The 58,962-nt window shown below is 40.3% G+C and overlaps 2 long non-coding RNA genes across 6 annotated transcripts; one reads left to right on the top strand and one right to left on the bottom strand.

The window, feature by feature from the left end:
* Positions 1 to 14,521: 14,521 nt before the first annotated feature.
* On the bottom strand, positions 14,522 to 44,671 carry LOC139361384 (uncharacterized). Of its 3 annotated transcripts, XR_011618952.1 has the most exons (4): positions 44,468 to 44,671; positions 28,011 to 28,102; positions 15,707 to 15,770; positions 14,522 to 15,075 (listed from the first exon to the last, which is right to left on the bottom strand). It is a non-coding gene; the product is annotated as an uncharacterized lncRNA (long non-coding RNA). The 3 variants fall into 3 exon arrangements; XR_011618951.1 differs by lacking the exon at positions 28,011 to 28,102; XR_011618950.1 differs by lacking the exon at positions 14,522 to 15,075 and having other exon boundaries at positions 15,637 to 15,770.
* Positions 44,672 to 50,178: 5,507 nt separating this feature from the next.
* On the top strand, positions 50,179 to 53,521 carry LOC139361381 (uncharacterized). 3 transcript variants are annotated; one of them, XR_011618946.1, is made up of 3 exons: positions 50,260 to 52,618; positions 53,037 to 53,154; positions 53,379 to 53,521. It is a non-coding gene; the product is annotated as an uncharacterized lncRNA (long non-coding RNA). The 3 variants fall into 3 exon arrangements; XR_011618947.1 differs by lacking the exon at positions 53,037 to 53,154 and having other exon boundaries at positions 50,291 to 52,237; positions 52,454 to 52,618; XR_011618945.1 differs by lacking the exon at positions 53,037 to 53,154 and having other exon boundaries at positions 50,179 to 52,618.
* Positions 53,522 to 58,962: the final 5,441 nt, after the last annotated feature.

Below are 58,962 nucleotides of genomic sequence, written 5' to 3' on the forward strand. Positions count from 1 at the left end.
GGAGACAAATTGAGGGTTCAGGAATTTTTATTTTTATTTATTTTTGAGATGGAGTGTAGTTCTGTCGCCAGGCTGGAGTTCAGCGGCCTGATCTCGGCTCACTGCAACCTTTATCTTCCAGATACAAGCAATTCTCCTGCCTCAGCCTCCCGAGTAGCTGGGATTACAGGCATGCACCCCACGCCTGGCTAATTTTTGTAGTTTTAGTAGAGATAGGATTTCACCTTGTTGGCCAGGATGGTCTCAATCTCCTGAACATCATGATCCACCTACCTTGGCCTCCCAAAGTGCTGGGATTACAGGCGTGAGCCACTGCACTTGGCTGGAACTCACGAATTTTTAAAGACATGGCAACATTCTTGTTGTATGGGTTTACTTATGACAGATGGGTACATAGGTCTGTCCAAAAGGGCTGGGACACTTTGTTATGTTTTAGGAATTTTTTTTCTGCTAAATTCTCTTTTTCCTTTCTTCCAAGGAGGCAGGATAAGGAGAGGTACCAGGTGCTGGTGGATTGTTTACCTTGGAGATTACCACCTTACAGAGGAAATAGCTGGTACCTCAACAGAGACCTCTTTTGGTGGGCCTCAGAGTTGTGAGTTGAGCACTTGGAGCAGGGAAACATTGGTTGTTTTCATGACATCGGTAGGATTTAATTCAATCAACGAATAGGACCCAGAATTAAATTAGCTGAGACAGTGGGGGAAGAGGAGCAGAATCCCAACTCTGCTTAGTTATAATTTCAGATGTAGAATAAAGAGTGCTCCAGGAAGCACGGCTCCAGGCCAATGATGAGATTTTGAATCCCTTCATGTTTATGATTTCATTTTTTCCCCTTCATGCTTATGATTTTAATTATCTCTGTTTCCCAAAGTGATTAGAAGAAACAGTTTAAGAGGAAATGAATATATGTGCTGGAAGGGGAGGCAAAAGTAGGGTGACATCCCATTTCATAGTTGGGCTTGTGGGTGGGGAGAGGGGATGGTACAAGTGAAGAGAGAGAGGGCTCAGTAGTTTCTGAAAGGAGGAAGGAGAAGAGGAACACAAGCTTAGTTTCTGAAGAAAGAAATCGATGGGAACCCAGGCTGATTCCACTCAGGTCGGCAACACTCCAGACAAATCCAGAAGCTGGCAGCTAGAATGAATGTTTATTTCTCAATAGAATGAAGAAAGAACAGAGATGGAGTTGAAGATATTGCACTGTCTGAAATGATTTACCTTATGGGCATTCAGGCTAATGCATGAGTTCATTTCCACATCCATATGTGATCTATGTGAAGTTCATTTCATATCTGCAATGCTCTCTGTAAGAAAGGTAGTCTAATGCCTGGCACTGTTAAGGGCTCAGAAAATGTTGGTTGCTTACTTCTGATTCTACCCACAATGGCACCTGATTCTCTATTATTCTGGTATGTGAGCAATCTCAGTCAAGCTGTCTACAGTGTATATCTGTGCTTTCTAAAGTCAACATACAAAGTAAGAGTTAAGGCCGGGTGCGGTGGCTCACGCCTGTAATCTCAGCATTTTGGGAGGCCAAGGCGGGTAGATCACCTGAGGTTAGGAGTTCGAGACCAGCCTGACCAACATGGTGAAACCCCATCTCTACTGAAAATACAAAAATTAGCTGGGCATGGTGGCACATGCCTGTAATCCCAGCTATTCAGGAGACTGAAGCATGAGAATTGCTTGAACCCAGGAGGCAGAAGTTGCCATGAGCCGAGATGGCACCATTGTACTCTAGCCTGGACAATAAGAGCGAAGCTTCGTCTCAAAAACAGAAAACAAAAGACAAAAAACAAAGCACAAAACAAAACAAAACAAAGTAAGAGTTAAGATGTAAAGCTCTAAACTCGACTTCTTTTGAATTGTTTTCTCAATGTTCCAATTGACTCATACTTGTCAGGCATAAAGTTTCTCCTTAAAATTGGTTTTATTTATCTCAGTTATGAGACAATTGGAAACAAATGGTTTCTATCTGGTTTAAAAAGCAGCTACAACCTTCAAATGATAAACACAATTTATCCATCTTTCATTTGTCCCTCGTTTTGACTTTGTTGAAATGAATTTCCTTTTTAAACTAGCGATATTCAGATAATTTGTGAAATATTTTATATGGGTTTAAAATAAGGACTGTGGCACATTGATCATCTAGCCCATTAGAATCAGCAAGTCTTTCATCTTCAGCAGTTTAGTTGTGAAATGCCTAGTTGTGGTTTTCTTTCTTTTTTTTTTTTTATTATACTTTATGTTCTAGGGTACATGTGCACAACGTGCAGGTTTGTTACATATGTATACATGTGCCATGTTGGTGTGCTGCACCCATTAACTCATCATTTACATTAGGTATATCTCCTAATGCTATCCCTCCCCCTTCCCCCAACTCCACAATAGGCCCCTGGTGTGTGATGTTCCCCTTCCTGTGTCCAAGTGATCTCATTGTTCAATTCCCACCTATGAGTGAGAACATGCGGTGTTTGGTTTTCTGTTCTTATGGCAGTTTGCTGAGAATGATGGTTTCCAGCTGCATCCATGTCCCTACAAAGGACACGAACTCATCCTTTTTTATGGCTGCATAGTATTCCATGGTGTATATGTGCCACATTTTCTTAATGCAGTCTGTAACTGATGGACATTTGGGTTGATTCCAAGTCTTTGCTATTGTGAATAGTGCTGCAATAAACATACGTGTGCATGTGTCTTTATAGCAGCATGATTTATAATCCTTTGGATATATACCCAGTATGGGATGGCTGGGTCAAATGGTATTTCTAGTTCTAGATCCTTGAGGAGTCTTTATAGCTATTCTGAGTTGGCTGAGATTCTTGAATGTGAAGATTGCTAGCTTTAAGAGTTTTGGGAAATTCTTGACTATGTTTTCTTTACATATTTGTCCCACCCTATTCTTTCTTTTTTCTTTAGTAACTCCAATAATAGGAATAAAGGGGTGTGCACTATGACTTGCATGTGACTGATATGTGTATTCTTTTGCATTCTCTGTGCTCTAGTCAAATATTTCATGTTGATCTGTCTTTGGGATCATTGAGCCAATCTTCAGCTATACTGTTCAACTCATCCAATGAGGTCTTCATTTCAAGTATTGTATTTTTAGTCTTAGAATGATTACTTTTTACAGATTTTGATTCAATGATTAAATCCCACATCTTTTCATAACTTTCATTCATATTGTCTTTCAATCTCTTTGAAATATTGATCATTGTATCAAAATGTAATCTTAAGATATTAAATAAAATATCATTTTCTTTCTTTGCATCTACTTATATTGTTTGTTTGTTTCACCTGGTAATTGATCACAACCTCCTGCCTCTTTTTATGTTAGTAATTTGTGACTGTATGCCAGACATTGTGGACAAAGCACATGTCAAAACTCTGTATGATGCTACTTTGACCAGATAGGAATCTGTGTTTTCTCTGTGGAGCAGATAAGGTGAGGAGGTCATCACCCCAATCCAAGAGGCTGAGTTAGATCAAAACTGGGTTGACATTTTAGTAAGATCCCCTCCACCTCTAGTTCTGTTTTTGTTTCTCAGGCCTGTCTCTTCTACACTGTTGATTGAGAGCTCTGAAAGACAGTAGAAGATTCAGGCTGTTTAGCATCCTGCCATATGCTCCATCCAAATTTGATGGATGCATCTTGGGGAGACCAGCCATGTTCTGAGCAGACTCCTTTCCTCAAGTGGAACTTTTTCTCCCAATTATTATGGGACTTCTGAAGATTTTAACTTACTTTGCAGAAACTCCTAACCTTTTACTCAGTCTCAATTTAGCAAGGGTGCTATAGGAAAATTGGCAAGGCATTTGGGGATGCTTTTGTTTCCAAATTGTTATGGTTGCTTCTATGAACACCACAAGCTTTGCTTGCTCCTCTTTCCTTCCTACAGTGCTTCTGCATGAACCAGATCTGATCTGTGTTTCAAATCAGCAAATATCCCAAGAAAGATAATAGCCTGTGCAAGGTAGCTAACCTTGCCAAAACACTCTGCTCTCTGGAATTTTTGTTCTTTTAATTCTTTTTGTTTCCCTAATTCACTCATCTCTTTAAATGGATTTTTTGCAATTAATTTGTTTTATTTAGTTAGTCTAACAGGATTGTGTTCTCCTGCAACCAACGGCATTCTATTCATAACCACAAGTCCCCTTAGGGTCAACTTTTAAGAAGTCTTGGGCATTTATGTCTTTCCAACCTAACAGTCCATAAGATCTTCCCCTATTTTTCCAGAAGCTTCAGATGAGACTATCACAAAGAAAATTATGGATATATGTGACAAATAGAGATTACAAATTAAATTCATACTGTCCAGCATGAAAAACTTGACTGTCCTTTTTTCTGCGTGTCCAGAGATACAGGGAGTCCACAGAGCCTCCCCTGCAAGCATCAGTACAGAAGTCGATGATAATCTGGATGCAAGTCCAGGAGTGTGGAGTCCACTGACTCAGAAGACCTGCATCTAAGAAATTGGCTGTCCTTATCCTTAAGTATGATGACTATGTTTCCAATTCCAGTAGACCCTTTGATGTATTCTGAATAAATATTCCTTTTGTAATTGAACTTCTAGAGCTCTTAACTTTGGCCCACTCTAGTTTTCTCTCTCTCTCTCTTTTTTTTTTTTAACAATTTTTTTTTGTAAAGATAAGGTCTTGCTTTGTTGCCCAGGCTGGTCTCGAATTCCTGGACTCAAGCAATCCATCTGCCTTGGGCTCCCAAAGTGCTGGGATTATAGGTGTGAACCATTGTGTCTGACCGCTTTCTGGTTTTTCTAGCATATGTTATCCCAACTCTGTTCTCTGTGTAAATTTCCCTGATCACATGGTTGTATCTTGGCATTTCAAAATACTTAACAGACTTTGTTTTGTTTGAATTTTACAATGAACTTACATGACTAGGCATGGTCCCCAGTTCAGTTTTATAGACAAGGATTCTGCAGGTCAAGAAGTGAAACACAACCAATAACAGCAGGTGACAGGATTTAAACCTGGGTCACTGTACTTATTTTTTTCTACTCTGTCATTATGTGCATCTATCCTACCTCTGCAATGACAGGTGGCCCTTGAGCAAGAACACTTCCTTACATCTGGTATACAGTTGAAAAGTAAAAATTCCACACAAATAAATATGGAAAGAAGTTTTACCTGCTCCTATAGCTTCCTTTCAGGGACCTAGCACCCACAAAGGTTGAGTAACAGAAAGGGGACTTATATAACTTAAAGTAGAGAAAGTTATAGAGACTGTCTTAGCATAATATAGCATGGAGTGGTCATGCTTGGAGGTGTAAAACATCTGATGGTCTCGGACATGGCTTAACCCTGAATTACACTAGTGAGGCAAGTTGCCTTGGGCAAAGCAAACTTATTGGACCCAAAGCTCTCATTTGAGAATTTTGTTGCCTAAATACTATAAAATATCAGCAGTTTCATATGGTTCAGCCTAATATTTTATCACTCTTCCTTTTTCTATTCTAAAGCAATAATTTTTAATAATGTAAGCTATACACATAAATGCTTTCAACATACAATGCCCTGACTATCATGTAATGGATATTTCAAGAAGTAAATGTTCAGCATGTCTTCACCCCCACTTGAAGACATAATGTATCAATTAGGGTGTTCTTGCACTGCTATAAAGAAATACCTGAGACTGTGGAATTTATAAGAAAAGCGGTTTGATTGGCTCACGGTTCTGTAGGCTGTACAGGAAGCATATTGGGTCCACTTCGTCTACTTCTGTGGAGACCTCAGGGAACTTTGACTTATGGTGGAAGGTGAAATGGGAGCAGGCACCTCGTGTGACTGAAGCAGGAGCAAGAAAGAGAGAGCGACCGAGGTGCCACACACTTTTAAACAACCGGAACTCTCTCTTGAGAATTCACTTAATGTCTTGCCAACAGCACCAAAGGAATGGTCCGAAACCATTCATGAGAAATCCTCCCCCATGATCCGATCACCTCTCACCAGACCCTATCCCCAACACTGGGATTACAGTTCAACGTGAGATTCGGGCCTGGACACAGATCCAAACCCTATCAATATATTGGCCAGACGTTTGCAGCTATATGAAGAATACCCTGGTTACCCAGCCACAAATGCAGATATTATTGATAAGGGAGGGGGGCAGGGAAGTGCTGGGAGGAGAAAGGCAGGTCTCTGGCCAGGGCTCCACCCTGGGGCCTGTGCCCACAGACCTGGGTGAGGGCAGGCACTCCTGCCTTTGCATCCAAATGTTGCTTTTCCCAAGACCACCCTGGCCCGCCACGCCCCCCTCCCGTGCCTATGAAAACCCCCAAAACCCTAGTGGGCAGTCACACAAGGGGCTGGACATCCAGAGGACATCAAGAAGAGCACGTCGACAGGCACTAGCAGACCCTGGCAGGCCACCGACCGGCGGAAGGACGTGGAGTTCGGCTGGGCGGTTGGAGGAGATCCAGGCCGCTAAGTGGCCTGACTCCAGGAAACACACCTTCCCACTCCATCTCCCTTCTGCCTCCCCTGTCTGCTGAGAGCTACTTCCACTCAATAAAACCTTGCTCTCATTCTCCAAGCTCACGTGTGATCTGATTCTTCCGGTACAACAAGGCAAAGACCTTAGGATACAGAAAGTCCTCTGTCCTTGAGATAAGCCAGGGGTCTAATTGAGCTGACTCACACAAGTCTCCTACAGATGGCAAAACTAAAAGAGCACCCTGTAACACGTGCCCACTGGGGCTTCCGCTGCAATCGTTCACCCCTAGACACTGGGTTAGAGCCCCACAACCCAGCCGTCTGCCTGCTCCTCTAGAGGTTTGAGCAGTGGGGCACGGAAGAAACGAGCCCCTCCTGCTGTTGCACACCCTGCGAGGGGGCAAGGGAACTTCTCCTGCTTCATCATCAGAGATGTTGTATTGGTGTCTTAAATAACACTAGCATTTTGCCATATTTGGAGCTGCTACTGGGCCAGCTCTGTTTCCAGGCCTGCCTTTCAATCTTTTCCTTGCTTCTGGCATGAGTTCCCTTCTCTCTTGAGAAATCAGTTATGCATTTGAAAATATGTGTAGCTATACATACTTTAAACATACCATTTAGCAAGCATGCTCCTTGTTGGACGGTCTTTCACATTGCTGGGAACGGAGAACACCACAGTTCCAGGTGAGCGAAGTAGTGCGATCTCATACATGATGAAAGCTAGGCAGGCAACAGCTTTCCCGTAAGTAAGCATTTCAAAATGTATTTGTAGAAAGGCAGTAAAAGAATAAGACGCAAATCAAGCTATTTTTAAACTATCGTTTTCAGGGCCAAGGAAGAAAAATTAATTCTTTAAAAAACAAAAATTATAAGGTCTTTAGTGGTGTTTTTAGTTGATGTAATTTGGAGATGATTAGGTATTGTTATTTTTGATTCAATTCTTTAGAACAAAAACTTACAGAAATAGAAAGCTTAGCCATTTTTTTTCCTCACAACTTTAAAAAGTAAACCATGAGTGTTGGGTCACAAAAACCTTTCTTTTTTAGTCTCCTTTTTGTGCAGATTCATCCACCATCAAATTACATTGTACTCCTTCCTCTTCTGACTACCTGTGGAAGAATGTTTATATAAATAAACCCAAAGTCCTGTCTTTTTGTCTGTTGCTCTGAGTAAACGGTACAAAATAGATGCCTTAGTCTGGTGATTTGATTTAATACAAATAGACATTGTTAGAACAATTCTTTACACCTGAGCTATTGGGAGATTTACTTGTAACTTTCCTTGCTACGTGAGCAGCAGTAGTATTTGTTGTTTCTAAGATGTGTTGTAGTTTGATTTTGTTTGTATCATGCCAAAGTGACTGCATTAAGAAGTACCTAGTTGATTAAAACAAAACAAAACAAAACAGAACTCCTTTAAATCATTCAGCTGTTTGACCTATACTAGTGTATAGGTGTTATACTTAATTATATATTTTAATGCTGTCTGTTTTATTATGTGGCAGTGTGTAGTCCCAGTATCTATGCTAATTGTATAGTTCTTTGGACTCCAGTTTTTCTATTTGTAAATTTGGATTAAAGTCTATCATGGCTCCTTTCAAAGAGAGCACTATATGTAAATGGAGGGTACTTTGGTACCACTACAGGGATGGGACTGAGATCTCAAAGAAATAGGATACACTGGCTCTGGGGTGAATGGGTCCTATGACTTGTAGGGCCTCGGAGTAGGACATACAACTCTGGGGCTAAAGCTCAGGGCATTGGCCATGCAGTTGAACATTTCTGCCAGTTCTTTCCTGGTCCTGCCCTGTGCAATTTCCAGCTTCTTCTCTAACTAAATGTTGAAGATATGCATACATAGCAAAGGTGTGCCAAAGTGTACAGTTGCCCAGATTATTTGCACACCTTGGTTTGGCCCTGGCCAGTTGAAGGAGTTATGAGGAAATACATTGCTGCAGTGACTTCGGTCATTCATTTCTCTGTGTATATTGGTATTAATTGATTTTTTTTGGCAGAGTTTAAAGTACTTTTGAACTTTTCCCCTGTCTTCTCTCTTCTGCTTCTTTTTCCAGACTGCTTCCGAGATTGGATGAAGAGAATCTATTGACAATGCTGTGAAGAGAGGTATTTGGAGCGTGTTGGGGGAGGTAGTGTTGACTTCCTTGTGCAATCTAGGATTGAGTGAGGGATGCAGTTGGAAGGAAAGAGAAGTAAGACTCCTCCATCTTCCTGGTCCAGAGAAATTATGCTGGAGCCCCCTAGCCTTAATAAGAAAGGAGGTGTTTGTGTTTCCACCATCTTTGAGATCTGATTGCTAATGGAGCTACCTTTAAAGAATTCCGCTATTTACAATAAAAGTGAGATCTCCCTCCTCCATCCTGTGTTGCACAGCTTGGGATTGCACCCTTGTTCCTGGCACCTTTGCATTGCAGGAGCCTGCCTTTGACTTTCTTTCCTCTCTGCACATCTTCTATTCTTGCTGCTTCTCTTTACAGAAAGTGCTGAGCTTCTTGGCGAGTGTCCCTCCCAACAGATGAATATTCAGCAGAGAATGGAGAGCTTTCTACCATAAGAATCAGGATGTGGCTGTTTATAAAGTTATTGCATTTTTTTTGAAGAGTGGCTGCAATTAGTTTTGGTGTTAGGCAGCAAAAACCCCAAAATGTTCTTTTTGATTTCACATTGCTTGCATAATACAGATACCCATTTACTGGAAGAAATCTTTGTGGGTAAGTGTATGAGTGTGTATGCATAAGTATGTGTGTGTGTGTGTGTGTGTGTGTGTGAGAGAGAGAGAGAGAGAGACTCCACATATATTTCTGGAGTGCTTTCTATGTTCCAGGCATGGTGTTAGTCAACATATGTAATTGAGAGTAAAACAGTCATGATCTCTGCTCTTAACCAATTTACAATCTAGGATAAAAGAGACCTTCCATGTTCAAATCCACAATGACATTAATTGCAATACGATCATTGTTGTGTTTGAAGAATAGCTAAGAAAAGCACAAAGAACTTACAAGATGGCTTAACAGAAGAACTTCATCTAGCTTACAAGTATGGATAGCCCCTTTCTAAGAAAGCAGTATGAGCAAGGATGAATAGGAATAGGCCAGATAAAATACTAAGCCAGGAGTTGGAGGTGGACACGGTGGAGGGAGGTGACATAGTACTGATAGAGAGGTGTAGAGAGCTGAGGAGGCTGATGAATGTAGAGAAAGTAGAAGTGTTACTGGATTGCAGTTCTTGATAGGTAGAAATGTTGTATGAGGGGACGAAAACAAGGCCATTGGAAAGGGAAGTTGAAGGTAGTGGTGGTGGTGTTTGTGAAGGTATTCATATTATTGCAGAATTATCTGAAGTGCAGTTTCCAATGTTGACCAAATTCATGGTATGACTCTGGAAGTTGGTGCTTGGGGTGAATGATGACAACTGTCAGTGGGTATCAGGGTAAGGAACTGCTGGTCAAGGTGTTGATGGTGCATCCAAGTGATGTTAAATCTACTTAGCATGATGGTAAGGTTGGGTGAAAAGAAGATGATCAGTTGGGTGCTAAATTCTTTTTTTTTTTTTTTTTTTTTTTTGAGACAGAGTCTCGCTCTGTCGCCCAGGCTGGAGTGCTGTGGCCGGATCTCAGCTCACTGCAAGCTCCGCCTCCCGGGTTCCCGCCATTCTCCTGCCTCAGCCTCCCGAGTAGCTGGGACTACAGGCGCCTGCCACCTCGCCTGGCTAGTTTTTTGTATTTTTTAGTAGAGACGGGGTTTCACCGTGTTAGCCAGGATGGTCTCCATCTCCTGACCTCGTGATCCACCCGTCTCGGCCTCCCAAAGTGCTGGGATTACAGGCTTGAGCCACCGCGCCCGGCCGCTAAATTCTTTAAGGAGTGATCAAATGATTAAGTGAGGACTGGAGGGAGAAGACGCTCTTATTGTCAACTAGTCAAAGGAGCAGCTTACAAAAGAGAGTGCAGTTATTTGTCTGCAAGTGGCATTGGGTAGTCAGGAGGACACTGCCTTGGTTCTGATACTGGGATATTTCGAGTTTGATGGAAAACATCTCCCAGCCCCTGCTTGAGAGGAGAAGCAGTATCCTTAGGTGACAGTGGGTTTCAGTGAAGTCAAGAAAGTGTGTGGGGGGTGTGTGTGCGCGCGATAACTTTGAGATAATTATGGGTTAGAAACATGTGGATTAAGGTAAGAAGAGACTACCCTCAGGCATTCATCCAAACTTTGAATTTCTTCTAGAAACCTCCTCTCAAGTCACAGTCAAGTGACTGTGATTGATTGATCCAGCAATTGCAAAATCACTCTCTTCTAATGCATACCATTTAAGTTAATTTAAAATGTAAGTTTTATTTTCTTTTTGGATGGGGTCTTGACTGCATCCTGAAAACATAGCTGGTGTTTTTATTACCTTAGTGTAAGCTGTGTAGTCAAAAGAATAGTGGGAATGGTCACTGTGTGTGGATATTGTTGTTCCTGAGGTAAATTCTGTCCTAGCTACTAACCAAAGGATCTTTCAGAAATGCTCTCCCAAACCACTGCCCATTGGATAGCAAACGCAGTATCTATTTTAGAGAAAATGATTGCATCAGATTAAAATGGTTAAATTGTCTTAACATGCCAGGATCTTATCTTTTCATGAAAACATTTTTTATTAACTTTTTTTTAAAGGAGGACAACTGCTCTTCAGATTTTTCCCATGAGAACTGGAGATTAAACTTTGATTTTTCTCCTTTTATCCTCCCCAACAGAAGCTGTATATTTTGAGGATAACCACTTGGTTTAAAGCAAAATAGCCTTAAATAAACATACTTACCTTAAAATGAATGAGCATTTCTGGTATAGTCTTAGATTTCACAGTGTCATAGTGACTGGGTTGAGAAAGCCACCAGAATTTCATAGCTCAAAGTTCAGGTTTTATACAAGATTTATATGTCCCGTAGAATATTTTGTTTGCTGCAGTTTGAAATGATAGTATCTTCTTCTCTAGGAAACTAATGTTTAACAGGTAAGTACAACCGGATTGCTAACAGGAGATGGAGGAAAAAATGTCACTATTTTGAATGGGGTTTGTGTTTACCAGTACACAAAATGTATGCTTGTATTATCGATTATGTGAAAATATCTATAATTGTTAGAAAGATAAAATCCATGTTTGCCAAGAAAATCAATTTTTTCCATATCTCTCTTTGTGCACTGTGGTTTTAAAATTTCCTTTTCATTTTGAATGGTGTTTTCTGTTTAGAAAGCTTATTTGAAAATATTAAGCAAAAATTATATACATTTATTGTGTACAATGTAATATTTTAAAATATGCATACATTTGGAATGGCTAAATGTAGCTAATTATCATATGCATACTTATGATTTTTGTGGTGAGGACACTTAAAATCTACTCTTTTAGAAATTTTCCAGAATACAATACTGTCCAATGTTATTAACTGTAGTCGCCATATTGCACAATAGATCTCTTGGACTTACTACTCCTGTCCAGTTGAAATTTTGCATACTTCGACAAACATCTCTCCAATCTCCACCTTTCTCCCCACCAGTCCCTTGTAACCACCATTCTACTTTCTGCTTCTGTGAGTTCAACTTCTTTAGATTCCACATGTGATATTTGTCTTTCTATGCTTGGCTTATTTCACTTAACATAATGTCCTCCAGGTTCAGCCATGTTTCACAAATGACAGGGTTTCTTCTTTAAGGCTGAATAGTATTCCATTGTGCATATATATCACATTTCCTTTATCCATCCCTCCATTTTTGGACATTTAGGCTGATTCCATCTCTTGGCTATTATGAATAATGCTGCAATTAACATGGGAGTGCAGATACCTCTTTGACACATGGATTTCGTTTCCATTGGATATATGTGGTATGCTCAGAGGTGCGATTGGTGGATCATATGGTAGTTCTTTTCAAATTTTTTTGAAGAATCTCCATATGGATTTCCATAATGGATGTACCAATTTACATTCCCATGTGCATTGTTTTCTGACGTTGATAAAGCAGTAGATTTATTCGTTTCACAAACCTTTATTGCGTGCTGACTATGCATCAGCATAATGGGAGATGCAGTTGATACAAATAAAAGGCACAGCCTTACTCGGAAGCAGATATGATAACTATTGATTAAACAAAGATGGCAGAAGTGGGCAACTGAGCACATGTGAGAAGAGTGACAAGGCGAGTGGAATCTAGGATGATGTATATTTTGGCTTGGGCTGTTGAGCTAATGAGGAATGTATACTTTTTGAAATGCAGTATACTGTCACCTTATTTCTAAGTAGGGTCAAGTTTGAAGCCAAATAAAACTTTCCAATATTTGTTCTTCTAGCACATTAATAAAATGTACTTTGTGATTATGAGCAGCTGATTTGAAAATTGATTAATTTCTACTCCTGTTACCTTGATAAATAAGAAATAAATTTCATGGACAAGAACTCATCATTTGAAATAGATGGTAACAGTTGGATTGTCATTGATTACATGGGGTGATTTACAAGGAGGTCCAGCACATGCATGTAGTGTGCTATTCCTTGCCATATCTGTTTTCTGTTAATTAATACAAATGTTGTTGTGTAGATTTTGGTATTTTGACTCAAATTGAGAAAATGTATACACTTTTATATACATGTATTAGTGTAAAACTTGGACCTGGAAAAGCAGAGGTTTTTAATAAATTAGCCAACATTTTCTTTGAAGAATTCAAGGTACCCTGAAGTACTTTCCTAATGATTGAATTGTTATTGTTAGAGGTCAATTCTCCACAGACTTTTTGTATTTCTGCATCTCTTGTGAGTGAGCAACTAACTGCCCTTCATTCTGAACTATCTTTTCAGGGATATTGGTATTGTGAACAATCTTGGAACATAGAGACAGTGTCTCTGTCTGGAGCAAAGGCCAGGCATGCTCACTGCCCATTATAAAGGATTCGGGTTCCCTGAATTCAAGATTCCTCTTCTATAGCACAATCACTGAAGGTACCATCTGGTTCTCTTTGCATCACCTTGCAAAAATGGAGGCCTGGTTAACTGGTACAAAAAAATGCTAATACTTTGGCTACTGCTACTGTCATGAGCACTAAACTGTTATTTTTCTGTGACCCAGGAGTCTTGTGTCTTCTACCAGCATTCATGAAACTTTTGTCTGGCTAACTGGTTAGTTTGCGAGAAGGGTGAACTCTCAGACCCTTCGCAGTTTTTTGTTTGTTTGTTTGTTTTGTTTTTTGAGATGGAGTATTGCTCTGTCGCCCAGGCTGGAGTGCAGTGGCGTGATCTCAGCTCACTGCAGCCTCTGCCTCCTGGGTTCAAGCGATTCTCCTGCCTCCTCAGCCTCCCAAGTAGCTGGGACTACAGGTGTGTGCGACCACGCCCGGTTAATTTGTTGTATTTTTAGTAGAGACAGAGTTTCACCGTGTTAGCCAGGATGGTCTCGATCTCCTGACCTCGTGATCTACCTGCCTCAGCCTCCCAGGCTGGGATTACAGGTGTGAGCCATGGTGCCTGGCCTCCTTCACAGTTTTTGATGGTTAATGCACTTCAATGTCTTATATTCCAATCCGTAGACTTTATCCTACCATAAAATATGAAACATTCCAACTTTTCCAGCACTGAGAGGATGGAACTCTAAGTTGTAGATTGACATGGTTTGGCTGTGTCCCCACTGAAATCTCAACTTGAATTGTGTTTTCTAGAATTCCCAAGTGTTGTAGGAGGGACCTACCGGGAGGTAATTGAATCATGGGGACCGGTCTTTCCTGTGCTATTCTTGTGATAGTGAATACGTCTCACGAGATCTGATGGGCTTATCAGGGGTTTCTGCTTTTGTTTCTTCCTCATTTTTCTCTTGCTGCCGCCATGTAAGAAGTGCCTTTCGCCTCCTGCCATGATTCTGAAGCCTCCCCAGCCATGTGGAACTGTTAGTCCAATTAAACCTCTTTTTCTTCCCAGTCTTGGATATGTCTTTATCAGCAGTGTGAAAACAGACTGATACAGAAATGAAATAACAAAGAGTCAAAAACTGTTACATCTGCTTTTCCTTGTGATTGCAAATGAATATGGTGCCTGTGATACCTCACATTTATTACATATCACGATTTTTGAAACCTCTCACTGAGAAATACTGGAGTGTAAGTGTACATTTAAAGCAATGACTTCTGTGAAATGTGAATATTTACTATCACTCATAGTTCATTTATTTTCAGTGCACTTAACTTTTATCTAGGGATCATAAACAAGTGTTTTGCTTTCTTATTGTAATCAAGTTTATTGAGGTGTAATTTATGTGTAATAGATTGCATCCAGTGTACAGTTTGATGAATATTGACTGTTTAATATGGCTGTAAGATCACCATCACCATCAAGATACAAAACACTTCCATCACCCCAAAGGCTTACATGTACCCTTTGACTAAATGAATTTTGATAATGTGTATAAGTCCTTGATATTGAGCAATTTGGGAATAATTTCTGCTGAGGAGTTTTTGCTAGTTTCCTTATTTTATTTACTTTTTAAATTATCATAAGCATTAATATCTTATTTTTTTTCCTTGGTTATTTGCTTTGATTTCTGTTTTCCCGTTAAAGGTCCTCTGTTTGGTCTTTCCTTCTCTTTCATATCTGTTGGAGCAGAAAGACCAAATAATGTTTTTGTGAGCTCACATAAATGAGATAAATAGAATACATTTGAAAAAACATCAAGACTAAGTTGCCTCGAAGGGAAAAAAAAGTCACACCAAAAAGAAGGTGGGAATTAGTGTACTTGAGTATGGAAATTGATTAAGCAATAAAAATATAATGACAATTACTTTTGTAATTCAGTTATGAATTATGCTTAAAATGTGTACTTTATTCACTTTAATTATGACATTTGATTTTAGAGTTTTTCCTTCTCTCAATTATTGATACATTTTCTAGGGAAGGCTTTCTCAAATATTTGTTTTTGTCTGACTTTTTATAATCACGGCTCTTAAAATCGAAGGATGGATTTTGAACAGTCAATTTCTCTCAGTAGTGTAAAATGAGTCACATGGGTCACATTTGTCTTGAGTCCCTTCAAAGACTGGAATGTGAGTAGAAATTGCAGAGCAACTTTCCCACGGCACTAATTGCATGTGAAGGACAAGACACTTCCATATTGTAATACCAAATAAAAAATAGTGCAAAAAAAAAAAAAAGTCTCTGGTTAGAACTGTTCCATTTGTCACATGCCTTCTCATTTATAAAACAAGAATTTTCTCTCTTCTCTCACCCGGTTGGAGGATCAGCTTTATTTTTCAAAATTTGGATGGAAATCAGTCTTCAGTCTGCTGTATCTGAAAAGAGAAAAATGCTTGCAACAGTTTGAAACCCTATAAATTAGAATACTTGATGTCAGTTATCTAGGATTTTTCTATCACTCTTCTTCCAACCTCCCACTTCTCACTGATGAGGGTTTCTTACTTTGGGGGGAAGAATACATAGCAACTGTCAAAATGTAAAATAAAGCGAGTTCATCTGATTAGTCTGCAACCTCTCTCTTTTCGTTTGCATCTGGAAATTCTCAAGTAGACACATGGAAACTTGTAGCATGCACGCTTTCTCCCTGCACAAAAGAAGCACTTTGTGGCTTCTTATTTCTGTTTGTTGTAGATCACCTACATTGATACTTCTACAGTTTTCTAGCATTGCATTTGTATTTTATGGCATTCACTTAGAAAGCCATTAATATAGAGGAAATCCATCTGCCTTTGAAAGGATGTGTCTGTTTTTCTTTTTTTGTTTGCTGTCACTTTTTCCCTCTTTAATTTTTGTGGGTACATAGTAGATGTTTGTATTTATGGGTCACATGAAATATTTTGATATAGGCAAGCCATGCCATCACATAGGGGTCTATTATTCTTAATGTACAGCTTTTAAACATTTTCTTATATAATTTTTTTTTTTTTTTTTTTTTTTTTTTTTTTTTTTTTTTTTGAGACGGAGTCTCGCTCTGTCACCTAGACTGGAGTGCTGTGGCGCGGTCTCGGCTCACTGCAAGCTCCGCCTCCTTGGTTCATGCTATTCTCCTGCCTCAGCCTCCCGAGTAGCTGGGACTACAGGTGCCCGCTACCACGCCCGGCTAATTTTTTGTATTTTTAGTAGAGACAGGGTTTCACCATATTAGCCAGAATGGTCTCGATCTCCTGACCTCGTGATCTGCCCGCCTTGGCCTCCCAAAGTGCTGGGATTACAGGCGTGAGCAACCGCACCCAGCCATTCTTATATAATTTTAAAGCTGACTGTGGTTTATAGCTTTGTTCTGTTTTTCTTTGTCCTTAACAAATACCTTCTAGATATTGCTTTAAAATGGAAAGTTCCTGCCCATTACTGACTTAGGTTACCCAAACATTTACTCATACGCTAGTTGGAAAGTTGTCATCATTGTTTCATTTCAGGAAATAGAGGCAAACTTGGTGAATTAGTCATTGCATTAATAAAATGGAAGATTTAGCCAGCTTTTAAAAAACTGCACTGGAAACTATGGAGCACTGGGCACCCTAACAATGAAAAGTGAGGGCAGGGGAGGTGGAGACATTGAGATTTGTTTTCTCTCTCTGGCTATTTGAAGCTGCATTTTTCTCTGAAATTTTTCTTCTGGAAATTATATTTTGCTTTATTATACTCTCACATTACCAGACTAATTTTAAAAGACTTCTTTTTTTTTTTTTTGCATTTTACATATTTGCCAGGTGTGTTCATGGATTACTTCATAAATTATTCCATGAACATTGCATTTTAAAGCTAATGCTGTTGTTTTAATATTTCATTTTTCTATGTGGAATGCTAAATCCCTTCTGATAATAATGTATATTTTATATATTAAAAATTAGAACATATATATTATATATTTTTAAAATTTTTTAATGTGTCCTCTGTAGAGTAGCTATTTTGATGATCAAAAAACTTGTAAGATTAGCAGGGCAATTTTTTTTTTTTTTTTTTTTTTTTGAGACGGAGTCTGGCTCTGTCGCCCAGGCTGGAGTACAGTGGCCGGATCTCAGCTCACTGCAAGCTCCGCCACCTGGGTTCACGCCATTCTCCTGCCTCAGCCTCCCGCGTAGCTGGGACTACAGGCGCCTGCCACCTCGCCCGGCTAATTTTTTTTTTGTATTTTTTAGTAGAGACGGGGTTTCACTGGGTTATCCAGGATGGTCTCGATCTCCTGACCTCATGATCCGCCCGTCTCGGCCTCCCAAAGTGCTGGGATTACAGGCTTGAGCCACCGCGCCCGGCCTAGCAGGGCAATTATTTTATCTCAGTTATATAGATGAGAAAACAGACACATACACACTACATTAATGACCTGCTGTGTTCATACAGCTATTATCGGATGAAGTCAGAACTCATACTCAAGGCACAATGCGGTCTGGTAAGTGCCCCCAGTCATAATCCACTTATAAATGCTATGATTAATTTGATTGTGTAAGTTTGTCATATTTGCAAACTGAGACAAAATATGTTGAACATAGCAAATAAAGAATAGTGTAGTTGTTGGAGTATAAAAGATCTGAACATTAACCCTGTCTTTGACACTTGCTAACCAGCTCATTACTAAACTACTTTAAGTGACTCATATCTTTCAAATGAGCATAAAATTCTTTCCAACCTCATAAAATTATTATGAGAATTATAAGAAACAGTGCACATAAGGTGCTTAACATAAGTACCCAACATTGGTAAACAATTAATTATAGATTTCATTAAAAATTGAATCTAATATAAATGGGCATGTTATAATTTACTGGTCATTGTAGACTAAGATCTAGTTTTTTCCTTACCTCCACTAAAATCCTCCCAGCTTGGTGGACCACTTTGCGTGTCACATTTCCAGCACTCTCTATGATTGGTAGTCATTTTTTAGGTACCGGCTGTGAACTGTGTGTTATCTTTTCATGCATTCCTCCCTTGTCTCCTCAGTTAAATTTTGCTTTCCGGGCCATGGCTAATTCTCTTTTACTTTCTTTCATTGATTATAGCACAGGGAAGGGACCTTGCCTCCCTGATATTATACCATTCTGTGGTAGAAGCATGACAACAATTTTGTGGATGATAAATGAACAACTAGGCCTTAGGAACCAAGTAGTAAGTGCCAGGCAATGTGTGATTGCATGGTCTCATACCACATGTTTCCATACTACAAGTTTTGTCTTTCCTCACAGAAGGTAAAGATGCTAATTTGGCTCGGTTTGAATCTCTAATGAGTAACACAATCTGGAAGTGATTGAGTTTACCTATAATTAATTGATTCCTTTTTTTCCCTACTAGGCAAAATGGGAACTTGAGATAGTATGCAGTTCAGTAATTGAAAAGAAAAAATAAATTTCTCTATAAATAAGCTTTCTGATACGTGCTCTTAGCACACACAGTGTGTATGTGTGTGTGTGTGCACGTGCACGTGCATGTGTTTATTAAGCCATAACTATGGTAATTATGTGCCTGATTGATAAATATTTTTGACCCTCAGTCTTCTGGGAACACAGGATTGTACTTTCTGGCCTTTTAGTGGCTGACTGAGACCAAGAATCGTAATTGGAATTGACATGGTTCCCTTCTGAGACACAAGACTTAATTCGTTGTGTAAGATTTGCATGAGTTCCCTTTTGCCTCCTGCCATGACAGCCATTGACACTGAGTAATAGCTTTTCCATTAGTCTGACTCTCTGGGTGTCCCATTCCAGCACAACCTTGCCCACCCTGACTAGTACAAAAACTTAGAGAAGTTGAAATTAAATTTCTCTTCAGAGCAAGATGTTAATGTGTACAATTAAGTGTATTCTGCCTACATCCCCCGACACAGGGTATAAAGACACTGAAGATCAATCCTTCTCAGACATGCGCCACTTACAAATTCTTCCTCAGGGAAAAGTGAAAGCAGAGCTGCTTTGCCTGAACTGAGAGGTGGAAGATGCACTATTCAGATTTGAAAACAATCCTTTTTTTCCTAAAATAATAGAAAAGTGTTGTTCCTGATAGAAACATAAGGATATATATTGCTAGTACTTGAAGGCCACCTTATTAAGCTGTTCACATTATTCTGTCTTTTTATCTGTACTACAGATTTACAAACTATATGTAATTATCATCTTTTCACAAATCAAGAACCTATCAATCTCAAATATGTTAACAATTTTGCTCTTAAATGACTAGTACATTTTTAACCACAATCCCAACACATACCTATCTTTTAAACAAAAGTCTTTGATTTCTCTATCAACTCATTTGGTAACTACTGTCTCCAGCCAGTGGAGGCCCAAAAAAGAAGAGCATCAGCAGGGGATCCATCTGCATTGGGTTCTTTTGAGGCCCTTAACTTCAGCGTTCAGATTGGTTGGCAGGCTTTAATGTTTCACAAACAATGAGAAAGTTTAAGAGTTTTTAGTACTTACAGACCCTGAGGGGTACACTGTATGCCTGGAGGCCATACACGGGAGGTCAGGGGGGTGTAAACAGGGGTTAGGGTAGAGCCTAGCAACTAGCAGTATATATTTGGAATAGGCTGTGGGTCACTTTACCCAGCAAATGCCAGAATGATCCATTGAAGGGAAGCTGCAGCAAAGCTGGGAGCCCAGTCTGTTAAGCAAGAGAGATGTATTTAAGTTGTGTCTTTGGCCACATCTTGAGTCTTTTGGGTGTGAGGTAGAACTGGAAATTGTGTCAAGGGTCACTGAGCCCTGCCTTTGGCACAAGAAAGCTAACCAGTATTCAAAATGCATGCAGAGGCAACATAGAATTACAAGCATCTGCTACAACTTGTCTGACTCTACATTCAATAGACACATTTTACACCACTCCATGTGGTCTCTCATAGAATCGAAATATTTCTGGAAAGAAGAGATCCAAGGTTAAGTCATTCTCCTAAAATATAAAACATCCTTTGGAGAGAAAATATTTAAAGATTATTAATAATCACCTCCAAGCAACACTCTCATCAGTAGGCAAATTAACTTAATGGAAAAGGGGTGTGGTTAAAAAAATATAATACGTCGGTATATCACTGAGTTCTACTACAAGTCCCAGGCTTATGATATTTTCTTAATTTATTGCCTTGAATTTTTCATTCTCTGAATCCAGATCATTAAATTTTCATTGCACTATGATAATGCTAGAGATGAAACAAGGCTCTCTATTTTAAACTCAAGTTGTTTATCTTTGATCAGTTTATCCTTTGCTTAGAACAAACATGGATCTTTCTGTTTTTTTTTTTTATGTAGTTGTCAAATAAACTTATTCTGTTATTATGGTATACTTTATATTTTACATATCCATGTATGTTTGCTCTTTCAAAAAGTATACATTCTTTAGAAACACACTTTCTAAGTGCTCTTCTGGGCATTTAGTGCTTAGTAGCTGCTTCACTTTCCTGGACTTATAAGTAAACTATGTTATAAAACTTAAGTAATTGCATACGTTTTTTAAAGGGTAAAAGGGGTACCCATCACCTCAAGCATTTATCAATTCTTTGAGTTACAAATGCTCCAATTATACTCTTTTAATTACTTTAAAATGTACAATAAATTATTGTTGACTCTAGTCACCATGTTGTGCTGTCAAATACTAAGTCTAATTCATTCTAACTGTATTTCTGTACTCATTACCTGTCCCCACCCCCCCACCCCCCCAATCCCCCCCACCACCCTTCCTAGCTTCTGGTAATCATCATTCTACTCTCTATCTCCATGAGTTCAATTGCTTTAAGTTTTAGTTCTTACAAATAAGTGACAACATGTGAAGTTTGTCTTTATGTGCCTGGTTAATTTCACTTAACACAGTATCCTCCTGTTCCATCCATGTTGTTGCAAATGACAAGATTCCATTCTTTTTTTTATGACTGAATAGTACTCTATAGTGTGTATGTACCACATTTTCAGTATTCATTTATCTGTTGACAGACAAGTAAGTTGCTTCCAAACCTTGGCTATTGTAAATAGTGCTGCAATAAACATGAGAGTGCAGATATCTCTTTGATATACTGATTTCCTTTTTGGGGAGTACTGATAAAAGAAAAGCTTCAGCCAAATTAAATTTAAAGGAGTTTAATTGAGCAATGAATGATTTGCAAATCAGGCATCTCCCAGAATCACAGCAGATTCACAGAGACTCAGAGCAGACACATAGTGGAAGAAGATTTATAGACAAAAAAAGGGAAATGACATACAGAAATTGGAAGTGAGGTACAGAACAGCTGGATTGGTTACAGCTTGGTGTATGCCTTATTTGAACATACTTTGAACACACAGCAGTTTATGAAAGGTTGAAGTATGGCTGCTGGGATTGGCCAAGAGTTACCTATTGTTACAGGTGCATACTACCAAGTTAGGTTTTCAATTTTGTCTGCCTATTAAGCTGGGTTACAGTTTATCACCAAGGACTCAAATATAGAAATACAGAGTCCTTTTCAGGCCATATTTAGTTTGTTTTAACAGTATATACCTAGTAGTGAGATTGCTGGATCATGTGGTAGTTCTATTTTTAGTTTTTTGAGAAACCTCCATACTGTTCTCCATAGTGATTTACTAATTTACATTCCCACCAGCAGTGTGCAAGTGTTCCTTTTTTCCCACATTCCTACCAACATTCATTATTGCCTGTCCTTTGCATAAAAGCCATTTTAACTAACATGGAAGTGTAGTTGTGATTTCATTGTAGTTTTGATTTGCATTTATCTGACAGTCAATGATATTGAGCACCTTTTCATATACCCATTTGCCATTTGTATGTCTCCTTTTGAGAAATGCCTGTTCATATCTTTTGCCCATTTTTAAGTCAGATTATTAGGTTTTTTTTCCTATGGAGTTATTTGGACTCCTTATACATTCTGATTATTAATTCTTTATCAGATGGATACAATGTAGATATGTTCTCCCATTCTGTGGGTTGCTTTTTCAGTTTGTTGATTGTTTCCCTTGCTGTGCAGAAGCTTGTTAACTTAATGTGATGCTATTTGTCCATTATCACTTTGATCACCTGGAGTAATCAGTTTTGTTTCTTGGAATTATCCAGATCAGTTATTCATATTTTCTATATTTATGCTAGTTTATAAAATCCCAAACATCTAGATGCTATAAACCATCTTTCATGGAAAGTAAATTGATTTTAGAATTGAATTAATGGGGAATCATTGAAAGGTCTTATGTACCTAAATGATCAATAGTTAAATCTCAATATCCAACCCTTAAAAATGAACATTTTTATGTATCAGCTGTTACACAGTTTCAGCAATCCTTGCTACTATTCGACCCAGCAATCCGATTACTGGATATATACCCAGAGGAATATAAATCATTCTGCCATGAAGACACATGCATGCAAAAATTCTTTGCAGTGCTATTTACAGTAGCAAAGACATAGAATCAACCTAAATGTCCATCAGTGACAGATTAGATTAAGAAAATGTGGTACCTATACACTATGGAATACTATGCAGCCATAATAAAGAATGAGATCATGTCATTTGCAGTATCATAGATGGAGATGGAGGCTATTTTTCTTAGCAAACTAACGCAGGAAGAGAAAACCAAATACTGCATGTTCTCACTCAGCAGTGAGAGCTAAATGATGAGAACTCACAAACACAAAGAAGGGAACAACAGACACTGGGGCCTACTTCAGGGTGGAGGGTGGAAAGAGGTAGAGGAGCAGAAAAAAAAATGGATACTAGGCTTAATATCTGGGTGATGAAATAATCTGTACAAAAAACCCTTAAATACAAGTTTACCTACATAACAAACCTGCACACGTACCCCTGAACCTAAAAGTTAAAAAAGAAGGCAGTAGCAAAAGGAAAAATAAAGAGTTAAAAAAAAAAACATACTGAAGCAGCCCTCTAACTGGCCTGTTTTCTTTACTCCCTATGATGCCAAATAAAAGGCATTCATAGGCTGGATCCAAGTGGATAGAATATTGAAATTCATAATTTATCATTCACTTCTGGTGTTTCTCTAAACTTCATGTGATAAACCATCAGGTATTTTCTCAACCATATTTCTTTCTCTTCGTGGAATACAAGTTATCCAAGTTTCCAAAATCCTGCTTATATCTTTGAAAGTTCACTTACACAATCTCATTAACTCCTCTTTTGTATTCACAGAAATTTAAATGATGATAAGTTCAATTCCTCAACATAATTATAAATGAATTTTTGAATTATAAATATCTTGTTCCCAGACAATTTTAACAAGGACCAACAGAGTCCAAACTTCAATGAACTTGACCTTGTCTTTAGGTTACATTAAGAATAAACATATTCTCTCTCTTATTCATGATCTCAAATCATGTTCGATTTACCATTATATTGTCTCACCAGACAATAATATGGAATGAGCATGAATTGGCAGTATAAACTCGAACAGTCATGACTTCAAAGACATTTTAAATGTCCTATTATGTTATCACTTTTCCTGAAGTAGTAAAGCCTAGGAATATTTCATCTAATGATCTGTTTTGATTACCGTCTGTGGTTTTCCTGCACTTTCATGCAGACTTAAGTACGTTTTTAGAACTCTCAACCATCTCTCAAATAAATCTTCCTTCCTTTTTCTCTCATGGAGATAGCACGGTTTTCAGATGAAAGCCCTCATCCACACACAACCCTTTTTTCTTTTGTGTTTTCCATTTTATTTTAAAAATCAAAACCTTGTACTCATGTGTGAGTGTATGTGCTATATTAAAAGTTGATCCAATTTCACTCTTGGAAGCTTGTTTCCTTTCTAATGAATGCACAATAGTTTTTTCGTCGCATACAAAATTCTGAGACCATCTTACTCTTTCTGTGAGTCAACCTAATTTTCACTATTAGAGTCTTCTAGGCACAGGACACTTTTATTTGTTTCAGATTTTTTAGAATTTATGTTTTTTTCTTTTACAAACCAAAAACTGGTCAACCTTTAGAATTACTTCATCAGATTTCAATATGGGGCACTGATATTACTCAAAATACAACAATAGGCCAAGTTGCTTAATATTTCTATTTAATTTATCTGAAAAGCAGGAGTGGTATTATTATCTACTTTATATTTTTTGTGTAATATTTGATCTCTTTAGTCTTTTCAGAGGCAATAGAGAAGTACAAGAAAGGTGGAATAAAGCAGAGTAAGAAATTATTGCAAGTATAGAGGTCTGTATTTCTTGTCTCTAGAATCAATTATTAGATTGCCATGGTGGATAATTGTTTTGAATATTATGATTTCAACATCATATCCCTTTCCAGGTATGTTTTCATATATAATTTATAAACTACTCAGAAATATATATTGCTATAAAATTAACTTCTGGCTGAACTAGCTGAACACCACTTTGGTGGAAATGAGCTTTGTTTTTTAACATCATTATTCCTATTTTGATCATAGATAATTATCTTTGATTTTTAGCAAAATTCACTGCTTGCTTTAAGTAAAATTAACTATTTCTTACGGCAGTTGATACAAACACTACATTGACAGTTAATATACTTTATTTGTTAGAATTTTTTTTCTCCTTAACATGACACACATGTAACAATTAGTATTGTGATACTGTACCAAGGAAGTTATGATTTGGATTCCAAAGCGTTCTTCTACTCAATTCATTATTTAGACCTTTGGAGTATCTGTTCTTTGTTCTTCAATTGGTATTTGTGATGATAAGATAATAATACTCAAAAATTGACCCAGTATTGAACTCAGTAAACTTCGACCTCAATGATATGCCATATGCCTAAAATAGGTAACATTTGACAACCATCGTGTGCTCATAAAAACCACAGAATTTGAAGAAAGGATATCAGGATGACAAAAGCAATTTAGGAAAACATTCAGAACATCATATTTCAAATAAACTAGAAAACCATTTTGAAATATATCAAGTGCAGGCCAGTCATGGTGGCTCACACTTGTAGTCCCAGAATTTTGGGAGGCCGAAGTGGGCTGATCCTTTGAGCCTAGGAGTTTGAGATCAGTGTGGGCTATGTGGTGAAACCCTGTCTCTACCAAAAACAAACGAACGAACAAACAAAATAGCTGGGCCTAGTGGAGCACACCTGCAGTCCCAGTTACTTGGCGGGCTGAGGCAGGAGAATCACTTGAGCCTGGGAGGTAGAGGTTGCAGTGAGCCAAAATCATTCCGTGGCACTTCAGCTTGGGTGATGGGAGTAAAACTCTAAGAAAAAAAAAATCTCTCTCTCTCTCTCTCTCTCTCTCTCTCTCTCTCTCTCTCTCTCATGGGCAATTATGTTGAGAACAAGTTTAATCTTATTGTGTCAAAACTGTGCTTCATTTGTAGTTTTATTTTTTCTGTTTCTTTTGTGTACATTATAATGTAATTCATAAATATACTAAAATATTTTATTAATAAATGTATTAAATTGTCCTGTATATAAGTGAAAAGGCATATAACTGATTTTCAAATGAATTAAGTAGTGGTCACAATTCTATATCTAATTAGTTGAATCTATGGGAAATAACATAGTTGTGATTCCTTTATACAGAAGATGACAACCTGTCTCCCATGATTGCAGGGAGAGAAAGCCAATGAATGTAAAAATACTATGTGTGTAAATTATTGAACTTAACTCTTCTCTTCAGAACAGTATGCGTCTCTTTTGTCTTTAAGTTCAATTTCAATCACATGACTAGGCAACTTTCTTAGAGGTTGTAGGTGCCAAACTGAGGGGAAAAGGCAATGCTTGCCAACTTCTGTGATCAATTCCATATCTTTGATCCTCAGTATAGGCTTGGTGGGGGGAGAATGTTGGATATTTTGACTGTAAAGAGTAATATGAACTGGTTCTAGCTCATAGTAATCCACAGAGGGACCTGATACAACCAGAATTCCAAGATCAACTCTGCTACTTACAAGTCATATGCCCTTGAGAAGCTAACACAACCTTTTTACATTTTTCTTTTAATTTCTTAATAAAAATGGATGAGCTTTGAGGAATAAATAACAAAATAAAAATGTGTATAAAACATTTCATGATACCTGAAATATTATAGCTCCAAGCCAACTAGTAGGTGATTTCTTGTTTTTCTTTATTTCCCTTCCTTTCTTCTTTCCTTCCTTCCTTCCTTCCTTCCTTCCTTCCTTCCTTCCTTCCTTCCTTCCTTTCTTTCTTTTTCTTTCTTTCTTTCTTTTTCTTTCTTTCTTTCTTCCCTTCCTTCCTTCCTTCTTTCCTTCCTTCCTTCTTTCCTTCCTTCCTTCTTTCCTTTCTTTTCCTTCTTTCTTTCTTTCTTTCTTTCTTTTTCTTTCTTTCTCTTTCTTTCTTTCTTTCTTTTTCTTTCTTTCTTTCTTTCTTTCTTTCTTTCTTTCTTTCTTTCTCTCTCTCTCTTCCTCTTCTTCTTCCTTTTTCTTTTTCTTTTTCTTTTTCCTTTCTTTATTTCTTTCCCTCTTTCTTTCTTCAAATTGATATGTTTTTAGGCATTAACCATATTTCATTTTATTGTGATGTCTTAAGACAAGAGGAATATTCTTGTTTGGTCCCTAACTCATTTGAAATGCAGTCCTTATACTTGTACATTAGTTGTTCCTCTCTTACAGTTCTTGAATTTCTATGCTTTATTTTATTCCTTCCTGAAATCTTTGGATTACATAGTTGTTAACACAATCCTTGTCACCTGTGTGTTGCCTGCTGTTGATTATTTCAAAATATATATGTTGCAAGCAGAATACTTATATTCTTCATAAAGGAGAAGATGCATATTATTCATTTTATTCAAATGTCTTATTCCTTTATTCTCTTACAATGGTAATATTTTCCATTCATCTATGACTGTTAGAAAAAAAAATTAATACTGTCTGAGTTGTAACTGCCCTACCTCTATTTTTAGGACTTAAGTTATGACATCACATTTATTTACTTGGATGGTATATTTATACTGCATGGTTTTGAGTCCATCACCATTTCAAATTCACTATTCAAGTCATATATCAGTTTATATATCAAATTTGCTGTTTGCCACCTGTCACTTAGATAAATGACCTCTCTGTTGTTACCAAAGAGCTATAAAAATAGATTAGGCAGAACAATCTTTATATGGAATCTTGAGATAACCATGAGAAATCACCTAGCCAGTTGATCACAATTCTATTCACATTTAGGTAAAGTCACCCAATTGATTTCTGATTCAATAAATTGCTGTTACATTTCACCTTTAATTTTCTTGTAGCTACAAGTATCTCATAAGAAATATGATCAAATGCCTTTCTGATAAGGATGACTACCACAGTTAGATCTTTTATATCTACCAATTTATTTCCCAAGGAAATGAATGGGTTAATGTGATAGTATGCATTCATACCAACCCAGCTTATGCCTAGTAGTTCTTGATTCTAGAATATTTTCCAGGATCTACATTAAATGATACAATCCCCAGTTTATTTACTTTATTTTTAGTATACACTGTGAAAAATCAAGATTTTGTTTACCAATTTTACAGAGTTTTTAATCCTATTCTCAATAAAAATCAATAGTCATCAACAGCCATAAGAAATCTTGCTTACTAGGTCTTTCGTTCTAGCATCAAATTTGTCGGCTGAGGGACTTGAAACAGTTAGTTACTCACCTTACATCTCCTGACCAATCTTGAGCATGATCTTGGGGCACTTTCTCCTATATTAGTGTTTGCACTACTATTTTAGTCCAGTGGTCACTTCACTTGACAAATAAGACAAAAGCAAAAGATGAGTTAAAGTGTTCTGGTTTTCTATTCAATTCATCATTTAGTAGCTTTAATCCCTCTTTGAAAAAAGCTTGAACATAAATAAAATAAGAAAATCATCACTGCTATGCCCCAAGCTGAAGAACTATATTTTCCTTGATCTTCTTTTGTGCTGAAAATAACAAAAAGATGGATTTATGTTTAACTAACAATTTTGTGACTTTACTTCATTTTGAAAAATTAGCATTAATGCTGTAATTGTTTTTATTTTACAAGTCCTCATTATATTTATCCTTGATTATATTTCTACCTGTTTAAATATGGTTTTAAAATGTGAACTGATTAACATGCAAAAGCTCCTAGTATGCTGTACATCACATTAGATCTGAAGAATAAATTCAAATTTCCTTCATACTGATTCATTGTCTGGTCCTGGAAAAGTCACTGATTCTCTCAGAGCCTTAGTTTTATTATCTGTGAAATGAGCATAATAAAACATCTACCTCAACTCTTAATTTAAAGTGGCATCTAAGACTTCCTTTCAAAGGCAGACAGAAACCATCAGAAGATCCTTTCTCCAGCTACTCTGGATAAAGTATAATAATATTTTATATATGTGACTAAATACAAAATCCAGAGAGATGAGTTTTACAGTATCTGATATTAAGATCTCAAAACCATATAGTGAGAGTTTTTAAAAGCCCAGCAAAATCACAATGGTAGTGAAACAGGGTATATAACATAGAGAATTTTATTTTATACCAGTGAGGAAAATATGGAAAGGGAAGAAACAAAGTGTCTATCCTTTTTTTTTAAATAAAGCATGGTAAAATGATTGGGAAAGCTATTTTATTAGATTAAATATTAGCAGTTTAGTCTTATATACTACGGAATATTTTTTCCTAAAATTAAACATTTAATTTGATTTGATCCAATATAATTTCATTGTTTTATTTTGACACTTGATATTTTGATAATGTTTGTATATTACCTATATAAAACTATATGTGCATGGCTGAAATGATGAAATTATTATATTCTCATATGCAATTTTTCATCTATACATATGACAGGGTTGCATTATTTCACTTAGGATTTTCTTAGAGTGTCGAATTGCTTACAACAGGTTTGCAAAATGATTTCTACAGCTTTCACAGTTTTATCTGATTTATATTAGTATGTACAATATTGGGATGATGTGTTCCTTAAAGAGTAAAAAATAGTTATATGAGTTTCCTGATGATGACAGTGATGGGCTGTGATGTTTTAGGAAGATTCCTGGCAGTGATAGTAAATAAAGTGTTTTCCTTAAAGTCACACACCTAGTGATTGTAGAGCCAGAATACAAACCTTTGTGACTCGAAATTCCGTGCTTCCAACAAATAAGGTCAAAGAGTAAAAGAAACTAAACTCAGAAAGTAGGATGTATAAATGGAATAAAGAAGACAGGCATGAGAAGTATTATGGGAGCTGTATTTATAAGATACAGAACCTGATTGAATATGATGGCATACAAGGAATTCATAAAATATTGGTTGATGGGAAATTATTCATTACAGAGATAATCAGAAAACTGATAATGTGTCCTACATTATTTAAAAGGAAATTTAAGAGAAATGTGACTGAGCAAAAAGGGCACAGATTAGTGGTCAAACACATCCGTAGTTTGTCTTTCTGTATTTTGTCCTGCAGCTGACCCTTTGGAAAGAGTTTGGTCTCTACTAAACATTTCATGGCAGAAAGTAGATGTGATTCACCCGTATGTCTTCTTGGTAGTAGAACTCTCATTGAAAATTTTTCAGCTAGTCTGTAATTATTGAGTCTTAAAAACAAAGTGGAATAATTTGACAATAGTGTCAAATTTGAGAGGTGCTTTCTTTGAGAAAAATATTAGCTACCATATATCTGTTTCTAATCATTAATCCTTGAATATATGCCTATAGTATCATAAGATGGTGATAGAAACTTCCCCAGAATCTTATACCCACTGAAGTATCAGTAGGATTAAAAAGCATGGCAGCATTTTGAAGGACAGTGAGCAAATTACGTGACATTGTGATAAGATTGTCAGGGCTACTTGTCCCCAACTTAAGGACATGTAAGAATACCTAATGTATCCAACCAATATTTGACTTAAAGTAAATGAATAAAAGGTTTAGAAAAAAATCTCATGAGATGATCAATTGTATTACTTCTGATCAAGCTATACCATAAACCTTTGTGTTGAGATAATCAACTCCTGTCCAAATGGGCTTGGAGAAGGCATGTCATATGGGCAAGATAAGGGTTGGTTTACTGGAGGAGACAAAGCTTGAGTAAGACTTACTTAAAGGATGAATCTTTTTTTTCTTCATTTTTTCCCCTTCTTAGATTTTTAAAAATGAGATGTAATTTACATACCATAAAATTCACTCTTTTAAAGTGTGAACTTCAGTGATTTCAGATATTCAAGAGTTGTGTAACCACCACCACTATTTAATTCAAACAAAATTTCACCATCCCAAAAAGAAACCGTGTACTTATTAGCCATCATTTTCCATTCTGCATTCCCCACTCAGTCATTAGAAATTACTGATCTACATTCTAGTTATATGGATTTGGCTATTCTGGATATTCCATATAATTTAAATAATACAATTTGTGATCTTTTGTACCTAATTTCTTTCACTTTCTTTCAAGGTTTGTCCATGTCATAGGTTGCATTAGTAACTCATTCTTTTTATTTCTGAATAACATTTCATTGTATGAATGTACCACATTTTGCTTATTCATTTGTCATTTGAAGGACATTTGGGATATCCACCTTAGGCCAATTATTAATAATACTGTTATGAACATTTATGTCTTTTATATTATTATTTTCAAATACACTTTAACTTTATTTTTTACAGCAATTTTAGGTTCATAGGAATATTGAGTAAAAGATACAGGGATTTCCTATATACTCCCTGCCCTCAAGCTTGCATAGCCTCCTCCATTATGAATATTCCTCATCAGAGTGGTACATTTGTTAAAACTGATGAACCTACATTGACATATCATAATTATCCCAAGTCCATACTATAAATTAGGGTTCATTCTTGATGTCATACCTCAATAATTACAGGCTACCTGAAAAATTCTTTGAGTTTAGACAAATGTATAATCATATTTATCCACCATTCTAGCATCCTACCAACCAGTTTCACCATTCTAAAAATCCTCTGTGTCTGCCTATTCATTCCTACGTCCTCCTCAACCCCTGACAACCACTGTTTTTCTTTTTTTCTCTCCCTGGTTTTGCCTTTCTAGAATGTCACATAGTTAGAATCATGCAGTATGCAGCCTTTTAAGATTGACTCATTTTACTTAATATACATTTTAAGTTTCCTTCATGTCTTTTCATCCTTCATGAATAGCTCATTTGTTTTTAGTGCTGAACAATATTTCATTGTCCAGAAGTACCACAGTTGATTAATCTCTTCACCTACTGAAGGGCATCTTAGTTGGTTCCAGTTTTTGCAAATATTAATAAAGCTACTATAAGCATCTATGTGTAGATTTTTGTGTGTACATAAGTTTTCAACTTCTTTGGGTAAATTTGAAGGGATGAGATTGTCAGATTATATGGTAAGACTATGTTTAGTTTTGTAAGAAACTGCCCAATTGCTTTCCAAAGGGCTGTTTCAAAGTGATGTTTGGAAAATGGCTTTTTCAAAATTTTGTTCTTACCAGTAATTAATGGAAGTGTATCTTGCTCCACATCCTCTCCAACATTTGGTATTACCAGTAGTTTTGGTTTTGGCCATTCTAATAGGTGTGCAGTGGCATCTCATTGTGCTTAAATGAGAATTCTTGGGGTTTTTTTGGTTTTTGCTTTTCAAATATTCTCTCCCATTCTTTGAGTTGTCTTTATACTTTCTTGATGATGTCCTTTGAAGCATTAATATTTTAAATTTTGATAAAATTTAGTTTATCCTTTTTTTGTACAAAGCTTGTGTTTTGGTATCATATGTAAAAAACTTATTTTAAGGTCATGACATTTTATGCCTATATTTTTAAGAGTTTTATAATTTTAGTTTTTATGTTTATATAAGTGATACATTTTCAGTGAGTTTTTGTGTATAGTGTGAGGTAATGGTCCAGTTTAATTTTTTTCCATGTAAATAGCCAGGTTTTCTAGCACTATTTATTGAAAAAGAATGTTCTTTTCATTTTGAATTGTCTTGACATCCTTTTGAAAAATCAATTGAATGCAAATATAAAGATTTATTTCTGAACTCTCAATCTTCTGCATGATTTACATATCTATCTTTATGTTAGTACCACCACTGTAGCTTTGCAGTAGGATTTAAAGTTTAAAACTGTAACTCCTCCAAGATTTATTTATTTCATTTATTCAAGATTATTTAGGCTACTCTTGCTTCATTGCATTTCCATATGAATTTTAAGATCAATTTATCAATTTCTGGAAAAAAGTTGAGATTTTAAGAGGGTTTACAGTGAATCTGTAGATTAATTTTTAACACTTTCTAAACAAAATTAAGTCTAGACCATGAACATGGTTTTTCCTTTTAATAATATCATCTTTGTTTTCATTAAATGATGTTTTCAAGTTTTCATTGTGTAATATAAGTCTTTCATGTGTGTCAACAAGTTCATTTCAAGGTATTTTATTCTTTTTGATGCTATTTTCTTAATTTCATTATCAGTTTGTTTATTGCTGGTTATAGAAATAGTTTATTTTTATCTTGATATTTTGTCCTGCAACCTTGCTGAAATAATTTTTGTATTTTATTCCTTAGAATTTTCTACATACAGGATCATGTCATTTTTAAATAGAGGTAGTTTTACTTTTTGCTTTTCAAAATCTGGATTTTTTTATTTTTGCACCTATTTTTTACTGAATGTAGTCTCCCACTACAATGTTAAATAGAAGTGGCAAGTGTGAACGTCTTTAAACTTTTTATTTTTTTTTCCTGTTGTGAGGAGGTAAGCTTTCTGTTTTTTTTGTGTGTGGTTTTTTGTTTTGTTTTGTTTTGAGACGAGTCTCGCTCTGTCGCCCAGACTGGAGTGCAGTGGCGCGATCTTGGCTCACTGTAAGCTCCACCTCGCGGGTTCACGCCATTTTCCTGCCTCAGCCCCCCAAGTAGCTGGGACTACAGGCATGGGCCACCACACCTGGCGAAATTTTTTTTTTTTTTTTGTATTTTTTTTAGTAGAGATGGGGTTTCACCGTGTTAACTAGGATGGTCTCGATCTCCTGACCTCGTGATCCGCCTGTCTCAGCCTCTCAGAATGCTGGGATTACAGGTGTGAGCCACTGTGCCCGGCGAAGTTTATATTATTAATATATTATACTAATATATTTGTCCCCATTGCCTCACCCTTGCGTTTAAGGAATAATGCAAGGGTGATTCAATGGACACATTCAATGTACCCATTTGCTTATAATATGTAACTTCTTCTATGTTGCTGAACTCCCTTGGCTAGCATTTTATTGATTTCAGCATCTATGATCATAATGAATGTTATTCCGTGGTGTTATTTTCTTGTGATGTCCTTTGCTGTTTTTGGTGTTAGGGTAAAACTGGTCTCATAGTTGAAAAGTGCCTCCCTCCTTTCTCGTTTTGGAAGAGTTTGTAAAATATCGGTGTTAATTCTTCTTCAAATGTTTGGTGGAATTCACAAGTGAAGCCATCTGTTCATGGGTTTTTATTGTGGAAAGTTTTTATTTTAAATTATTTTTTATTACTATTTAAATTGCTCTACTTCTCATAAGTCTATTCAGACTTTTTTTATTTCCCCTTAATTTAGTTTCAGTGGTTTAAGTCTTTCCAGAATTTTTTGCATTTCATGTAAGTTATCTACTTTGCTGGTACAAAAATGTTCATTTTATTCACTTATACTCCATTTTATTTCATAAGTTTGGAAATAATTTCCTATTTTCCACTCCTGTTTAAAAACTGACTTTTCTGTTTGTTTTCTTTTTCAGACTAGTTAAAAGTTAATGATTTAAAAATAGTTTCACAGAACCAACTTTTATTTTTATTTGTTTTCTCTATACTATCTTTCTATTTTCTATTGTATTAACTCCTACTCTAATTTTCACTAGTTCTTCTACTTGCTTTAAATTTAGTTTTCTCTTATCTAGAAAAAAACTCGAAAGGTTTTGTAGGTAGAGTATTAGGTTATTGATTTAAAATCTTTCTTTAAAAAAAAAAATAGAAAGCTCTAAATTTCTTTCAGCCTTGCTTTAACCACACCAAATAATTTCTTTATGTTGTGTATTTGCTTTCATTCATCTCAAAATATTGTTTTAGCAACCATTTTTTTTACTATTTTTTATTTTTAATTTTAGTAGGTACATGGTAGATGTATATATTTATGAGGTACATGAGATAGAGGCATACAATGCATAATAATCATGTCATAAAAATGGGGTATCCATCCCCTCAAGAATTTATTCTTTGTGCTACAAGAAATTCAATTATACTGTTTTAATTATTTTTACATGTACAATTAAATTCTTATCGACTATAGTCACTCTGTTGTGCTATCAAATACTAGGTCTTGTATGTTCTTTCTGTTTTTTTAGGGGTACCCACTAACCATTTCCACCTCACCCCACCCCCCACTACCCTTCCCAGCCTCTGGTTATAATCATTCTACTCTCTGTCTTCATGAGTTCAATTGTTTTGATGTTTAGATCCCACAGTAAGTGAGAACTTGTGATATTTGTCTTTCTGTGCCTGACTGATTTCACTTAACATAATGACCTCTAATTCCATCTAGCTTGTTGCAAATGACAAGATCTTATTTTTTTAATGAATGTATAGTACTCCACTGTGTTATAAGTACCATATTTTCTTCATCCATCCAACCTTAGGCCACTTAGGTTGGACCCAACTTTTGGCTGTTGTGAATAGTGTTACAATAAACATGGGAGTGCAGATATCTCTTTGATATACTGATTTCTTTTGGGTATAAACATACCAGTTGGATTGCTGGATCATATAGTAGCTGTTTTTAGTTTTTTGAGAATCTCCAAACTGTTTTCCACAGTGGTTGTACTAGTTTATGGTCCCAACAACAGGCTATGAGGGGGTCCCTTTTCTCCACATCCTCACCAGCATTTGGTATTGCCTGTCTTTTGGATAAAAGACATTGTAACTGGAGTGAGATGATATCTCATTTTAGTTTTTATATGCATTTCTCTGATCATCAATGCTTTTGAACACATTTTCATGTTTCTATTTGTCATTTGTACGTCTTCTTCTGAGAAACGTCTATTCAAATCTTTTGCCCATTTTTCAATATGATTATTAGATTTTTTCCAGAATTATGTATTCTGGTTATTAATCCTTTGTCAGGTAGGTAGTTTTCAAATATTTTCTCCCATTCTGTGGGTTGTTTGTTCACTTTGTTGATTGTTTTCATTGCCGTGCAGAAGCTTTTTATCTTGATGTGATTCTGTTTGTCCATGTTTGATTTGGTTGCCTGTGCTTGTGGGGTATTACTCAAGATTTGCCTGAAATGATGTCTTGGAAAGTGTTTCTAATTTTTTTGTAGTCGTTTCATAGTTTGAGGTCTTAGACTTAAGTCTTTAAATTACTTTGATTTGATTTTTGTGTATGACAAGAGATAGGGGTCTAGTTTCATTCTTCTGCATATGGAAGTCTAGTTTTCCCAGAACCGTTTATTAAAGAGGCTATCTTTTCCCCATTGTATGTTCTTGGCACCTTTCTCAAAAATGAGTTCACTGAAGATGTGTGAATTCATTTTTGGGTTTTCTGTTCTGTTCCATTGATGTATATGTCTGTTTTTATGCCAGTACCATGCTGTTTTTATTACTATAATTCTGTAGTATAATTTGAAGTCAGATAATGTTATTTCTCCTGTTTTACTCTTTTTGCTTTAGATAGTTTTGGCTATTCTGGGTCTTTTGTGGTTCCATATCAATTTTAGGATTTTTTTTCTATTTCTGTGACCAATGTCATTTGTGTGTTGATAGGGATTATATTAAATCCATAGATATCTTTGGATAGTATGGATATTTTAGCAATATTAATTATTCCAATTTATGAATATGGAATGTCTTTCTATTTTTGGTGTCCTCTTCAATCACTTTCATCAGTGTTTTACAATTTTTATTGTAGAGATCTTTCACTTTTTTGGTTAAGTAAATTCCTATATACTTATATATTTAATTTTATTGTGGCTATGGTAAACAGGATGACTTTCTTGATTTCTTTTTCAAATTGTTTCCTGTTGACATATACAGATGCTACTAATTTTTGCATGTTAATTTTTATCCCACAATTGTAATGAATTTGTTTTTCAGTTCTAAATTTTTGGGGGTATTTATAGGTTTTTCTAAATGTAAAATCATATCGTCTGCAAACAAGGATAATTTGACTTCTTTCTTTCCAGTTGGATGTCCTTTAGTTCTTCCACCTGTGTCATTGCTCTAGCTAGAACTTCTAATACTATGTGGAATAACTATGGTAAAAGTGGGCATCCTTGTCATTCTCCAGATCTTAGAGGACAGCATTTCAGTTTTTCCACATTTTGTATGATACTAGCTATGGGTCTGTCCTATATGACTTTTAGTATGTTGATGTATTTCCTTCTATATCCATTGTTTTAAGGGTATTTTTAAATCATGAAAAGATATTGAATGTTATCAAATGCTTTTCAACATCAATTGATACAATCAAATAGCTTTTGTCATTCATTCTGTAGATATGAGTTATCACATTGATTGATTTGTGTATGTTAAACCATCCTTGCATCTCTGGGATAAATCCCATTTGGTCATGATGAATAATCTTTTTATTGTATTGTTAAATTCAATTTGCTAGTATTTTATTGAGGATGTTTACATCAATCATCATTAGAGATACTGACCTTTAGTTTTCTTTTTGTGATGTGTCTATGTCTGTTTTTTTTTTTTTAAATCAGGGTTATATCTGGCCTTGTAGGATGAGTTTGGAAGTATTTTCTCCTCCTTCATTTTTTGGAAACAGTTTGAGTATGAATAGTATCAGCTCTTCTATAAATGTTTGGTAGAGTTTTGCTTGTTTGGGAATGCCTTTATTTCTCTTTCATATTGGAAGGATATTTTCATCAGACATATTAGTGTACGGTGAAAGGTTTTTTTTTTTTTTTTTCCCCCCTTCAGCACCTTAAATATGTCATGTCACTCTTTCACGGCCTATAAGGTTTATACTGAAAAGTCTGCTGCCAGATGTGTTGGAACTCCATTGTATATTTGTTACTTTGCTCTAGATGCTTTTAGTATCCCTTCTTTACTCTTGACTTTTGAGAGTTTAATTATTAAATGCCTTGAGGTTGTCTTCTTTGGGTTAAATCTGCTTGATGTTTCATAACCTTCCTGCACTTGGACATTGACATATTTCTCTAGGTTTGAAAATTTCTCTGATATAATCATTTCGAATAAACTTTCTACCCCATCTCTTTCTTTAACTTTACTTTAAAGCCAATAACTCTTAGATTTTCTTTTTTGAGACTGTTTTCTAGATTCTGTAGGCATGCTTAATTGTCTCGTTATTCCTTTTTCTTTTTACGTCCTCTGACCATGTATTTTCAAATGGCCTGTCTTCAAGCTCACTTCTTCTTTCTTCTGCTCAATTAATTCTGCTATTAAAAGATTCTGATGCATCTTTCAGTATGCCAGTTGCATTTTCCATCTCCAGAATTCTGCTTGAATTTTTAAAAATTAATTCAATCTCTTTGTTAAATCTATCTGACCGCATAAGATAAATTTTCTCTGTGTTATGAATGACTCTGAGTTTTCTCAACACAGCTATTTTGAATTCTGTTTCTGAAAGGTCACATATCTCTGTTTTTCCAGAATTGGTCCCTCATGCCTTGTATAGTTCATTTGGCAAAGTCAGAGTTTCCTGGATGGTATTGATGCTAGTAGATGTTCTTTGGGGTCTGAGCATTTAAGAGTTAGGTATTTATTGTAGTCTTTAGGAGTTAGGTATTTATCATAGTCCTGAAAAGAATGCTTTTCAATATCCTTCCTTCTTAGGAAGGCTTTCCAGATTTTTGAAAGGACTTGGGTGTTATGGTCTAAGCTCTGTTGGCCTTATGGGGCACCCCAAGTCCAGTAATGCTGTTGGTCTTGCAGATTTGTAGAGCTACCCCCTTCATGATCTTGGGCTATGTCTGGAAGAATTCTCTGGATTACCAAGTAGACACACTTGTTCTCCTCTCTTACTTTCTCCCAAACAAATGGAGTCTCTCTCTCTCTGTTATGAGCCACCTAAATGTGGGGGTGGAGTGCAACAAGCACTGCTGTAGCTACCACCAGAAGAACTGCACTGGGTCAGGCCTGCTGTCAGTACAGCACGGAGTCTTGCCCAAGGGCTTCTGTAATCACTGCCTGGTTACCACATATGTTTGCTCAAGGTCCTGGAGCTCTACAATCAGCAGGTGGCAAAGCCATCCAGACCTGTGTCCTTCCCATCAGGGCACCCCCACCACAGTCCCATGGGAAGTTCTGCCAGACTACTGCCAATGTTCCCTTGATGGCCAAGGGCTCTTCAGTCATCTTGTGGTAAATGCTGCCTGGCCTGGGACTCACCCTTCAGGGCTGTGGGCTCCCTTCTGATCCATGGCAGGTTCAGAAATGCTTTCCAAGAGCCAACACATGGAATCAGGGACCTCAAGAGCCCACATGGTGCTCTAGCCCCCTATGACTGAGCTGGTGCCTAAGATGCAATGCAAACATATCCTTTATGTTTCACTCCACCTTTCTTAACCAGAAATATCTGAGCCAGCAAGTCTCAGAGTCTCACCGAAGGCTTTCAATGTACCACCTGGGTATTACTGCTGGTCATTTAGGCCCCAAGGGCTCTTCAGTTACCAGGTGATGAAGCCTGCTAAGATGGGGTCCTTCCCTTCAAGGCAGCAGGTTCCCTTCGGTCCTGTGCTGTGTCTAGAAATGTTCAGGGCAAGGGCCTAGAAAGGGGGCCTCAGACTCTGACTGGCATTCTATTCCACTGTGGTTGGGCTTGTATCTAAGATACAAGGCAAAGTCCTCCCCACTCTTCCTTCTTTTCTCCTCAAGTGGAATAAAGGGTTCTCTTTTGGAGCTGCAACTTGTATTAATAAATCCTTGGGTTACAGGAGAAATGATGTCAGCACTCCCTTAGTCACCCCAGCCGATGTTTAAGTAGCTGTCGGGCCTCCTCAGCGTTCTGGCTTTGGGCCCAGTTCAGCACCAGGATTCACCTAGGCATTGCAGTCCTTGTGGTCTAGACTGCCTTTCAAATTTATTTAAGACTCTAGAGTATTTTCTTTCACAAAAAACAAAGACTGTTTCTCCTATGTCTTTGGTGCATCTATTAGCAATATGACGTTAATGCCAGGTACTGTTAGTTCTCGCTTGATTTTTGGTTCTTATGAAGGTGCTTTTTTATGTAGATAGTTGTTGAATTGGGGTTCTTGAAGATGAAAAATATTGGTGAAATCTTCAATTCTGCCTTCTTGCTCTGCCTCCCTGAATCTCAGAATATTTTTAATATCACTTGCGATTTATTCTTTGACTAATTTTTCTTTCAGGAGTGTGTTGTTTAATGGCCACATATCTGTGTATTTCCCAAATTTTCTTATTGTATTTACTTCTAGTTTAATTTCATTATTGCCAGAGAACATATTTGCACAATTTCAATTCTTTTAAATTTGCTGAAACTTATTTTATAGACTAACATATGGCTAATTCTGGAGACTGTTTTACATGAGCTTATGAGTGTGTATACATTAATGTTGGATGGAGTATTCTATAGATTAGAACTATTAGGTCTAGCAGGTTTCTAGTGTTGATGAAGTTTTCTATTTCCTTGTTAAATTTAAATCAAATTTCTCTATACATTATTGAAAGTGGGGTACTAAAGTCTATGTTATTGTTGAATTGTCTTTTTCTTTAATTTTGTCAATTTTTGCTTTAAGTGCTTTGGTTCTCTGTTTTTAGATGCATAAATATTTATTATTTTATATTTGTCATGGCTTGACTATTTATGTCTCTGTCTCTTGTTACCTCTTTTTTTTTAAGAAAAAAATTTGTATTAGTATAGTTGATCAGTTATCTTTGGTTACTGTTTGCATGGCCTACGTTTTTTCATTCTTGTTTTTTGAAACTACTGTAGCTTTAAATCTAAAGTTTGCTTTAGCAGACAATATATAGTTGAATTATTTTTTAAAAATCCCTTCTACCAGTTTGGTTTCATTTGAAGTCTATTTATATTTAATGTGACTACAGACAACATAAGATTTACTTCTGCCACTTTGTTATTGTTTTCTATATATATAATGTCTTTTTAGTTTCTCTTTTTGCCTATTACTGTCTTCTTTTGTATTAAATATATATTTTATAGAAGACCATTTAAATTCCTTTTTTCTTTTACTGTAATATTTGAGTGATTTTCTTGTGATTGTCCTGGGAGGATAACAACTAACATCTTAGTTTATAACAGTGCTATGTATATTAATACCAGATTTGCTTCTGTCTAGCTTATTTCCCTCTCCCATCTTTATGCTCTTATTGGTATACAAATTCCAGTTTAAGGAGTTTTGGGGCTGAGATGACGGGGTTTTGTAAGTATAAAATTATGTCATCTGCAAACAGAGACAACTTGATTTTCTCTCTTCCTATTTGAATACCCTTTATTTCTTTCTCTTGCCTGATTGCCCTGGCCAGAACTTCTAATATTAGGTTGAATAGGAGTGGTGAAAGAGGTCATCTTTGTCTTGTACTGATTTTCAAAGGGAATGATTCCAGTCTTTGCCCATTCAATATGATACTGGCTGTGGGATTGTCATAAACAGCTCTTGTTTTTGAGGTATGTTCCATCAATACCTAGTTTGTTGAGAGTTTTCAACATGTAGGGATGTTGAATTTTATCAAAGGCCTTTTCTGCAACTACTGAGATAATCATGTGGTTTTCGTCCTTGGTTCTGTTTATGTGATGGATTATGTTTATTGATTTATGTATGATGAGCCAGCCTTGCATCCCAGGGATTAAGCTGACTTGATCATGGTGGATAAATTTTTTGATGTGCTGCTGGATTTGCTTTGCCAGTATTTTATTGAGGATTTTTGGATCATGTTAATCCAGGATATTGGCCTGAAGTTTTCTTTTTCTGTTGTGTCTCTTCCTAGTTTTGGTATCAGGATGATACTGACTTCATGAAATGAGTTAGGGAGTAGTTCCTCCTTTTCAATTGTTTGGAATAGTTTCAGAAGGAATAGTACCAGCTCCTATTTGCATTTCTGGTAGAATTCTGCTGTGAATCCATCTGGTCCTGGGCTTATTTTTGTTGGTAGGGTATTAAATACTACCTCAATTTCAGAACTTGTTATTTTCTATTCAGGGATTCAGCTTCTTCCTGGTTTAGTCTTGGGAGGGTGTATGTGTCCAGGAATTTACCTATTTCTTCTGGATTTTCTAGTTTATTTGCAGAGAGGTTTTTATAGTATTCTCTGATGGTAGTTTGTATTTCTGTGGGGTCAGTGGTGATATCTCCTACATCATTTTTTTTATTGTGTCTATTTGATTTTTCTCTCTCTTCGTTTTTATTAGTCAAGCTAGCAGTCTGTCTATTTTGTTATTTTTTTTTCAGAAAACTAGCTCCTGAATTCATTGATTTTTTGGAAAGTTTTTCCTGTCTCTACCTCCTTCAATTCTTCTCTGATCTTAGTTATTTCTTGTCTTCTGCTAGTTTTTGGATTAGTTTTCTCTTGTCTCTGTAGCTCTTTTAAATGTGATGTGAGGGTGTTGATTTGAGATCTTTCTAGCTTCCTGATGTGGGCATTTAGTGCTATAATTTCCCTTTTAACACTGTTTTCACTGTGTCCCAGAGATTCTAGTACATTTTCTCTTTGTTCTCATTGGTTTCAAAGAACTTCCTGATTTCTGCCTTAATTTCATTATTTACCCAGGAGTCATTCAGGAGCAGTTTGTTCAATTTCCATGTAATCATGTGGTTTTGAGTGAGTTTCTTAATCCTGAGTTCTAACTTGACTGCACTGTGGTCTGAGAGATTGTTTCTTATTATTTCAGTTCTTTTGCATTTGCTGAGGAGTGTTTTACTTACAATTATGCGGTCGATTTTAGAATAAGTGCCATGTGGCACTGAGAACAATCTATATTATGTTGATTTGGGGTAGAGAGTTCTGTAGATGTCTACTAAGTCCACTTGATCCAGAGCTGAGTTCAAGTCCTGAATATTCTTGTTAATTTTCTGCCTTGTTGATCTAATACTGACAGTGGGGTGTTAAAGTCTCCCACTATTATTGTGTGGGAGTCTAAGTCTCTTTGTAGGTCTCTAAGAACTTGTTTTATGAATCTGGGTGCTCCTGTATTGGCTGCATATCTATTTATAATAGTTAGCTCTTCTTGTTGAATTGTTCCCTTTACCATTATGTAATGCCCTTCTTTGTCTTTATTGATCTTTGTTGGTTTAAAGTCTGTTTTGTCAGAGGCTAGGATTGCAACCCCTGCTTTTTATTTTTCTTGCTTTCCATTTGTTTGGTAAATTTTTTGTCATCCCTTTATTTTGAGCCTATGTGTGTCTTTGCACATGAGATGGGTCTCCTGAATACCGCGTACCAATGGGTCTTGACTCTTTATCCAATTTGCCAGTCTTTGTCTTTTAACTGGGGGATTTAGCCCATTTACATTTAAGGTTAGTATTGTTATGTGTGAATTTGATCCTGTCTTCAGGATGCTATTTGGTTATTTTGCACACTAGTTGATGCTGTTTTCTCATAGTGTTATTGGTCGTTATATTTTGTTGTGTTTTTGTAGTGGCTGGTACCAGTTTTTCCTTTCCATATTTAGTGCGTCTTTCAGGAGTTCTTGTTGGGCAGGCCTGGTGGTAATGAAGTCCCTCAACATTTGCTTGTCTGGAAAGGATTTTATTTCTCCTTCGTTTATGAAGCTTAGTTTGGCTGGATATGAAATTCTGGGCTGCAATAATTTGAAGTCAGGTAGCATGGCGCCTCCAGCTTTATTCTTTTGACTTAGGATTGTCTTGGCAATGCGGGCTCTTTTTTGGTTCCACATGAACTTTAAAGAATTTTTTTCCAATTCTGTGAAGAAAATCATTGGTAACTTGATGGGGATGACATTGAATCTATAAATTACCTCGGGCAGTATGGCCATTTTCACAATATTGATTCTTTCTGTCCATGAGCATGGTATGTTCTTCCATTTGTTTGTATACTCTTTTATTTCACTGAGCAGTGGTTTGTAGTTCTCCTTGAAGAGATCCTTTACATCCCTTGTAAGTTGGATTCCTAGGTATTTTATTCTCTTTGAAGCTATTGTGAATGGGAGTTCATTCATGATTTGACTCTCTGTTTGTCTGTTACTGGTGTATAAGAATGCTTGTGATTTTTGCACATTAACTTTGTATTCACCTATTTCTAAGGCTAAAGTCCATTGCCTTCGTTGCCCTCAATAGACTCTTAAAAAAGGCTAAATTGGGCCACGTGCAGTAGCTCTTGCCTGTAATTCCAGCACTTTGGGAGGCTGAGGCAGGTGGATCACAAGCTTGGGAGTTCAAGATCAGCCTGGCCAACATGTGAAACCTCTCTCTATGAAAAATACAAAAATTAGTAGGATGTGGAAGCACACAACTGTAATCCCAGCTACTCGGGAGGCTGAGGCAGGAGAATCACTGGAATCCAGGAGGCAGAGGTTGCAGTGAGTCAAGATCATGCCATTGTACTACAGCCTGGGTGACAGGGTGAAACTCTGTCTCAAAAAGAAAAAAAAGGGGGGGGGGGTTGGCGAGCTAACACTTGAAATGGTGGTCCAGAGCTCTTAAATATGTCATCTTTGTAAATCTGAATATATTTACTAAAATATTTTAATCAGATCATTTTCTGATTATAAGGGATAATGCAATTTATGGTAACTCTAATTTATTTTAGCCTATTTTATAAAGTTTATAAAGTTCAACAACCATTTTTATTTCAAATCAAGATGTAGTCTCACCATGTTACCCAGGCTGACCTTGCTCTCTCTTCCCTGTTTCTCAGGGGCCTACATGCTTCTCGGTCTGGCTGAATGTCTTCAACACAGATCGCTTCCCAGTCCTTCAGGGAAACACTCCTCGGAGATCCCTGTCCTGAGGGTCTCTCTCTCCATACCTGTTTCTGCTGGCTTGGGCAGGTTCCATGACCCTGGAACACTTGGCTTCCATACGTGTCTCCAACAGGGAAGCTGTCTTGCTCTCCCTGTTTCACCTCAAGGCTGCGTGGCTTGCCTAGCATGAGCGGTAGGCAACCGTGACTGGCCTGGTCTTCGTGGACAGGCGGTGTGGCATTTACCCTCTGCACTTACCGTCTCATTCTTGAGGGACAGCCTCTCCTCTGCTACTGGGTGGACTGACTCCCTGAATCTTCTGGCCCCCTCGAGGATACCGGGCGTTCGTTGATTTCCCTTGGAATCGATGGACAGGTCCCTTGGGACCCTCTTCACCGGGCACAGGCCTAGACACCGCTGTTGGTTTCGCCGTCGCCCCGTACGGCCGGGCTGGCACACATTCCCGTCGACGGCTCCAGGACACGCCAGTGCCACGCGTGGGGTCACTGGCTCCGCCGCGGAACCGCCCCTGTCCCTGTTTGCACGGGTCCTGGAAGGCAGTAGCACCCTGCAGGAGCCCCGGGGGTTTTGCAAGTGGGGGCAGGCCTCCGCTCTTTCAGAGGGGGAGGGAGGCCAAGGGTTCATGGGTCTGTGAATTTTGAGCTGACACCATGCCTTAAGTCCCAGGGGTTGATTCTGTGCTACAGCAAAGCCTCGCCAGCCACAGCAGATGATGGCGAGCCCAACCTTTCTCACCGGGAGGGGTCCAAATTCCAACTGAAGAGGAGCCCTGAGACCCCAGCAGAAGCGCTGAAGCTCCCCCTCCACCGGTGGAAGTCGGCTCAAGGAGGGCCTGAAGACAGGACTCCGGGGGTCTTGGGACTGGGATGCCCGCGGCCCCTTCTCCCACGCCGCCCCATGCTGGAGCCCGGATCCGGCGGCCGCCGGGGCTGCAACGGCAGCCCCCAGCGGCCCCGCCCCACCCCCGATGCCCCCCGCCCCACGGCGCACACGCCCCCTCCCACCCCATCCCCGGGCCCCGGCGCCCCGCGCAGCCGCCGTTGTTTAAAGGGGCCGCAGCCTGACTTCCAGGTGGGGAGCGCGAGTGGGCCCGGCGCGGCAGGGCCAGTGCGCATGCGCGAGGCGCGAGCGGCCTCTCGCGTCACAGCGGTTCCCACGGTTGTCTTAGAAACCGGCCCCCTGAGGCTTGGCAAAGCAGGAGCCCTCCGTGGCGGTGCTTGGGTGTCGGGGCTGCGAGGCTCCTGCCTCACCTCTCCACGGGGTCGACAGGAACGTCTCCGGACGGACGCCGGGAGTCGCAAGGCGCCGGCCGGGATGACAAAAGCGCAGGCGGAGTCCGGGGGAAGCGGCGCGTCGTCCCAGCCTCAGGCCTGTCCGGACGGTGTTGGGGTGAGTCTCCCCAAAAGTCTTGCCCCCGTGATCTCCGCGACAGGTCCGCCCGCCTGTCCGTGGGCTGCTCTCTCCCCCGAGGGGCCTTCACGCGCGGAGCGGGAGCCTGCAGCGTCAGGGGGGCTGTGTGCCTGCGGGGGCTGCGTTTCTGTGCCGCTGCTGCCGTGTGACTGTGTGTGTCTGCGTCTCTCCCATCCTCTCTTGTCTCTCTGGCCCTCACTCTCTGTGTGTGTCTTTCCCTCTTTCTGCCGGTTCGTGTGTGCGTGCCCGTGTGCGTGGGTGCGTTCGGACGAACGCGCCCCGTGCGCCCAAAGGCGACTTCTTGCGCGTCGGCCTGGCTCTGCCGAGCCTCTTTCTTCTGCCTCTGTGCCTGGGTCTTGCGGCGGGCTCGTCACTGGTTTTTGCCGCCGTTCCACTTGGGGTCCCTGAGGGCCTCGGCCGCGTGAGGAGATGCGTCTTCCCCAGCAGCAGTGGAAATCTCGTTACCCTTGCCGAGCGGACTCTCTCCTGGGATCAAGATAACCACAGTCCAGCCAGGGCCAAAAGCCCCAGAGGAGCTCGTCGCCCGCCCTGCAGGAGAGGAGCAGACCCGCCTCAGAGGAGACGCTTGGACCTTTTCACGGCTCTTCTCTGAGAAATGAAGCCGCACCACGGCAGAAGCTTGAAGAGGAAGCCGGGAAGGGGAGATGCCAGGCCTCCCGGTCCCTGGAAGGCTGGCCTCTCCGGACAAGTCAGCCGTTGGGCAACCCTCCCCTTAGGCCCGCGGCGGTGGCACCGGGCAGTGTCGGGCCTGGGCTCCGGCCTCTGCTCTGTCCTCCCTCTTGCTCTGTCTCCCCTGTCTCTCGGGGGCCTACACGCTTGTCGGTCTGGCCGAACGTCTTGGACGCAGATGGCTTCCCAGTCCGTCAGGGAGACACTCCTCGGAGATCCGTGTGGTGACGGTTTCTCTCTCCAAACCTGTTTCTGCTTGCTTGGGCAGGTTCCATGACCCTGGAGCTCCCGGCTCCCATACGTGTCTCCCACAGGGAAGCTGTCTTGCTCTCCCTGTTTCACCTCATGGCTGGGTGGCCTGCCTAGCATGAGCGCTAGGCGACCGTGACTGGCCTTGTCTTCTTGGACAGGCGGTGCGGCACTTCCCCTCTGCACTTCCCCTCTCGTTCTTGAGGCACAGCCTCTCCTCGGCTCCTCTGAGCAGGTGGACTGACTCCCTGAATCTTCTGGCTCCCTCCTGGATCCCAGGCGTTGTTTGATTTCCCTTGGAATCCACGGGCAGGTCCCTTGGGACCCTCTTCCACCCGGGCACAGGCCTGGACTCCGCTGTTGGTTTCGCCGTCGCCCCGTACGCCCGGGCTGACACGCATTCACATCGTCTGCTCGGGGATCGGCCAGTGCCACGCGTGGGGCCAGTGGCTCCACCGCGGGACCGCCCCTGTCCCTGTTTGCGCGGGTCCTGGAAAGCAGAGGCAGCTTGCGGGAGCCCCGGGGCTTTCGCAAGCGGGGCTAGGCCGCCGCTCTTTCGGAGGGGGAGGGAGGCCGAGGGTCCTGCATGCTTCTCGGTCTGTGTGAATGTCTTCAACATGGGACAGTTTCCATTTCATCAGGAAATACTTCCTAGGGGTCCGGATCTTGATTGCTTTCGTCTTCTGTGGTATTTCTTATTGTTTGGACCGGTTTTATTACTCTGGAGTTCTCATACCTATCTGGGAGGGGGCACTTCCATTGATCTCCATGTCTCAAGTGATTGCTGCCTGGTCTGTCCGAGACCAGTGTGATGCTACCCCTCCGTGGCTGACCTTTGCCTGCCAGGAAAGGCAGTGTTGCATCCCGCCTGTAATTTTTCGCTTATTTCTGAAATCCCTTCGGTTCCCCCGCTCCTGGGCAAAATGCCTTCAAGCACTGAATCTTTTGACTGCCACGGATTTCAAGTCTCCCAAGGGATTGGGTTTTGCTGGTTGTCAGGGGAGGTGGTGTCAGGGGAACCACCTGGTGGTGGGCTGTTGGTGGGGTATACTTTTTCAAAACGTCTGGGCCCCTCTGGCAGGCATCCCTGCATGTGGCTTGAACTCTAGCACAGGTCCTGTCTCACAGGTTTTCAGGTGTGCTTGGCTTTTCCTCAACTTTGTGTGGGAAATCCCAGTGGCCCCCGGGCACATGCCTGGACCTCACTATCTGCCTCAGCATCGTCCCAGATGACCTCAAAGACACACGCTCACTCCATCTGCTCTTGAGGGAAGTCAATGCCATGTGTGGTCACATTGGCTCTATCTTGGCCTCGCCTTTGTCTCTTGTTGCATGTGTTGGGGAAAGCTGTGTCGGGATTTCGGAGTCCCCGGGCCTTGGAGACGAAGGTAAACCCCTACCCTACTCAGGAAGGAGGGAGGCAATGGACTCATGGGCCAGTTTATTCAGCAAACAGCAGGCCATGCAACTCTTGGGATCTTTATGTGCCCCAGCGAGGCCCTTCCTGCCTCACTACATTGTAACCCCATTCCTGATCACCCGGTCGTATCCATTATTGGATTCGAAGGGGTGTCCAGAGAGCCCAGCGGGCACCCTGAAGCTCCTCCTCCACCGGGAACCAAAGCAGAAAACCAATCAAGAAGGTCCTGATGATAGGACTCCTATGGGTCTGACCCTGGCTCTCGCGCAGGCCCCTCTCCTAGTCCTCTTCCCACCCGCCGCCTCCGACTGCTCCACTGCTGCCACTGCCGCCCCAGTCCCCGCATCGCGTCGCCACCATTTTTTAAGGGGTCCCCAGCCTGAGTCTCTGGAGCAAAGGGGGAGTCAGCCTTGCCAGTGCTCATGCGCGAGGCCTGCGCTGCGGTTTTGGTCACAGCGATTGACACCATTTCCTGGGGATGGGTCCCTGAGACTTGGCGAAGTAGGAGCCCTGTGTGATAGTGCGTCAGAGTCGGGGCTGAGAGCAGTCCTGGCCAGGGCTTTAACAGGATGGTCTCCAGAGGCCGGGATTCACGGAGATCCGACCAGCAGGAAGAAACCTCAGGAGGAAGAAACCTCAGGCTGATCTCCGGGGAGGCAGCGCGAGATCCCAGCCTCAGGCCAGGATTCGTGGAGTGTCAAGGAGGCCTCTTTCCCAATCTTCACTTCACCTGCCACCGCCTCAGTCCCCACAGCCCCCGCTCCACCATATATTTTTTTATGTAGTCAGTGTCTCACTGTCACCCAGTCTGGAGTGCAGTGGCGAGATCTCAGCTCACTGCAAAGTCTTCCGCCCGGATTCAAGTGATTCTCTTCCCTCCGCCTCCCGAGTACCTGGGATTAGAGGGATTAGTCAGAGTCAGGGCTAAGACTAGCTCTCGCCAGGGGCATAGACGGGATGGTCTTGGAGGCCAGGATTCACGGAGGGTCCTCCAGGAGGAAGAAACCACGGGCAGAGGGCCGGAGAAGCAGCGCCGGATCCCAGGCTCAGGCCTGCACCGACTGATGGTGTGCCAGTGAGTCTCTTCAAAAGAGGAGAGGTTTGCTTGTGTGCCTGTGGGCTGCTCTCTTACCCACGGGTCATAGTCACAGACAGCCGAACCCGGCAGCTTCAGGGGCTGCCTGGGAGTGGGTGTTACCCTGCCACTGCCATACGTCTTTGTGCATTTGTGTGTGTGCCTGCGTCTCTTCTTTCTCTCTCCTTTCTCTCTCTTTCGCTCTGTGTCCGTGTGTGTGTGTGTATGTGTGTGTTGGGACACATGTGCCCTGTGTGCCGGAGGGTGGTATCTTGTACGTTGACCTTCCCTCTGGTCAGCCTCTCCCTGCGTCTCTGCCTGGGGCATGTGGCCGGTTGTCAGTCGTTTTCCGCTGTTCCAGTTTGGGTTTGTGAAAGTCTGGAGGAGTTGGGGAGCTGTGTCTATCTGGTAAGGATTTAAATCACCTCTCCACCCTGAGAGGCCTCTTTTCTAGGATTAAGACCTCTACCCCCCAGCCAAGGATAATAGTCTCACCTGAGAAGTCATCGTCTACCTGCAGGAGCGGAGCAGAGCGACCTCAAAGAAGATGGTTCTCATTCCTCTCTCTTTCATCTCATTGAGAAATCTAGCCACAGGGTAACACAGGTTTTGAAAAGAAGGGAACGGGACCATGGCAAGGATCTGTGAGTGTGCAGGCTGTGTTTCACATATCATTAAACATAGTCTAGTGAGTGTTTTGCAGATAGCTGGCATTTAACTTTGTTTTATTGAATCAAAGAAAGAAAAAATGCTGAGAAAAAAATGACACAACTTGCCTGCCAGTCCGTCTGATTGTTACAAATTTAATAGTAATTTTAATTTATCTCATGTAAAGGTCCTTGGCAGTGATACCTAATTTCCTAAGATAGCCTTGCTTTATTTGGTATGATTAAGATGTCATGCATATCAGAGTATCTGGAAATTCTTCCCAACTCCCTTGACATAATGATTAATCACAATTCCAAAATAACATAACAAAACAAACAACAGAAAATCATTTGTTACTTAGTTCCTTCAAAATTTGTTTATTTAAGTTGTGGTTCCTTCATGTATGAAACATTTTTATGCGCGCACTCTTCCACCCACAGATTTCATCTTAAACAACCTAAGTATTGAAATGCTTGTGCCCTTTGATTAATTTTTCCTACATAAATACTTTGATATAAAAGCTTCATTGAGGCTGGGTGCAGTGGCTCACAACTCTAATCCCAGCTCTTTGGGAGGCGGAGACCAGCAGATCACAGGGTCAGGAGATCAAGACCATCCTGGCCAACATGGTGAAACCCCATCTCTTCAAACATACAAAGAATTGGCCAGTGGAGGCTAGGCGTTGCTTCATGCCTGTAATCCCACACTTTGGGAGGCTGCGGCAGGCAGATTAAGGAAGGTCAGGAGTTCGAGATGAGACCAGTCTGCCCAACCTGGCAAAACCTGTGTCTATTACAACTATAAAAAATTACCCAGATGTGGTGGCAGGCGCCTGTAATCCCAGCTACTCAGGAGGCTGAGGAAGGAGAATTGCTTGAACCCAGGAGGCGGAGGTTGCAGTGAGCTGAGATCATGCCACTGCACTCCAGCCTGGGTGACAAGAGTGAAAATTTACCTGAAAAAAGAAAGAAAGAAAGAAACCTTGTCTATACCAAAAATACAAAAATTAAACCCTGAAGGTCACGTCCGAATGAGAAAGACATTGTTTGGATCAAATTGTCTGACACTAAGGAATAGTGCAGACTGGCCAAGTGAGGTGACTCACACCTATAATCCCAGCACTTTGGGAGGCCAAGGCAGGTGGATCACCTGAGGTCAGGAGTTCAAGACCTGCCTGACCAACATGGTGAAACTCCATCTCTACTAAAAAAAAAAAGTACAAGAAAATTAGCCGGGCGTGGTGGCGCGTGCCTGTAAATCCCGGCTACTCAGGAGGCTGAGGCAGGAGAATTGCTTGAATCCAGGTGGCAGAGGTTGTGGTGGGTGGAGATCATGCCACTACACCTTAGCCTGGGCAACAAGAGTGAAAATCTGTCTCAAAAAAAAAAAAAAAAAAAAAAAAAAAAAAAAAAAAAAAAAAAAAAAAAAAAAAAAAGAATAGTGAAGAGTTAGGGCAGATTTATTTTCAGAGAAGCAGGGAATCTGGAATTTTTGGTGAAATGTCCCTATTTCCAGAAGCTGAAAATGCTCTCAAAGATAAAATTCAAGTTAGCCTATATCAAGCTTCTCCTTGTTCTATGTGTGAATAGCTAGTCTGTATCTTCACCTATGTATATTTAAAAATCAACCTTAAGAAGGCCCTTGGCCACCATAATCCTTCCACATGGTAGCAAGAGCCCAGCCTCTGAGACTGTGCTTCCTTCCCGCCTCCCACTGGAATGCCTTCCCCCTAATCTCCAAGGTATCAAACCGGTCAGGGACAGCTGAGACAACCCTACTTCTGGGAGTCCTCCCCAACCCCTTGAAGTCACAGGCATCTCTGATGTCCCTGCCCTTCATCCACATCACTGAACAATTAAGTGCACACATCTCTGTACTTCTATTTAGACCATTCCATATGTGTTTACAGTTAACGACTTCATGAATGACTGCGGTATGGATGGAGCAGAAAGGAATGCTGAGGGAGGACTCCGGTTAGAATGAGCTGCTCTTCCAGGACTAGGAATGAACTTTCCCCAGTACCAACCAGGCAGCCTCCAGGGCAAGAAAAGGTAAGGGGATCCATCCTGTTGACAGCCAAGATGGAATTACAGGTAATTCTCACCTCTTTTTCGACTCTCAGTTGGAAACCCCCAGCCACAAGGTGAAGCACAATCCACTCCAGAGCCCCACAGTTGGGGCCGGGGATGTCACAGAAATCACTAGGGCAGCCAGTTCCCATCCGGGGGTGCCCAGACTGACCCAGCACCCTCAAGCTTTGCTCCAAACTCAGGCCAGGGAGTGAAGCCCTTGTCCCCAAGCCACAGAGTGAGGGTTTGTCTCTAACCCTGTGGGCTCCAGTGAAAGGAAAATGGCCTGCAGGTGCCCACAGGAGAGCACCTGAGTTCTGAGACAGCTCTATGGCTCCCAGCCTTCATTCCCATGAGTAACACAGGGACACACAGAGGGGCATGCTGACTGCCTATAGGGCACCCATGGAACACGGATGCACCCTGCAGATCCTGAAACTGGTCAGGTAATGAGGTACAGAGGTGTGGGGAAGACCTGGAGGGAGGCCTTACTGGGTGCCAACCAGCCTAACCAGCCGGGGCCACAGACCAGAAGTGCTTCTGACATTAACCAGACACAGGGAAGGTGTGTAGGATGAGTAGTAGAAGTGACTGCAGAGGCCTCTGGGGATTGTAGTTTTGGAGCTAGAGAGGCGGGAAAGCAGTTGGTTTTGCCCACACAGGGTGCCTCTGACATCTGCACAGCACACACAACCAAGTTTAGGAGCCTACTGTTAAGATGCCCAAGTGACATTGACAAGTTTCGCTGGGAGCCAATGAGGTCTGCTGACCACAAGAGCATCGCGGTACTGCTGAAGGATTCTGGAAAATGTGGTGCGGGTTGGCCGGTATGCACTGACCTTCCCCTGAAGGTGACCTGAGCTCACCATGCAAGTCTCCTCCCTGGTGTGCCCTTCCCCGAGCAGATGCCAGATTGGGACAGAAGCAGCTCAGGGAGAGGCGATGCTTTGCCATGACTCCTGGTTTGCAGGTGACACTGGCCCTGTGTTGCCTACAGTAGGAGGGTGTACCAGGACAGGGAACCCCAAGGCTGTTTTCAGGAAGAGCAAGATTGGCTTGCAGCAAACTCCCGGAATGGAGATGGGGAGAGTCTTGTAGCATTTCCCCCGCATTTTAGGGGATGGAGCCTGGACCTGGGTGAACAGCAAAAGATCGCCTGGTGGTAGTGGTGGTGAGGCTGGGAGACTTGAGCCAGAAATTCCTGAGGATCTTTTTTTTTTTTTTTTTTTTTTTTTTTTTTGACAGAATCTCGCTCTGTCACCCAGACTGGAGTGCAATGGTGTGATCTCGGCTCATTGCAACCTCTGCCTCCCAGGTTCAAGAGATTCTCCTGCCTCAGCCTCCTAAGTGGCTGGGATTACAGGTGCCTGCCACCATGCCCAGCTAATGTTTTTATATATTTTTTTAGTAGCAATGGCGTTTTGCCATGCTGCCCAGCCTGGTCTTGAATACTCGACCTGAAGTGATCCACCTGCCTCGGCCTCCCAATGTGCTGGGATTACAGGCATGAGCCCCCAGGCCGATCTCATTTTTATCTTTTCTCTTACAGGTTTTTATTTTGTCTTTTTTTTTTTTTTTATCTTACAGGTGCGGCTTGGAGGAAACTTCTGGAGGGTGGGGTGGTGCTGAAGAGGAGGCAACATTGTAACTGTTTTGTTCAACATGGGTGTTTTCTTTATGCATCAATTTGTATTTTTAAAGATATTACATTAAAATTTTGTTTATCTTGATTACTGAGTTTTTTTGGTGCCCCATAATTTCTCTATCCATAGTCCTGAGCCTTGATACAAAGTGAGGACCTGGCCTCTGGGCATCAAGCAGCCAGAAATTCCCTTAGGAGCTTTCTCTGAATTGTTGAATTGTGAGTGATTATTTTCCTTTCCTGACTTCCCTAATATCCACAATTTCCTCGTAATCATCCTCCAAAGCCACACCCACAAGGCACCTCTGAGACCTATCATGAAGCAGATATTCAAAAATTATTTGTAAATCTTCACACACCACCCCTGCCACAATGTCTTCCAACATCACTTTGCCTGGAGAGTTAAAAAACAAGGTTTGCATGTTGAGTATCAGCCTCTCCCATTGGGTGGGTGTTTAGGAAGGAGGATCAGCCAAGAGTCTTATTCCAGCCCAGGTAAATGACCTTGCCAAAGATTTGATATCCACAAATGTGGAATCCTTGTAACAGAACTCAGTGGGAACCAAAGTCAGGCATGGGGCTGGGCTTTAAGGAGCACAAACGAAAAGGAAGGACTAGAAAACTTCAGAAAGGTACTGGTGGGGGATGGCGGGGTTGGGGGAATGGGGGACAGTGAGGATGTGGGATCCTGAGATAATCCGAATCCCTATGTGTAGACGTATGTGTACAAAGGCTGTAAGGAGAGACCCAGGCTGATGGGGTATCTGTAATCAAACATAATGTGGCAGCAGGTCAAGTGATAAGGGGACTCTGGAAAAACAGAACAAGCAGCAAAATGAGCAGTATCAAACTCCACAGAACTTAACCAACACCAAGACACTAAGAAAGGTATTCCAAGAAGGATCCAGGTGCCTGTGCAAAGACCAAGCAGTGAGCAGACGTGTGTGTTAGTGATTCCATTAGCATGAACTGAACATCATCTAATACAGCATCTCACAGTTCTGTGTGCATCAGACTTATCTGGGGGACTTGTTAAATACAGATTGTTGGGTCTCACTCCTAGAGTTTCTGGTTCAGTGTTTTGCGGTGCAGCCTGTGAGTCTGTATTTCCAGCATGTTATTCAGGTACTGCTAATACTGTTGGTCCAAGGACTTTGCTATGATCTAATTTAATACTAGGTTTGGGGAGGTACTAAAGAGCAAAGAAACAACAGAGGGAGGGACCTGAAGCCTGTAGGGGCTTCTCTGTAAACTCAAACATAAAAGGCTTCAAGGCACTCAAAGAGCATTTACAGCATCATGTCCACAAATACAAGATACCACGCAGGGAGTGCTCCATCAAGTAGAGAGATGAGCCCACTGAGTGTCCCTGTCTCAGTCTGTTTGTGTTGCTATAACAGAATACCACAGACTGGGTGATTTATAAGCAAGAGTTCACTTGGTTTACAGTTCTGGACACTGGAAAAGTGAGGGGCCTGCATCTGGTGAAGGTCTTGCTGTGCCGTCCTATGGTGGAAGGTGGAAGGGCAAGAGAGTGACCACATGTGAGAGGAGGGAGGGGGAAGGGAGAAAGGGAAGGAAGCCATCCTCATTCTTTTATCAGGAACCCACTCCCAAGACAACTAACCCCCTCCGCCTTCATCCATTCCTGAGGGCAGAGCCTTTATGACCTAATCGCCTCTTCATGGTTCCACTGGGCAGCACTATTGCATTACGGGTTGAGTTTCCAGCACATGAACTTCGGGGAACACCTTCAAACAGCAGCAGTCCTCGTGCAAGCCTTCCAGAAAACCTGCGTGCCTGGCACTCTGGAATCCCTCTTTTCCACCCCTTCTCACTGCAACTCTAACATCAGTTCCCTCATCATTTTCCATTCAAGCACAGGAAAGAACATAATCACTACACCCATTTTTTATGAACCATTCCTAAATTAAAATAATTCTATCACTCAAATAGAAATTTGCAAAAATAAATTTTCATTTTTGACATGAGTGAATATGAATTTGAATTTTTTTTCTTTTTTTTTTTTTTTGAGAAGGAGTTTTGCTCTGTGGCCCAGGCTGGAGTGAAGTCATGAGATCTTGGCTCACTGCAACCTCTGCCCCCGGGTTCAAGCAATTCTCCTGCCTCAGCCTACCGAGTAGCTGGGATTATCAGCACCCGCCAACACGTCCAGCTAATTTTTGGGGTTTTTTTTTGTTGTTTTTTTTGAGATGGAGTTTCACTATTGTTGCCCAGACTGGAGTGCAATGGCGTGATGTTGGCTCACCGCAAACTCCGCCTCGCAGGTTCAATCGATTCTCCTGCTCAGCGTCCCAAGTAGTTGGGATCACAGGCATGCACCACCACACCTGGCTAATTTTGTATTTTTAGTAGAGACGGGGTGTTGCCATGTTGGCCAGGCTGGTCTTGAACCCCTGACCTCAGGTGATCCGCCCATCTCGGCTTCCCAAAGTGCTGGATTACAGGCATGAGCCTCTGCGCCCGGCCCTGAATATGAAATTCTGTATTAGTTTAATGAAAATTCTAAAATATATAGAAAGTAAAAATAATTATCAAAAGTGTTCAATGATGCAAAGCAACACATACCGTGAGATCTTATATCCTAAAATATATAGACCTAAATATGTTATTTTAAAAATCAGGCAGAAACATAAGGGGCTGTATAGACACCTTTCAAAATAAGCTTTCTGGCCGGGAGCGGTGGCTCATGCTGTAATCCCAGCACTCTGGGAAGCCGAGGTGGGGAGATCACCTGAGGTCAGGAGTTCAGGACCAGCCTGGCCAACATGGTGAAACCCCATCTCTACTAAAAATACAAAAATTAGCTGGGCATGATGGTGGGCACCTGTAATCCCAACTACTCAAGAGGCTGAGGCAGGGAGAACTGCTTGAACCTGGGAGGCGGAGGTTGTAGGGAGCTGAAACATGCCATTGTACTCCACTCTGGGCGACAAAGCAAGACTCCATCTCAAGAAAAATAATAATAATATTAAATAAAATAAAATAAGCTTTCTAGGTTGGGCACAGTGGAAGGTGGAAGGGCAAAAGACTCACCACATGTGAGAGGAGGGAAGGGGAAAGGGAGAAAGGGAAGGAAGCCTTTCTTTGGGAGGCTGAGGCGGGCAGATCACTTGAGGTCAGGAGTTCGAGACCAGCCTAGCCAAAATGGCAAAACTCTGTCTCTACTAAAAAGACAAAAATTAGCCAGACTTGGTGGTGCACATCTGTAATCCCAGCTACTTGGGAAGCTGAGGCAGGAGAATCACTTGAACCTGGAAGGCAGAGGTTGTACTGAGCCGAGATCACACCACTGCACTGCAGTCTGGGTGACAGAGCGAGACTCCATTTCCAAAAAACAAACAAACAAAAAAACAAAAAACACGTTTTGCAGGGGTGTGGGGTAGACAGGAATCAAGGCAGAGAGAGCAGTGGGGATATACATAAAATCACCCTCCACAGCTGTGCTGTCCAATAAGACTCCACTACTTGGGAGGCTGAGGTGGGAGGATCATTGGAGCCCTGAAGGTCGAGGCTGCAGTGAGCTGAGATTGTGCCACTGCACTCCAGTCTAGGTGACAGAGTGAGACCCTATCTTCAAAAAAAAAATTAGATGGGCATGGTGGTGGTCAGGACCAGTCTGACCAACATGGAGAAACCCTGTTTCTACTAAAAATACAAAAGTAGCCAGGTGTAGTGGCACATGATTGTAATCCCACCTACTCGGGAGGCTGAGGCAGGAGAATCCTTTGAACCCAGGAGGTGGAGGTTGCAGTGAGCTGAGATCATGCCACGGCACTCCAGCCTGGCAACAGAGCGAGACTCTGTCTCAAAAAAAAAAAAAAAAAAAGAAAATATACAATTTTGGAGGGAAGTTTCAAAATCAATCAGTGAGCACCCCCCAGGTTTATCCTTATGTAAAGTGCCCCCTCTGCACATGCAGGATTAAATAAACCTTGAAAATATTATGCTACGTGGAAGAAGCCAGTCACAAAATACCACATGTTATGTAATTCCATTTAAATAAAATGTCCAAAATACAACAATACGTTGAGACAGAAAGTAGATTAGTGGTGGCCCAGGGTTAGGGGAGTTGGGGGGGAAATGGAGGGTTACAGGGTTTACTTAGGGGTCATGAAAATGATCTAAAATTTATTGTGGTGATGTTTGCACAACAGTGCAAATATACTGAAAACTATTGAATTTTGCACTTTAAATGGGTGGCTTCTGTGGTATGTTATTAATATTTCTCAATAAAACTTCAAAAAAGTATATAGTGCTTGTGTGTCTTTTAATGTATTATTCCTCCAGAGTTCAGTCCACAGTTTTACACTTGATGAAGAAATTAAGAGTTTGTTTCTTCTTCTTTTTTTATTTTTTGAGACCGAGTCTCCCTCTGTTGCCCAGACCGGAGTGCATTGGCACGATCTCGGCTCACTGCAACCTCCAGGCTAATTTTTGTATTTGTAGTAGAGACAGTGTTTCACCATGTTGGCTAGGCTGGTCTCGAACTTCTGATCTCAAGTGAGTCCCCCACCTTGGCCTCCCAAAGTGCTAGGATTACAGGCATGAGCCACCGCGGCTGGCCCAAGATTAGTTTCCGTTGTTTCAGATGCCCTAGGATCATTTTATTCTACCTTAATTTCTGACGCATCATCTCAGTGGAAATTTTACATTAGGTCCCAAAGTATTTTACTCTTTTTAAGTTTTTATCAGCTGGGTACAGTGGCTCACACCTGTAATCTCAACACTTTGGGAGGCCAAGGTGGGAGTATCAGTTGAGCCCAGGAGTTCAAGACCAGTCTCTGCAACATAGTCACACCCACATATCTACAAAATAAATTTTTTTAAGTAGGGGACATATTGGTGCATGCCTGTGGTCTCAGCTACTACATAGGCTGAGGTAGGAGGATCACTTGAGCCCAGGAGGTGGACACCGTGGTGGCCATGATTATACCACTGCACTCCAGCCTGGGTAACAGAGCAATACCTTGTCTAAAAAAATTATTTTTAGTTAGAATTTTTTTTTAGAAAACAAAGTATATACTTAGTGACTCGATACAAATGAATGACTTTGATAATCTAAAGAAACCAAAATAAATAAATAAAAACCCACAGCCATTCTTCTTATGTGAGTCTCTGGTGTCTCTGAGTTGTAAGAATTATGAATTATGATTAATAACAAATACGCATGACAAGGATTCAATAAGGGATAGGCATTAATAAATTGCAATGCATACTTACTGGAGTAAGGCCTTTAAAGATGTACAACAAAAAGAAAGAGGCCGGGCACGGTGGCTCAAGCCTGTAATCCCAGCACTTTGGGAGGCCGAGACGGGCAGATCACGAGGTCAGGAGATCGAGACCATCCTGGCTAACACAATGAAACCCCGTCTCCACTAAAAATACAAAAAAATTAGCCGGGCGTGGTGGCGGCGCCTGTAGTCCCAGCTACTCGGGAGGCTGAGGCAGGAGAATGGCGGGAACCCGGGAGGCAGAGCTTGCAGTGAGCCGAGACCGCACCACTGC

The sequence above is a fragment of the Macaca nemestrina genome, unplaced genomic scaffold (genome assembly GCF_043159975.1).
Source record: "Macaca nemestrina isolate mMacNem1 unplaced genomic scaffold, mMacNem.hap1 Scaffold_46, whole genome shotgun sequence".
In the NCBI taxonomy this organism is placed as follows: domain Eukaryota; kingdom Metazoa; phylum Chordata; class Mammalia; order Primates; family Cercopithecidae; genus Macaca; species Macaca nemestrina.